This window comes from Schistocerca nitens, chromosome 1, assembly GCF_023898315.1.
Source record: "Schistocerca nitens isolate TAMUIC-IGC-003100 chromosome 1, iqSchNite1.1, whole genome shotgun sequence".
NCBI classification, from domain to species: Eukaryota; Metazoa; Arthropoda; class Insecta; order Orthoptera; family Acrididae; genus Schistocerca; species Schistocerca nitens.
The window spans coordinates 961,776,770-961,848,858 of record NC_064614.1 but is presented as its reverse complement, the minus strand read 5'-3'; the positions used below and the strand labels follow the sequence as shown (position 1 = coordinate 961,848,858).

The 72,089-nt window shown below is 41.5% G+C and overlaps 1 protein-coding gene across 1 annotated transcript; it reads left to right on the top strand.

Moving 5' to 3' along the window:
* The first annotated feature begins 26,175 nt into the window (after nt 1–26,175).
* Nucleotides 26,176–64,097, top strand: LOC126215087 (basic proline-rich protein-like). Its single transcript, XM_049941770.1, has 3 exons — nt 26,176–26,247; nt 50,029–50,882; nt 64,046–64,097. The coding sequence occupies exons 1-3, from the start codon at nt 26,176–26,178 to the stop codon at nt 64,095–64,097; spliced, it is 978 nt and encodes a 325-aa protein (XP_049797727.1).
* Nucleotides 64,098–72,089: the final 7,992 nt, after the last annotated feature.

Below are 72,089 nucleotides of genomic sequence, written 5' to 3'. Positions count from 1 at the left end.
TTCAAATATGGAACTACTGCAGTTCATACAGGAGTCTGTCAGTCTTTATTTTTCATTTCCAAGCGGATTGCTGCTATGAAGCGCAAAGTTTACGCAAAAAGGGAATGAACTTGTTTTATCAGCATTTCCGTTTACCATCACCTTCAGGAATTGTTTTTTTTATTTCCTTGCAAGGCGAAGAATTTTGCAGTTCCACTTCACGTGCTGCATTTTGTAGATCCAGCTGAATTCTTTTGGAGACACTGAAGTATGCAGAAGGAGACGTCTCCCGGAATGCCATTCAGTGTGACAGGAGAACAATGGGGGGAAGCTGGGCAGACGCGATCCCAGCCGACCAACTGAACAACAGCTGTTTTGGCAAATTCCGCGACCTGCTGTGGATGCATCTCTGGGCTGACATGTTAGCAAACGACGTTCATTTCCCTTCGTCTTAAACATTAGATAGCAATAGCAATACACCCTGTAGCGTCGTTAATATTCGTAACCGTATTTCTGAAATATGACTCTCATCCAAAACTTTCTTACGATAAATTTATAGTTACAAATATCGTTGATGAAATATACATTGTCATTGAGTGTGAGGCACAGGAACTATATTTTGTGAAATGTGGCTAGAGGCATCTTCAGACTCTCCTGATTTAGATGTTTCGTTACTTCACGCCTTAATCACTGAAGTCAGATAACGCTCGATATCTTTCTGTCGACTAAAACGCGCATTGGCTATGGTTTGACAGTTCCAAATCAAATACTGACTATCTGAAGCAGATCGTTCCTACTCAAATCCTTCGCATACATTTGTCAGATCTCTCCTCCCCTGCCTCCATCCCCCAGCTTTCTTAAACTTCCTTACAAAATAACTATTGTAACATACCTACCTGATTTAAAACAAACCGTGGGACCACACGTTGGAAAGTTACGCTTACCTGAGACGCAGCTATTAATTTGGGTATTAAAAAAGATTAAGCCGTCATCAACCCACAGACCGGTTTGAAATCCACAATGCTTCACTCCACCACTGGTTCCAAAAATTTTCCTGTGACGGGACACTTCGAGAATCCTGGTACTTTGATAAAACACTTTGCTTATTTTGAAAGTACAAACATTTAAAAAAGTGAGAAACACTCCTTATATTCCGAGAGAACTCCAACTTCAAATCATAAAATGTAAAAAACAATTGTCTTCAAAACGTAAAAAAACCACTATGTCATTAATAGCTCCTCGCGGAGTACTTATTCACTTCAGAGTTTGGGGAACCCTGTGCTTGCCCCGCCATCGTGTCGACTTACACATCCAGTTGTAATGGGGCCTACAGTCCATCGTGGACACAGAATCACGGCGTATCTTCTCATTTTTCGCGTATACGTATCAATGCTAGAGCTGAACGAAGCGATAAATGAAAGAGAGAATGTCAAGATCGATGGAAGATTGAGCAAGATGTCAGAAACGTATCGTCACTATAGGGAAGTACAGAGCGTGGATTCGTAGGAAAAGATAGAAAGTTAACCACAGGAAAGTTGAAGGAAGCCGCGGAAAAAAAGCTAAACCATAGGAGTGTATTATGTATTATTGCATATTATATGTTTGGCTAAAATCAAAGACAAAGAACATAAAACAAAAGTAACAAAAAATTGTATATCAGGCAGTGTTTTGCGGGGATACATAAGGCACTACTTGTTGTCAGCATATGTTGCACTCGCAGACACAGCCGATAACATGATCAGACCAACCCATACTAAACTGAGGATTAGCACTTTCTTCCGCCGATATCTTCAATTCGAAGAGACAAGTAATAATATTGTAAAAGATTTTATATGTTTTACGTGCGTCAAGAGCGAATTTCCACTCAGTCGAATCATGAGGGGATCGGATTAGCTTGTGTTGAGCAACACTTCCATAGAACCTTCCTCTCTCTGGTACAGAGCCGCTTGTCCTTGTTTTCGACTACTGAATGAGACCATCCTCGTTTTGTCTAGTGAGCCTACGCAACAAAAGGGCGAAGAATATGTTTTGGATTCGTTGTTTTCTTTGTTACGACTTTGCATTGATCGGCAATGAAACAATGGAAAAGGAATAACGTAATTTTTGCAAATTTGGACAGCATGTTGTTGCGTGTTTTTGAGACTATATCAAACATCAAGTAAAAAAATACCATTGACCTGTATACCTTCATAGTGCAGTCATGTTGACTTCAATCAAGAGTATTAATAAAACGGGGATATGAAGAAAAGGAGGGGAGCGCGAAGTTGAAGTACAGTCTAACACCGACAGTTACGACACTCCAGCTAATTTACGTTGCACTACGACGGCAACGCTCCAACCAGCTAGCAAGCCGGCCGTTGTGACCGAGCGGTTCTAGGTGCTTCAGTTCGGAAGCGCGCTGCTGCTACGATCGCAGGTTCGAATCCTGCCTCGGGCATGGATGTGTGTGATGTCCTTTGGTTAGTCAGGTTTAAGTAGTTCTAAGTCTAGGGGACTGAAGGCCTCAGATGTTAAGTTCCATAGTGCTTAGAGCCAATTGAATCATTTTGAAGCAGCCAGCAAACTGCACTTCCGTATATAGGAACACACTTCCGGATATATCGAACGAGAGCACATAGGATCAAATGGTTCAAATGGCTCTGAGCACTATGGGACTCAACATCTTAGGTCATAAGTCCCCTAGAACTTAGAACTACTTAAACCTAACTAACCTAAGGACATCACACACACCCATGCCCGAGGCAGGATTCGAACCTGCGACCGTAGCAGTCCCGCGGTTCCGGACTGCAGCGCCAGAACCGCTAGACCACCGCGGCCGGCACATAGGATCGTTTATACTGACTCGTAACATAGTTTTTACAATAGGAGTCGTATGTAGTGCCATAAAAATGGACAATAACTAAAAAATGACATCACTTGCCTGTCCTCAGTTTCCTAAGAACCCTGGGAAGTATGAAACGGTACTTTGGTTGGTTGGTTGATTTGGGGAAGGGGACCAAACGGCTAGGTCATCGGTCCCAAACGGTACATTATAGAATAGTTAATTTACGATTCTCTTTTAACCCACGGATATTTGTTGAAAAATTCGTTTGATTTTAAGAACAAACAAAATGAATAGTAAACAATCGAAGAACAAAAAATGAATACCTACTCAACAACGTGAACTACACTTCCAGTCAAATCAGAGAATGTGTAACGCAGGAAACTTATACGGAATGCAATACCTGCATTATTTGACGCACCAAATAAGCCATGTCAAAAACAATTAAACTGTTTCCAAAGACATAAGAAACGAATTACACTGTTGTCGCTACAGCTGAGCCACAAACAGCATGAATCGTCAATGCATTCAGTTTTGAAGCAAAAGTAGTTACATTTACGAAAATATTCGTGTATTGGAAAGTCGAGTGAATTGTAAGAAAGTGCGAATCATTATTCTCCAGAAAAAACCGAACGTGTTAAGGAAAGTGCCTATCGTAATAAGAACAGGAAACAACAGAAATATATACTTTTCATGGATGAAATATGCGTTTATATTTTTTGGACTTCAGTGGCACAATCTGCAATTCTGCACATATTCGAAAGTATTATTCATGAATAAATTGTAGCTTGTGGCACTGAATCAGTGAGATTCAGCTGCTTTTATTTTTAATTGCACTCTCTCAATAATTCAATAACGTTTGAAACGCAATGGTATAATAACTATTTTCTTAATTAAGGAGACAAACAAAAACGGCCGTTAATCTTACCACTGCTTTCACGCCACTATGGGGGCTAGTCTCGTTCCAACTGTGAGATCGCAACAATTTTCACAGCAGTGTCTTGACTGTGTACGTCAGACTGTGGTGGAAGTTTACTCCAAGACCTGGGTGCCAGTTACCCCAATTATGCTAATGAACTTGTCTTCTGCTTGCAGTACGCCATTGTCTTGGGTCTAATTACGCATAGCCGATCGCTGGTATTCGTATACTTTAAAAAAGGAAAGAAATACAGATGAAATAATACATTTCCTCTTGTTTTCTTCTGTTTGCCATTATTTCCCGGCGCATGGTCATTGACCAAAGGATGCCTTTGTAAGGCACGAACATGTAAAGATTGAGAATATGTGACATTTTTACCTTTTGATCACAAGAGGTATGAATTATTTCCATGTTAATACTCCAAAATTAAGCATCCGAAGCTATGTTTAAGCCCGAACACGCGTCCTTCTTCCTATTCCGGTTGTTACTGGTGTCGTCCCTCTCATGTTGCAAAAGTCTCCATGTCGTCTTTAGTCTTAAGGCGCAATCGGCAACATATTGCGTTAATTTAAGAGAGAAAATTACTGCACGAAAATCTTTGTGAGTTGTGCGTGATTTGGATGTTATGTGTTGTGCGCTTTGCGGCGTGGAGAATGACACCAGTCCAACCTTTACTGAATATGATCAGAAAAAGCGATTAGAAGCCACATCGAGAGGCGATGTAAATAGTCTTCAAATAGTGAGCGTGTTTCCCATTGGATTGAACTACACATTTGTTTTTGATCTGTCACTATTAATATCGAGTCGAAACACAGCTATTGTATAATATATAATTATGCAGGAGAAATGAGTCGGTACATTTCAGTTATTTACTTGTAGCTATCATTTCATAATCTGTTACCTCGATTCTAAAGCCTTTTTTCTTACCATATTAATTTCGTCAAATTACTTACTCATTTCAAAATATAACATTCTAGACAAAATTCTGTTATTCGAATGGAAAAGCAAAATACAATCAAAATAATACATCTTAAGATATTGCGCTGAGTCCTTCCAATCGAACATTATCGAACAGCGATTCTTATGCGCTGTGGGAGTAACTGGCTATGAACGGTTTTGCCACAGAGTTCATCCAGATGTACTATGGGTCAACTACACTCGTCAATGTGTATGATGTCATAATCGCAAGTGAGTTACATACACGTAAGTGCTACAAGGGCAAAAGTTGAAAACGAATAAGGTGCTAGGGCCTGTAGCTTAGATTGGGACGCCAGTCCGGTATGTGGTCATCCGCATTAAGAAACCGCTGAGGTCATGCTCGCTGATTTCGAATTGGACGCAAAAGGCGACTCTGTCACGCACAGATTGTAAGAAAACAGGTTCAAACGTATTATACATAGGCCATCAATCGACAGGCAGAAGAGAGAGTTGCAGCCAGCAGCAAAAGTTCCAACCCGACCTACTTCGAAACCAGCTTCTCGGATGATTACTAGACGACAGCAGAAACTATGTGAGTGAGAGGACTTAAACTCATTTAAGCTTGTTTACTAAAAATGACTTGCAAAACTAGCCTGTATGTATTTATGGATAACGGTTAGTGCTTTTCCTTGTACATTTGCCTGATTTTCATTTCCACTGTCACGTGTAATTGGATCTAAGGGTTTGATTGGAGCAATAGTAACTGGATCCTCTCATGATTCATGGTTTAAATAACGTCTAGAGACGCTACTTTGTGTACCTATTCCTAATGAAATGGTAGGCCGAATCATCTATTTGTTCTAGTGACTACAAGGTGTACAACTTTACTTCCGCCGTTTTTCCCCAACATTTGAGACTTTAATGAAACAAATTAGTTACACATGTATCATTCAAAGTATTTCCATCGCTGGCCACTACTTTCTCCCATCCATCGAGCAGTGTACGAATCCCGCATCGAAAAAATTGTTCACATTTGAAGTGATCCACCAATCGAGCCAATTTGTAACTTCTTCATGAGATCTGAAGTGCTGGTCAGCCAGGCCATACTCCATCGATCTAAACAGGTGATAGTCAGAGGGAGCAATGTCTGGATAATAGGGCGGGTGGGGTAGGACTTCCCATATTTTATCAAGTACGTTGTGACCTCTTTTGCAGTGTGAGGTCGAGCGTTGTCGTGCTGCAAAATCACTTTATCGTGCCTCTCGCTGTATTGCGGCCGTTTGTCTTTTAATGCTCTGCTCAAACGCATTAATTGCGTTCGATAACGAGCACCTGTGATTGTTTCACTTGGTTTTAACACCTCATAGTACACGACGCCGAGCTGGTCCCACCAAATGCAGAGCATGATCCTGGAGCCGTGAATATTCGGTTTGGCCGTCGACGTGGAAGCAAGGTCGGGATATCCCCACGAGTTTTTGCGTTTAATGTTATCGTAATGAACCCATTTTTCGTCCCCGGTCACAATACGATGCAGAAATCCATTCCGTTTTTGCCTCTGAAGCAACAGTTCACAAACACACAAACGCCATTCAACATCTCTTGGTTTCAGCTCACACGGGACCCAAGTTCCTTCTTTCTGAATCATGCCCATAGCCTTGAGACGTTTTCAAATGGTTTTCTGTGTCACTTCCAATTATTCTTGAGTTTGACGCGAAACTTCACTCAGCAATGTCTCCAATTGTGCATCTTCGAAAACATTCTCTCTTCCATCACTATGCCGGACTACGACGTTAAAATCACCGTTCTTGAAGCATTGAAAACACTCACGACACGTTCTTTCACTAAAAGCGTCCCTACCATACGTACTTGAGAGCATTCGATGAGACCCAGCCGCCGTTTTCTTCATACTGAAACAAAACAGTAACAACTCCCGCGAATGACGAGAATTAGGCTCGTAAACTGACATTTTCAATCAAGGACAACTTTATGATGCAGACACAAATCGACTAATGTTTGAATGAGTTTATGTTGACTGAGGTACTAGCTAACTGCCTGACGTTTGCGATCTGCTTCTTACGACCGTTATCGCCACCTATCGGCAAACGGCGGAAGCCAAGTTGTACACCTTTAATAACTTGGAGTTACAAGCCTCGTCTGTTACCTTAAGTGGGTCTTAGGACTCAGGTGATTAGCCATTGCATGTTCTCTTCGGAATGTTCACGTAAACACGTGAAAAAGCATTAAAATCAGACCAAACACCAACCCAGAATCTCATTTCCTTACTACTGTACCACTATAACTACCTCCTTAGCGTGGCATCCGAGTCTTTTGTTCTGTCTCCAGCCGCAGAGACCAGCAAACACCTCAACTTCATCCCAGTCGTCATCTCAAGTGCCAGAGACGAATGACCTAAAATCTCACGTAGGCTCCAATCCGATTCTGAGATTCAAAGTAAGTATGTTGCAACCCAGTTTAGGTTACGACAACTGTAAGAAAGAAACATCCCTTCCGTGAAATTTTCTTAGATAAATTTAGAATACTATTATTCGGGACGGAAAGAAAAGCGATTCCAGCACATCAATCTTATATGAGTATCTCCCTTGAGATAAACAAGAGGAATTAAGTCACTCTCTTCTTCTTTTGCTGCATTCATCGGCGGAGCAATGAAGTACTTTCCGTCATTCCTGTGCAGTGGCCTATCAAGTGTAAACAGCCATCACACTTAATTATTTTATCTGAAATTTTCTGTGGCAAGTGCTCATCAATCAGTGGCCAGTCTTCGTATTCTGCAACAAAACAGCAGTTTCCGGTGACAAGTTCTGACATGTTTAGTACGTTTGACAAAAGAAATCACGAAGTAAAAGTGCATTTGGAATTAGAATATTTCTGTGGTTCCTGCGACGGACTGTTTCTGCACCATGCGGAAACGTACTGTACTCTGAACGGCAATATGCTGTCTCTAAGACAAGAGGTGCTCTATCAGAATTGTATCACCCAACAGAATATTTGAATGAAGTGCTGTGACACGTTACATCAGGCCTGTCGTAAAGCACATTCTAACAAAACATCAACACTGTAGAATCGTTATTAATTTGAAAAGAATTTTTAGGATTACAATTATTTTCACTGAATCCGCCTCGTGAACAGTAGTTGTTGGTTTTCGAGGTATTTAGTTTTGAAATCAGGAAACCTTCGCTAGAAACCCTGTGCTATGGCTTTAGCAACTGCTTTTTGACTTACGTTTTTAAAATTATGTGTTTGTGGGGGGATCTACAGCATCCAGATGCTCAATAAAAATAAATATGATCCCTAGTATGCTGTAATGCGATTTTTATTTAATCGTGCTTTTAGCCAATTGCTATTAAGCGTCACAGTCAAGCTCGTTTGTAACATTTGTATATCGTGTCATATTCACATTAAGTAAAAAGTAGCCATATTCCGTCATTTTACGAAAGGATCCACGCTACAGTGACACCTTTCAAGATCGTATTCTGAACTTTGCTCTGTGTACAACAACATGGCAACTTACGTTAGTTCGATTGTCACAGTATCCAACGATATAAAAAAAGGGAATTTCATATTTTGTCTAACCTTGCCCCCCCCCCCCCCCCCCCACACACACACACACTTCTGGATAAATTTCTGCGGACGACCATAACAACACCGGTTAAAAATTGGAAGTATTACTGTCTGGTTGCTGTGGAGGAGTCGGTTCAAATGATCAATATCCAAAAATAGGAACGCCTCGCTAAATTAGCTATTCGCATTTTTCAAAACACGATGTCGAAGAAAATAGAGATATAATCATAAACTGAATGATATAAGTCAGATAACAGAGCAGCTTTGGCGTCATCGAACACGCATTGACCGCCGTGGACCTATTTTCACGTGTCGACGATCTCGGACTGACGGAACGTGATGACGCACGACATTGAAAGCGGCTAAGGACGGCCGTGGCCGATGGACACCGTTGTCAGGTGTCGGCCCGGCCGGGCAGAGCTGCGTCAGCTCAGCAGCTGAGCGGCGCGTGCCGCGCGGTCAACGGCTCCGCGCTGTCGCTCAGACCCCTCCCAGATACGGAAGCGCAAATCCCCCTCTGAAGGCTCACGACCTGGACACGCTCTATTCTAATACTTGACAGCGCTTCACCACTTTGCCCAATTTATTTACTGCAATTGTTTCTTCTTGGACGAGAAATATTTTTTCGTGATTTTTCAAATGTTTCCGCAAATCATATCTCTAACTGAACGCGATGATGCTCACGAAAAATTCTTTCTTCTTCTTCTGTTTCTTTCCCAAATTTTCCTCTTATTTAAACTTTTACTAACACAGTTACTGTACATGTTAGGAGTCAGTTAACTACACACATCAAAAAAGTTTTGCATCACCCAGGTTCCCAGAACTCTTGAAGATAAGACGTTGACTGGATATTGTATCACAGACACAGTCCCTTTGACTGTTTAGAGATTTCACTAAACCCGCCCATAGATGTAAACAATCATGCATGAGCAGCGCCTATTATATGGAGGGTGTCCGACAGCCGATCAGTTTCACACATTCCACCAGGAAGGAGGTACACGGCTTGTGTTGTCTGCAGTTCAACCATGCCTTAGACGGTCATTACCGCGGTTCGATCGCGTCCGCATTGTTACTTTGTGCCAGGAAGGGCTCTCAACAAGGGAAGTGTCCAGGCGTCAAAGCGATGTTGTTCGGACATGGAGGAGATACAGAGAAACAGGAACTGTCGATGACATGCCTCGCTCAGGCCGCCCAAGGGCTACTACTGCAGTGGATGAACAATACCTAAGGATTATGACTTGGAGGAACGCTGACAACAACGCCGCCATGTTGAATAATGCTTTTCGTGCAGTCACAGGACGTCGTGTTACGACTCAAACTGTGCGCAATAGGCTGCATTAAGAGCAACTTCACTCCCAAGGTCCATCTTTGCAACCACGACACCATGCACCATGGGCCTAACAATAATCCGAATGGACGGCTCAGGATTGGCACCACGTTCTCTTCACCGATGAGTGTCACATGTGCCTTCAACCAGACAGTCGTCGGAGACGTGTTTGGAGGCAACTCGGTCAGGCTGAACGCCTTAGACACACAGTCCAGCGAGTGCAGCAAGGTGGGGGTTCTCTGATCTTTTCGGATGGCATTATGTGGGGCCGACATAAGTCCGTGGTGGTCACGGAAGACGCCGTAACGTCTGTCCGATCGACAATGCAACCATTTCGGCAGCATATTGGCGAGGTATTCGTCTTCATGAACGACAATGCGCGCCCCCATCGTGCACGTCTTGTGAATGACTTCCTTCAGGATAACGACAGGGCTCGACTAGAGTGGCCAGCATGTTCTCCAGACATGAACCCAATCAAAAATGCCTGGATAGACTGAAAAGCATTTTTTATGGACGACGTGACCCACCAACCACTCTGAGGGATCTATGTCGAATCGCCATTGAGGGGTGGGACGTGTGGACCAAAAGTACCTTGATGAACTTGTGGATGGTATGCCACGACGAATACAGGGATGCATCAATGCAAAAGGACGTCCTACTTGATATTAGAGGTACCGGTATGTACAGCAGTCTGGACCATCACCTCTGAAGGTCTCCCTGTATGGTGGTACAACATGCAATGTGTGGTTTCCATGAGCAATAAAAAGGGCGGAAATGATGTTTATTTTGATCTCCATTCCAATTTTCTGTACAGGTTCCGGAACTCTCGGAACCGAGGTGATGAAAAACTTTTTTGATGTTTGTAATTTGGCCCGTCCTCTGTTTTATTCTGTATTGTGCTACTCTTCTGATCTCTTCATATTCGTGTCACACAGTGTTGTATATAATATTTTTTACACGCTCTAATTTTTGATTGTTCCAATAAGTTTTCTTTTCCGAAGCCATTTCCAGCGCCCAGATTGGTGCCTACGCACAGGTCGCAGAAACCTGTCTCTTCATTTCCTGAAGCCTTTTCCTTGCTTATTCTTTTTAGCATCTTATTTAATCGGGAGAAACAGAGTTCTAATCCCAGTTTGACCTTGAAAATTTCGGTATTTCATTATTTGCTAAATAGCTTAATGCCAATGTTGAGACGGTTCCCATGGAAAGTAAAGATTTGATTCCCTTTCCTTGGCCAAACTAGAGCATGTGATCCCTTTCTAAGGACATTCTCATCTGTTGGACGTAAAACCCTGATTATCTATCCCTCTTTTCTTTGCCTGTTTTACATTTTATCTGATTAATCACGAAAAATAGTTCCACTTTCTTATTCTCTCGTTTTGCAACGTAATCCTTATTTTTCAGATATTCACTATCACAAGTTTCTTTGCCTGTTCTTTATCAATATTTATTATCAGAGAATCGAGTACAGGTCCAGTTCACAGTTTTAATCTGCCAGAGTCCGTTCTAATTTCAAAAATTTGGAAATATTTTCTTATAGCGGGAAAACGGGAGTCTGTAACTGGAGAGAGTCGAATTTTTTCACTCAAGCTAGAAAACATTTGTGCGTCTCTACAACATCAAGAAAGACTGCAGAACATGTGGGGCAGTCCTTGCGATAATTTTGCGTACAATGATAGAAGTAATGGTTTGTAATAAAATTCTCAAAGTAAATATTTTTGACCTTTATGTTTAGAGCTATTACTTTTTAGGTTTCCAAAATTGCGTAATTTTTGTCACGTTATGCAAATTTAAAATGATCTGGTCTCAAAAACTATTTGATTTATATACCTAAAATTCGTATCATTTTATTCCTCACAGGCTTTAAAAATATAAACTGCTCGACTAAATCAAACCTTTTCAAATTCTTAAAGTTTTGAAATTGGTAATTTTTACATTAAAAATGTCGGTCATACACTGTTTATTAACGTGCGTGCCAAATAACGTTATTCAACGGCAACATTTTAAAATAAACTTCATTTTTTGGTAAATGCAACATCCAGTGTATAGCCAGTAGGACTCAGGGTTTAGCGCTAAGTAGGGAGCTTAAAACGTAGCATCTACTTTTGGCAACATTTGCATCTATTTTTGGAAAATTCGCGTCTATTTTTGTCGAAATTCGCATCTATTTTCTTTTTTTGTAAATGATTAGACGCACAAATTTAAAAACGTGTCACGATTCATGAGTGAAGACACAAATTATTACTTCTTTGTAACTGTCTGTTAAAAAAGTGCTGATTGGGAACATTTTGACTGGAATGTTTGCCTTTGCAAGAACTTCAGCATCTTTTTCTTCCGAAATGGACTTTGTTTCCTTCGTTTGGCTGTATTTAAACTTCCAAAATGATTGTTCTGTTGAAAAGCAGTAGCATTTTCACGCCAGTTAAGCGACTGCGTCTCCGATATAAGGTGTTTCTGGGCATTGTTTGTATTTTGCCGCCCAATTTGAAGATTAAAAAATCTCCAGACTACTAATTCGACTCTTTGTGGGCATTCATCGCTCTACGACGCATGATCAATAACGTTACAGATAGAACTGACAAGGCAATTACTGTAAAAGTAAAACCGAAGGTACGGCAACTCGATTTTAACGTTAGAGGAAGAATTTCGGCGCCGTCGAAAACGTTATAGATTTTGTTTTCCAATCGCTATGGTGAAGAGGGCGGGTGCTATAGGTTATAGTCGCAGACGGCCGCGAACGTAATCAGGCTAGAATTTTGACCGCTACAGGGGAAGGAGCTGTGCCGGAAAACAAACCCCGCCTCCTTTTCGCTTGGCAGCAGCCTACAGCACAATTGACTTGTCACAGGGATCGCCATCTCTTCTGGTGATGTAAGGGTCGTAATCTAAATCCGTGACGGACCAGGATCATTTATTTCAAAAGAAGAAAAGAAAACCACGAGTCATGCATCACACAAAGCATTCGCGAACGGCTAACGCGCAGTTGCTTATTGGAGTTAGCAGAGTATTGTTCTCGACGTTTTTCAGGCGCGACCTCTGTCAGTATTCCATTCAACAACAGTTCAAAACATCCGCCGCCTGATTTTCCACGTTGAAACTATCTGCATTAAACTATCTCTTGAGCTTTAGCTAACAAACAAACGTACGAGTTTTTTTTCTCATAAAAAGCTAGGTCCCATGGCTGAGTATCTTACACCATGCAACCGTCCACAATTGGAAAGGCGCATTGATACATCGTTACGTTCGTACACCTTTTTTTACAAGTGGATTCTTGTGGTTATTATCTTTCCAAATTGGGCTTTGACAGTAATTGTTTACATTTTCAGTATTGTACGTGGAAAATAAAACTACTTCAAACTGTCTCTAATAAATAGCCCATCTGGATACCTTCCTCTATAGGCCATAGTAGCAGATGACCTCGTCTATTAAATAATTTCGCATTTTCGCATTTTGAGACAGAATTCCCATCTATTTCGTATTTACAGCAAAATGTGAATTTTTCAGGTCCCTAGTGATACGTTATAATGGATTGTTTAACTGCCAAAATCCAAATAAGGCAGTCAAATTATTATTATTTTTTTTGCTGACAATCAGTAAACTACATTATTATAATTATACATATAAATTAAAATTCAAAATTGGTTTTACCATGTGAATTGTGAAATGCCATAACAACACATGCTCTACAAAATCTATGAATAATTTACTAATTTGTGCCTTTCTTTTGCCAAACATTAATATCAATTAATATTATTAAAACAGTGGTGTAGCTGTCACTATTTCACAATGTGTTATTTGAATGCCGTGCAATCAGAAACTTTCATCTAGATATACATCATACTCCGCAAGCCACCTAATGGTGTGTGGCGGAGGGTACTTTCGGTTCCACTATCTGATCCCTCCAACCCTGTTCCACTCGCGAATAGTGCGTGGAAAGATTGTTTGTAGGTAAGCCGCTGCGTAAGCTCTAATTTCTCGAATTTTCTCCTCGTGGTCAATACGTGAGATGTATGTGGGGGGAAGTAATATGTTGTCAGACTCCTCCTGAAAAGTGCTGCCCCGAAATGTCAATAGTAAATCTCTCCGCGATGCACAACGTCTCTCTTGTAACGTCTGCCAGTGGAGTTTGTTTAGCATCTCCGTAACGCTCTCTCGCCAGCTAAACGATCCCGTGACGAAACGCGCCGCTCTTCGTTGGATCTCCTCTATCAGTGCTACCTGATAGGTATCCTAGATAGATGAACAATACTCAAGAATCGGGCGAACAAGCGCCTTATAAGCCACTTCTTTCGTGGATAAGTTACATTTCCTTAAGATACTTTCTACTCATCTTCAAAAAGAAAAACATTCTGATGATCCAGTTACAATTTTATCAGTGTCTAATATTATAAATTTCAGTCTTCTTTTAAGTGATATAACCTAGTCCTCTCAAGCCATAATGACAGATTAGTTACGCTGCACAATGTTCTTTTCAGTGTAATCTGTGAGGCTTTTCGCATCTCGTCATCTGACAGTCTATATGTTCTTCCAGTGGCAATTTGTGGTGTTTAATTTACAAAGAATGAAGTCTTTTTGGAATAATTAATTCTGACCTTCTTGGGTATGAAAAAGACACAGATGGTCCACAAGGATGCATAAATCAATGGCTCACTTACCCTTCTTTTTCATGTCTTGACAGCACATAAACCATCCACAATTTCTTGTCATAAGCAGAGGCAACATATTCTGTAATCTGTTCAAAATGCATATCATTTACTTGTGGATCCACTTGAATTTTATGAACAACAAAATCTTTAAAATCAGGAAGAACAGTGGTTAAAATAAATTTTTGTTTAGCAGTCAAGACTTCCTCAAAATGCAAACCATAGGTGGAAAACAGTTAGAAAGTGCGCACGTATGTACTTGAACAGAGATTTCTGAAGAAACCTACCGCAACACTGTATTTATGTTACTTCCATCAGATGATAAAGTTGATAATCTTACAGTTCTTCTGAAAATTCATTTCGTAGTGCTCCTATCTTTTATGAATAAAGATTTAGCACTATCGCGGTTTCTCCTACGAACGAATTTAATTACAGATGTTGGATTTCGACTTACCACGGTAGCAGTACTAATGCTTATAGGTTGCGTGGTGGTTAACTATGACTGTGCGACTGTCTGACTGTTATTCATAATCAAAAAACCATTAATGAACTTAATTTTAAAACTGAAATCTACTAAATGAATAATAAGCATAACGGACGGTAACAACGCAGGGTGTTCATTCGTAAGCTACAAACGACAAGACCTACCATGTATGACAGAGTGATTTTGCTCTCGTAAGCGAGGTTGCTCCAAAATTCACACGCAGTACAAAAAAACCATGAAATAGAATAGGAAAATATCATGATGAAATTATCAGGCACGTAGCAAATACTGTGCCTAATTGTGTCACGTGACTAGTAGTTTCATAAATAACTAATACTCAATAATCGGCCACAATTTTCGTGCCTTGTAAATAGTTCAAGTCGCCAGTGACTTTAATTACAATGATCTTGATAATTTATTATAGGCAACAAACAGTTATTGGAAAAGTTACTTGAAAGAGCTTACACTTGTGGGTAATCAGAGAGCTACTGCAACTATGATGTGGACTATTACGTTAAACTAGATTGCTGTTAAATAACCAGTGGGAAACGAAAGACTCTTTCGACATCTTTTCAGGATAGCAGATTGAAAAGTATCATTTAGAAATAATATGGTGTTACATGCTGTTTATCCATTTAAACATTGCTAACAAATTTTGAATTCAGGATATTTGTATGTCTTGCTATTATTTTTCCAGTTAGAATGTCGAAATATTTCAGACGACAAGAGTATTAACTTAGTAATGTAATTGTTATTGGTGGAAATAATTTCGGTGAAGTCAGATGAAGTAAATGAAAAAATGTGTGCGCAATTCTGGTTCGCCCCGTAGACTTTTCGTGAAAACGTCGGGAAAAATCGTATCAAGTGTTTAGTATAAATATGTAATTTAATTATCTTTAATACGCTGGTTACACAGAGTAGTACGAGGTGCGTTCAGTAAGTAACGCAACACATTTTTTTTGAAAGCGCTTTGGTTTTATTAAGGATTACAATAAAACATATTATCCCTCACTCTTTTAGGTTACGAAACCCCATTTTTCAACATGACTCTGTTCAATGCCACGAACTTATGCCACATAAGTGGGAGAACCTGTATGCCCGCATGTTACTATTCTATTGGTCGACGCGACCGAGCCAACGTTTTGCTGCGTTAATAACCTCCCCAACATCCATGTACTGCTTCCTATGGAGTTCATCTTTCATTGGGCGAAACAGGTGGAAGTCGGAAGGTGTGAGATCGAGGCTGAAGGATGGGCGAGGAAGAGCAGTTAAATAAAGTTTTGTGAGATCTTCAGGGCTGCGCACACCTGTGTGATTCCTGTGTTGTCATGGAGAAGTTCGTTTGCATTCTTGTGGCGACGAACATGCTGAAGTCGTTCCTCCAGTTTCCTAAGGGTAACACAGAACACTTCCGAGCTGATCGTTGCTCCGTGAGGGAGGACAGCAAACCAGAATAACCCCTTGAGAGCCCCAGAAGGCCGTCGCCATTGCCTTACCGGCAGTGAGTGCGGCTTTGAACATTTTCTTCGGAGAAGAGGTGGTGTGCCGTCACCCCATGGACTGCCGTTTTCTTTCAGGTTCGAAGTGATGAATCCATATTTCATCGCCTATGACGAGGTTAGACAAAAATTGTTACGATTAGCTTCGTAATGAGCAAGCAAATGAGCACAGATGCTTCTTCGTTGCTCTTTATGGTCCTCTATTAGGCGGTGAGAAACCCAGCGGCACAAAGAAAGATACATACTGTGTGCCAGCGGGCACACACTTGTGAGTACCTCAACTGGGAACGAGTGTGTCAGCATAATGGATAAAGACGTCCGCTTGTGCAGCGAGCTGTTTGATTACGATCCATCGATCACCTAGAATGAGACTGTACAGACGTTCCAACATTGCAGGAGTTACAGTTTTGTGCAGCCGGTCGGCACGTGGGAGATCGAACAGATTGGCACAAATTTATTGCGATGGTGATAGACGCCTCGCCCAAACCTCACCGTGCCTTTGTTTACTGCCAGATCTCCGTAGACATTCTGCATGCGCCTGTGAATATATGCGATTCTCTCGTTTTCCACCAAAAGAAACTTAATGAGACCTCTCTGCTCGGAGCGCACCTGCATTACAATTTCGATTTTGAAGTCTACGTACAGCGCCTCCGCCTACTGGCACTTCATGCTATTATAGGGGCTCAAGCGGAAATATTCCACGGTGTCCAAATCTCTCCACCTGAAATTGGCCTTGAAAAAAAATGTGTAGCGTTACTTGTTGAATGCCAGTCGTGTAATTGTTACAGAATACATAAACCCGAAGTCTGGACTGTCGCTGGTAGCCGTGTGTACGATGAGCCAGCTACGTAATCGCTTTGCGCCGTTTTTTTTTCATTTCCTTTTCGACGCTGCCGTAGCTCTCGAATTTGCCCAGCACCGGACAATTTATGTTTTTTTTTTTTTTTTTTGGATTCCTTTCAACACGAGCTTTCCTCTAAACAGCGTTTTCTATAATTCTGTGTATATTTAAGAGTCACAGTCATATGAGACGACATCTTTCATTATTTTGTAATTTTCAGTTTAACAGTGATATCGCTTGTATTTCGACGAATATTTTCATTGTCTCACTTTTGGTGCTACTAGTGCTCCGCAAGCTCTTCACGGCGACACCCGAATCAATCTCCTAGTTAAAGGCGTTTCCCCGCTCAACCAGTTCTTAACTTAACACAAAGCTGATTAGTAACAATCACTCGTATGCGCCTACACGGGTACGAAGACGTCACAGGCAACACAAATACTGGGCGATAAACACGTACGGACATGATCTATTCTGTTGTGCGTTCAACCATTGTTTACGCATCATGAGTCTCGCAGTTATTACCGATTGAAATACGACAGTATTAAGTCACACAGTAGTGTTTACTGATAGCAGAAATGCGAAAGAAATAAAGTCAAATTTACTTCTAAAATTGAAAGTAGGCTGAGTTAAATGAATGTCCAAGCTACCGAACTGTAATTACCAAATAACTGTTCGCAGCACAACATAATTTAAACTTTGCCTGTTTAGTGTTACCACATACCGGTACAGTCCTTGAATCACTGACTACTTGCAGCTTTAGTTAACATCTTCAGTGCAATCAATTGCATATCCCATTACGAAGTAGTACTATCTACGACCCTTCTCAAACGTGAACAACAGCAGAATGTCCTTCAATAATATAGAAGTTTGCTTCCAATGAAAAATTGTTTGCCGTTTCCATAATCTCAAACTACACGTTGTCAGCATAACCCAGACAGAGCTCCTATTGTCAATATGTATAGTTTTTAGGGTTCCATATCTCAGTTGATAAGCTCGGAACTCTTATACGATCACTTTGTTGCCCGTCTGTCGGTCTGTCTGTTAAACGTCCCTTTTTCTCAGGCATGGGTGGAGGTATAAAGTTGAAATTTATGTCAAGTACTAAGATCTACGGTCACTCGACACTGCAAGAAATAGAAGTCAATGAAATCAAAAGATACGGCCGTCTGTTAAAGACACATTTTCCTCAGGAACAGGTAGAGGTATAGAGTTGACATTTGTGTCAAATAGCAAGATTTTGCGATGTCAAATTTAAGCTCCTAAGCGAATCCTGCTCTCACTTTGCCGGATTTGTTTTTTTACATAATATCTTATTTATTTGATATGATATCTATATGTTCTACTTTCAGTATTCACCATGATAGTGTTAGTAAAAGTACTGAATATTTACAAAAACAAACGTATTTGCTTTACATTGAATAAATTGTTGCACACTGTGCTGGTAGCTATTTTGGCTACTGCAGCGTGGCAATACCTTTAAGTTACTAGCTTCGCGCAGCGGGGCTGTGTTGAAATATTATAGTGCCTGCATATCACTTTAGGTAAAAGTTAAAATGAATTTATTACGTGTAAAGTATTCTGTCGCTACAAGACACAAATGCCGCAAATAACAACAGCACTTATGTTTCACGTGCGATGCACAACGCCTTTCTCAAAGATCGGTTTTGTCCACGTCTTCCTTAAAATGTCGTCTGTTGATATTTTTGTGTTATGATATATCATAACCGGCCGTAGTTGGAAGTCCTCCCAAAACTTAAACTGTGCAAAACGTGGTACGAAATTGAAAATCAGTCGTATTTGGCTCTACTTACGGGTTTTGTGATTTCTGACCTTCACAGAAACGTGTCACACATACTATACATCCATGGAGCCATGAATATGTCAATCACAAATTTGTTTGGCACTCGATATTCAACAGAGTTCAAAGATATTAATTACAGATCAAAGTTATCATGTGACAGTCACCCGTTTACATGGCGACCCCAAAACCGGATTTCGTAAACAGATTTCCCAATGCCGCTTCTGGGTAGTCATGCAAACACTTCAAAATCGATTCTGGAAATCCGCTTCTGGTTGTCGGTTTTCCAATTCCGAAATCGATTTTCGCTCCTGTGTAAATGCAACCGGTTTTGAAACGTGCTTGCGCTGTCAGGTTTCGTCTTGTCTCTGCAAATTTTCGGCTAATATCGACGGAATGGTTTTTTTTTTTAGAGTGAAGGATTAGACTGCAGATGTTTACACCTCGTCTAATTGAAGATAAACAGCGATTGTGCTGACTCAATCACGAACTGGATCAGCTGTTTTCCAGACGTCATATTTAGCTGGGCTTGCAAATCCGCATCAGGCGTTAACAAGTAAACACAGCAGCAAAGAACGGTTTCCGAAATTCGATTTTCGTCTTCCGGAAGATGTGTAGCGTGTAAACGTAGTGAATGTGTGCTATCGGTATGCAGTCACAGTCTAACAGTCTCGAGGGCCCCAAGCACGAGCAAAGGGTCTTTGGCGATATATCCTGCAGCCGGTCGCTTGCTTCGACCCAACCACACACGAGCGACGTACCAAGCTATTTCATCCAGTATCTCGAACGCCACACTCGTGAAGACCTGTTATGGAAAATTATGTATTTAGTTTACCAGCAGTGGCACTTGTTATCCGTTTGTCCACTATGCCTGCAAAAATATAAATTAAAGAAAACCGGAATTTGCAGTTTATTGAATTTGTTTTGAAACGTTTGTGTAGTGATCGCTCGGCTACTATTATGTTTCTTAATACATTACATTTCTTATTGACACGAAGTACTTTGGATATGAATTTGATGTCTGTAATTCACAAATGCTTCTTAAAATCGTCATTTTCTTATTGTTTAATAGTCTTTTAATTTAACTGCAATTGTCTGTTTAGAAGTGTTATTAACTGCAACAGTGCTCGTTTCCAAAGCTCTTGTTGTACATGGTATGAAGGAGAGCTACGACATTAGATTAAATGAACTGCAAGGAACTTCCGGATAGCTGAAGAAGTGGATACCCTAAACACTTAAGTTACAGTGTACACTTAATGTATACGTCATTCTGTTTGGAAGTTAAGACATCTAACAATACGTCCACATGTTCCACCACAACTCAAAATCACCAGATGGAACCATGAGTATAGTGACTACTGCTATGTACTTCCCATGAAAGTCTGCGGATACAGCACGAGCTCCAAAACGCCAAACACTGAAAAATTTGAGGATTTCAATGTTTTTATGTTTGTATTTCTCCTTAATGTAAGTGGCAACTCCGGCTTCAACTTCATTTTTCAAAGTGGTTAGTGCTCCCGGAATAAATATAAATTCTAACGTGAAGTTCTTACTCTAAGTGGGCATAGCTAAATGAAATAAATCTACATAACAACACTTCATACCCAGAAATAATTGTGCCGGGGCAGTCATACTGTCAAACGACGCATGCGATTCACCGATTTCCAAAGGACTGACAAACGACTAGCGATCGATCGCTGCAATCTATTATCCGCTCATAAGCCTGCGATCTGTGAGCAGTTCGCACGATCTGCCGTGGTTTTGTTTTACATAATATTGCTACCACATAAAACCCTGTCTTTAGAGCTTAATGTATTCAACTAAAAGAAAAGAAATAGGAAAAATTAGCAGATACACAGTGAAAGCTTCGATTTATTATTTTGATCTCAATTTGCTGCGGTAACCATACATTTCTGTTTCTTCTAGATGGTACCTTGAATGACTTTTATTAGAATGACGTAGGAGCTTAATATGGTACTCTAGGATTCTCAATGCATGTCCAGTATTTATAAAGTTTGTTGATGAAACTAACTTTGTGAAATGAGAGTGGATTTAAATGTTAACGTGTTTAAAGTATTGAATTCGGGAAACTTCTCCCTGTCTGTCTTGTGTGGCAGGCAGGAGGAGATTTATTTGGTATTTCGTACCTTCCTAAATACATGAACTGGTGTCCCTTACTGTTCAAGTTTTGTCACTCTGTTTAGATAGTTCAGACGGCTGCTGTGGCAGAGCGGTTCTAGGCGCTTCACTCCGGAACCTCGCTGATGCTACGGCCGCAGGTTCGAATCCTGCCTCAGCCATGGATGTCTGTGATGTCCCTAGGTTAGTTAGGTTTAAGTAGTTCTAAGTTCTAGGGGACTGATGACCTCAGAGGTTAAGTCCCATAGTGCTCAGAGCCATTTGAACCATTTTTTGTTTAGATAGTTCAAGGGCGTCGCTCCGATGTTTGAGAAATTTGGAAAACGATCATCAAGCGTTACGGAAACAGTTGTTACTGCAGTTCATCACTTCCACTTTTCGAATTTTTCGAGAGTTTCGGAAACTGTTTTTAAATTTACAGGCCTCCCAATGACGCCACACACAAAAATGAGTTGACGTACAGATGTTAGGACCCTCTACGAAAACGGCTGTTAGTAACCAACTAGGAAGCTCCATATTCTTTAAAGAATAGAACTACCATGTATAAAACAGCTTCAAAGTCTGATTACTTTGCAAATGATTTAATATGCTAAATTTAAAGGATTGACAAACCTTCATTGTTCTTTGAAGTTTCAACTTGTGCAGGTTAATGTTACACACTGTGAAACATACTTTTGTTGAGTGAAAGAATGCTTTCAGTTTCTCACTTACTTCTGCAGGGTCTCAAACAGAAAGTATGATTTCCATCTTTATCGTGCTTTCTGTTCTGAAAGCAAGTGCATCTCTGATAGTAAAAGTTTATGTTTTACTGCTCCTTTTTATAAGACCTTCTTTGAAATCGTTTAAATCGCCGGAAGTGAGGTAATTGGTTTGTAGTCGTCTTTAGTATATCCTTTTTTCTCTTTTTGTAAAAGGGTTATACTAACAAGAATTTTAATTTCTGACGAAAGTGGCTCTCCTAAATATACGTTGTGTAAGCGACTGTGTACAGCAGGGGAGACTGTTGTACCTGGAGGATAGTGTATTTAGGAACACGTGATGTTCGTAGGCGGTATTTCAGTCTAGCGACCAATATTAGAATCACGTGAAGGAACGCACACTAAAGACCACCATAAGCAGTTTCCGGCATTTTATGCTTTCTCTTTTTTTTTTAACTTTACACATCATACGTCGTTGAGTACTGTGTAATATACAATGGAGTGTAAAACTTAAGGCCGAAAATAGCTTTCACATGACAAGCCACTGCCAAGTGACATAGCTCGCTGAAACTCGGAACATACACAGAAAGGACTGCTGCAGTACAATATAGAAGGTAACTGACAAAAATACACAATGAGACGGAAAAAATGACACTTTCATTCATGGGGAATAACTACACTGAAATCACCGTCGCTCATGGTGGTCTCCTGGACATTGCAAAAGTTGTGACATGGTTCTTAACAGGGTGTGTGATCACCTCGGCGAGCGGCGCATGTTCTGCAACGGGTTACTATGTTGGCCACTAGCTTGTAAGGTGTTCTTGAGGTAGGGCGTTCCGTTCCTTCACCACTACCTTGCCAACTATTGGATGGTCGCTGGTGCATGTGAAAGGGCTTCAGTACGTCTCGTCAACGCATCCCACACGAGTTCGTTGTGATTTAAGTCGAGAGAAAGGGCAGGCCAGTCCATTCCCCAAATATCGTTTCGTTCCAAGAGCTCATCCACCTACACTGACCGAAGCGGTCGCGCATTGTCATCCATAAAAATGAAGTCAGGGCCGAATGCACTTCTGAAAAGACACTCATGGGGAAGGAGTACAACGTCATAATAACTTTGAACTGTGAGTGCATTGCTTTTAAAGATTGCAGTGATAGTACACCCATGCAACATTGTACCTTCCAACACCATAGCACCTGGACCACCAAAACGATTATGTGCTACAGTGTTTCTGCATTACGTGTTCCCACCTCTCTCTGTACAAGAGTAGGTTCAGCATAATCGCTCGTTCATTACTTAATGTTGGTTCAGTCGAGATGGCGAAAATAAAGGAACAAAATACGTGTTGCCATCTCTGTTTTAACAAATTACAGCTGCGCAGCGTGTTTGAACAATTATCTGACCCCCCCAACGATGAATTGGTTGCAAGGAACCTAAGGTAACTGAATTCCACGATTGGACTGCAAGGTCGTCATAAACATAAGTCTAACTTAACCCTGAAGACACGACAGTGTTGGTTAGCAGCCTGTCTTTTCATTTTTAAACACTGTATGGAATTTTGATCAGCAACAAATTAAAACGTGATTATTATTTTATTATTTGCTATAAGGCGCAGTTTGTTAGTTTTTAATTCTATGTGAAATATATCTTCGGCCTTTATTTCCATAGCTGTTGGGCCGTTTACAATTGTTAAGACTGTATGATGACGAGGAACAATTAATAATGCAGCTTTAGCCTCAAAACTCGTCATGGTGCAGCAAATTAAATACAGAAGTCAACCGTGACTGAGAAAGCTTTATTCCCTGAAACAGAAAGCTATGATTGAGGGGACAGAGAAATATTTTAATATGTGAAAAACTTTGTCGAGAAAGTTAGGCATATAATGTGTATATACATGGGAAATTAGTGCAGGGTGAGAAAGTGAGAAGGATGGAATCAAATAAGCTATAACAAAAGATAGATCAGGTTTGCTTAATATTGTGGCTGGTCTCTATACTGAGCGTATACATCTTGAGACAATGCAATCATTATAATTATTCGTAGATAAACTCCTCGACATACAAAATAAATTATGTAATATGTGATTTATTTTCGGGAATTTGTGAAAGGCCCCATGTATGTGCCTCCCCTTCCAACAACTTTGAACTGCAACGCTGCGTAGTAGCAGGAGCAACAGCAGTGAATGCTGATCCTCCATACATCCTCATAATAATACGGGACGGCGTCTTAATGCATGACTTACATCCACTGGAGGGCTTATTGCATATTTGTGAAAGGTAAACGAAGACTTTGACACTAAACGTAATTGTAAAATGTACACCAAGGATGTATTTGCATGCATGTGTAAAGTAAACCCATGTAAAACAGGTTGGAGCTTCTGAACAAAAAAAAAAATTGTTTGTAGTGCTATTTGCCCCAAATTTCTGTCTTCATTCATGTAGAAGATATTGTATAGTCCAGAGAAGTTGGGAGATTTCTTTGAAACATCATGTAAAATTCATGAATTTATTAAAGCTCAACGATCACTCTTCTCTGGAATAGACTAGAGAGGGCTATATCTACATCTATAATCTGTAAACAATTTTACGGTGTGTGTCGTAAGGTACATTGCGTAGCACTATCACCCTCCCCCTATTTCCCACTCCAATCCCGATTGGTGCGCGGAGAGAAAGACTGTTGGTAATCCTCGGCGTTAGCTCGAACCTCTCTAATTTTATCCTCATGGTTTTTCTGCGAGATATACATAGTAAGAATCAATATACTGTATGACTCTTCAAGATAAGTACGTTCTCGAATTCTCAACTGTAAAAGGATGGTATGGCATTATTGGCTAGTAGACCACATCTGAAGTTGTTCGGCCGTCGGGTGCAAGTCTTTCTGAGCGCAGAAGATCTTCGACACGGCCGGTACACGAAGGTGAGACATTGCTATCTACAGGTGGCGACGCTAACCCATAGATCACCAACTGCTGACTTTCAACACTAAGCCACACCGTGGCGCACGACGCTTGCTATACGAACCTGCGTTTAAACGCTCTGCTCTTCTTTGGATATTCCCTCCTGCCTGTATACGTCATATCTAGGGTCCCAGGCTGGAGAACAGCTCTCAAGTATCGGTCGGTTGACGGTTTTGTAAGGTACCTTCTTTGTGGGTGGACCCTTAAGATTCCTTCAATGAATCTCAGACATCTGTTTCACCTGCAGTTAGTTTTATGTGGCTGTTCCACTTAAAAACGTGTCTATATAATGGATATGACTCCTCGAGTGTTTGTTCTGCCATTGTGGAATCATACAATAATAGGTCTTCCCGCCTATTGGCTCTGAGCACTATGGGACTTAACAGAGGAGGTCATCAGTCCCCTAGAAGTTAGAACTACTTAAACCTAACTAACCTAAGGACATCACACACTGCCAGGCCCGAGGCAGGATTCGAACCTGCCATCGTAGCGGTCGCGCGGTTCCAGACTGAAGCGTCTAGAACCGCTCAGCCACTTTCCGCCTATTCATGACCAGTACGTTATACAGGGTGTCCCTGGAGGCATGGTCATTATTAAGGTATATGACAGGAACAGTCATTCGAAGCAAAAAAGTCTTGTAAACATGGGCTCTGAAATGCATACCTTAAGAGCTATGAGCGCTTGTTCATCTTTGATACTGTGAAACAAATCTCTTCTACTTCAAGTTCTTCGCTTTCCAGCCGCGCTTGATTAGCTGAGCGGTCTTAGGCGCTACAGTCATGGACTGTGCGGCTGGTCCCGGCGGAGGTTAGAGTCCTCCCTCGGGCATGGGTGTGTGTGTTTGTCCTTAATTTAGGTTGTGTGTAAGTTTAGGGACTGATGACGTTAGCAGTTAAGTTCCATAAGATTTCACACACATTTGAACATTTTTTCTTCGCTTTCCAGTAAACAGGGGCTCTGAAGAGTATGCCTGAAGAGGTATGACGTCTTGTTCATCTTCGCTTCTGCGAAACACATCTCTTCTACTGAAGAAGTACACAAAGCTCATGTTTACTGGACTTTTTTGTTTCGAATGATCGATCCTGTCATACCCTTAAATATCGACCTCGTGGGACACAGTGTACATGTTTATGAGGAGGGTCAACTGCCAATCCCTGCAACAAGTGCCCACCCTCTCCAGGTCTTTCTCTATTTCGTTGTAATTTTCTAGCTTTCCTACTTCTCTTTACACAACAGCACCATTATTAATGCTGTGAAATTTGGACACGTCTGGACTCAATTTTGCGTCAGAAGATTTCTCTCCGCTAAGAATGACGCTCTGTGTTCCATTTCGTAGTAACTCTTCATTCCATCACAAAGTTAGTCTGGTAATCCGTACGCTCGTATTCTGTTCATTAGGCGTCTGTGTGGATCCGTAGGGAACGCATCCCGCGGCCAATGTTTGAACCGAGGGGATGGCGGAGATGCGAGTACATAGGGGGCGTGGAGCCTGACCGCTAATGGTGACGTCTGCAGGACTGGCCGCCGCCGCCGCCGCCGCCTATATACGGCGCCGGCCGTGGCCAGCCACCAGGAGATGGCCACCCGTCAGCGCCCGCGGCCACCCATGCTGCTGCCGCTGCTGCTGCTTCTCGCCTCCGCCCTCCAGGTATTGTCTCTGCCTCCTCACACAGGCGTCATCACATTAAGCCACTATCACTTTCTAATCTTATAAATACATCGTATGCTTGGAAGTTTATTATAAATATGCAGGTTTAATTTCGGCCAGAATGGCGTTCCGACACCTTCCAGTTTTTTTGGAACAAATCAGCACTGGAGATTTAACATAGTACCCCGGAATTAAACTGAGAAGTAACTATAATAGCTGAGATTCGCTCCTTAGTTGTGATCGGCAAATATCGGCAATCTTCATGTAGGGCTGTATTTTGTTTACGACTGCCAGGAACCTCAGAGATCCACAGAATAACCAAGCTAAGTTGAACTTCGTTCATATTATATGGACATTTGTATTCAAGTGTGTTGTTTATTTGCAGTGATGAATACGAACTTAGATCAGTTCATAGTAATACCGCCCAATTTGTAGAATACTAACGATATTTATAGCATTTACTAACATCTAACTTGGTATCTCTCACGTCACAACGTGTTTCGGTTTTGCTGACTTTTCGGGAAGTCGGAATTGTACGTGATCCCGAGGGGCTAGGAATTTTTTCATCGTCATTCATCGCTAAATGCTTTATTAATTAATGCTGGGTACACGCTCACCGAGCAACTACAACCAAACTGTTTGAAGTTTGTGGCTGGCAGCAGCTGCAAACATGACATCATAGCCACGAAGACTGCCGACTTGTGCCGATACGTGTCGAGCGGAGCTATGGGGCAAAGTGACTCTGGGGAAAGACACCTGTTGTTTATATTAAATACTGTGAGTTTATTGTTTAGATTCCAAGAAACTACGTTTCATAAACCTGAATTTCAGAACTGTATTTTGTAAAAAATGATTTCTCATTGTATGCTTTAATACAAGTTTTTAAAAATCGAAACTTGTATTTTAATGACTGCAGGGGAGGAGGGGACGGGGCGGAGAAAAGGGGGGAGGGTTATATGGTTGAAGAGATGCGTTCCGATACCTAAAATTTTAGAAATTAAGCACTGTAAATCTCTATAATAATATCATCAGCTCAAGATATTTACTCTCCTTATAGAGGTCTACTCATTTTTTGTTATAGCTTTTTGTAATCGCCAAACCTTACTACGTTTACTGAATTCTTCGTCGCTGCTTGACCTGATGTTCCGCAAATGTTATTTATTTGATCGCGAATTGGCTTTCAGCTGCTTAGGCCATCGACAGGTAACAACTCAATTCCGAAACCACCGTGGCGCGTGACTTATAGAGATATTACCAATATAGCTACAAAACATACATGATGAGATTCAGATGCTTACAAATGAAAAGAATAATTTTTAAATATTTTAGGGTAATCATTACCTTGAACAAGAAATGAAAAAATGGGATTCACTGTTGAACTCAAATATGATTTAACTGACGGGAGAAATATTGTGTTTGACCACTTGAAACTAAGCTAGCAGTCCACGCCCTTCTTGTAAACAATATACAAATAACACAGAACGCAATCTTAGTTTTAAATGATCCAAAACAATTTCCTTTTACAGTTACGTAAACGTTAGATTTTAATAGTAGTTTCACTTTCTCTTCTCATTGTTTGTTAAATATGACTACTTTCATACGGTATAAAAAATGGTTCAAATGGCTCTGAGCACTATGGGACTTAACTTCTAAGGTCATCAGTCCCCTAGTACTTGGACCTACATAAACCTAACTAACCTAAGGACATCACACACATCCATGCCCGAGGCAGGATTCGAACCTGCTACCGTAGCGGTCGCGCGGTTCCAGACTGTAGCGCCTAGAACCGCACGGCCACCCCGGCCGGCCATACGGTATAAAAAAGCAATATTTTCCTCCTGAAACCTCTGTATTTCATCATGTTATGTATCTTCTGTGGCTGTATCAATAATTAATTCATTAATCACATGCGTTTGTATTTATAGTTGCGACATTCAGTTATTACCTTACGATGGCATAAGAAGCTCAAAGTCACTTCGTCATCAAATAAATAATTAAACAGCCAACTGGTTGCACATAAACGGTGGGTACATTGGCCTAGGTTTCGATATCTACTAGGGGTGTCTTCATCAGAATAATTTATTCAGAATAATTTATTCTGATGAAGATATCCCTAGTAGGTATCGAAACCAAGGAAAGTGAACCTACTGTTTATGTGCAACGAGTTGGCTGTTTAATTCTATGTTGAAACTAGTATACGGTTGCTAAATAACAGCCTTGTTCAAAACTGTAAAATAAATAATATTTGCAGAACATATCGAAAGTGTTTCCTTTTTATATTCGTCAGTCTGTAAACCCTTCCTGTTTTGTCACTTTGTGTTCTAATCTTGTCATATTCATATACATTTTGTGCCTAACGTAATCGACAATTTTTTGTACATTTTCAGGATTTCTCTATCCTCACAATAATTGCTTCCTATTTCAGGGAATAAATCCTCTTCAGCTACAGTTGAGTCTGTTTATTTATTATATCGTAGCCAGTTTCGAGGCTTACACCCTTATAATCATCATCATACAACCTCAACAATTGCAAAGAGCCCAAAAAGTATGAAAATAAAACTAGAATTGCATCTAATATAAAGCTGAAAAACCTAGATAGAGCCATACATCCAATAATAAAATAATCATCATATTACATAATTCCATACCATTATTATATATGGGAACATAAACTGAGGGCACTGTCTTCAGTTTGATGTTAGGCTTGGGTACGAACACAGCCTGTGATTTCTTTCGCTTGTTGTGAAATGTAAATTTGGCCTTCGTTTCCATTTTTTTTAGGCCGCTGCACAGTTGTTAGGCCTTTATGATAAAGAAAGTCAATTAAAGAAAGAACAAATAAATGAAGTAGTCACCGTAGCTGTGGAAGTGTTATTTCCTGAAATGTTATTAACTGCGTAACTACAAAGTTTTTTCCTGGAAGAATAGAGAAGATTATGAAGCATTATAGGAAATGAATTTCCATAGGCTTCTTTCACTGCCTCATATTTCTGGTACTTCTTCGTTTAGTATCTTACCTGTCGACCTACACTTTCAAAACGACTCTCTTGCACTACTTTTCAAAAGTTTTCAGTTTGTTTTCTACAACTTTTAGCTATCGAAGTTTCATGTTTACTCATTTCTGTGCTCCAGAGATATGGATTCAGACTCTTCTTGCTCAAAGACGTATCAATATCTTGTACTTGTGTACCTACTTTATTGCAGATAGTTCCTTCGGATACGCCGGTCTTCTTTTGATGTCACCCTTTTATAGGTTATCTCGCGTATTTCTTGCATTCGAGATAGGAAATTGCTTCCACTGTTCCTTTCTCAGTTTTTTTTGCATTTATCAAGTACCTATTGTCCTTTCTACTGCTGTTAATCACTTTTTTCCTCTACCTTGTTTTTTCTTATCCCTAATCCTGTACTAAGCAGGTTGCCCATATCGTGCAACTGTAATAAACCTACCATATTTTTAGACAGTACAGCTATGTCACTTGTTGTGTCAAAGAGTCGTTTCTGCCTGCCTTGCAATTACTTTTTTCCTGGTTTGAAACGTTCTTTGACTGTCTTACTTGTGCCTTCGGCATAGAAGCTAAGCAATAATAGTGTTAGACGGCAAATCTCTATCATTATACGCTCAATGTGACTTCGCACTTTGCTCGGGGTTTGCTGGGATCGATTCTCGCCTCTGATGAACAGTACTTTCTCAGGGCAGGCGTTATACAAAATTAACGTACATCAGTGTTTCTACGAAATCACAGGAAAGTCTTGATGGTAATTATCATTTAAATGATTTTATGTAATCGAAACAGACATCTTGTTGCTTAAAATTACAAAATACGACGGTAAAAAGCTACTGTGGACGGTATTATATGCTGACTAAGTTAGCACATTTCTCAACAAGAATTCATCTACTGTTTACATCTTTCGACACACTTCCCTGGTACTCACGTTTAGTATGAAAAGATTTAGTCCTCAAAACATGTAATAAGGAGTTACTTCTTTCTAACGGATTGAAATGTAGGAAAGGAAAGTTAGAACCTGGGTTTTGAGCTGGGAGCTATCATGGTTCAGCTTTGTAAACGTATTACCATTCCGTTCATCAACAGTGGAAACAACCATCATTTTTCTGGTCTCTATTTCGTTACTGAACTTCCCGTTCCATCTTTCTGTTACTTGTAATTATTAACACTCCACACTTCATGTAACGGATACACAGTTTTAATCGCTATCTGTCTATTAAAACTGATTAAGAAGGCCGCGTTCAGTATGATGGACCTTTCTTATTAATTACCTTTGGGAGTAAAGTTCCGCCTGTTATATAAATTGCCATATTTAAGAGACGTCATTACACACTAAGCAAGTGTGTTAGAAATATCTGGCCGGCCGCGGTGGTCGTGCGGTTCTAGCGCTGCAGTCCGGAACCGCGGGACTGCTACGGTCGCAGGTTCGAATCCTGCCTCGGGCATGGATGTGTGTGATGGCCTTAGGTTAGTTAGGTTTAAGTAGTTCTAAGTTCTAGGGGACTGATGACCTAAGATGTTAAGTCCCATAGTGCTCAGAGCCATTTAGAAATATCTCAAAAGAGGTATGAAGTAGGCAACGTAGTTTGGTGGACATCGGGCTTGATAAACTATTGTTTCTCGGTTAAAGTTTTGTTTTGGATGAGTAATAAGAACCGAAGGGAGGCGAGAATGAAACTTGGTACTGGCACATGTCCTACGCCTCTCGAATTGCACCGAATGGGACTACGATCTTGACGTCCGCGTTTGATGGACTGGATCATCAGCGACACTGTTTTATGTTTTCACAATAGTATGTAAGGTCATTTAGATATGTCTGGAGGGAAGTATTTTTTACCCTCAATCATCATACCAGGTGCCTTGTAGCTGACAGCCCTTGTATTTTTACAATTTTTCGACGTCAGGCCTGGAATCATATGTGGCGCTACGTACGTATTTTAAAGTGAAAAGTGACGACAGACTATTTTTCAGTTTCTGGGAGAAGTTTAACATTCTCTCAGTACTTGGATGATTGAAACTAGCTTAACTTAAGAAGTCCGTTGCTGAAATCAATAACACTTCTCCTTTGTGCCTACGTTTGTTCTGGAAACAATAACTTTGTTTCTCAAGACATTTTTTAAATTGATTAATCTGGTAGGCGGTGTCACCCAGTTTCATCAGCACCGTGCAAATGAGGAACATTGAGCTATAAAGGATGATTCCATGATGATGTTACAAACTTACAAGGGTGATGTGGAATGGTAAATCTATCAATACGAGGTAAGGGACACCGGTACAGAAACGACCGAGTCGAAAGTTCGAAGCGAAATTGTTCTGATACCTCTCGCAGTGGAATACATGCAGGGTGAAAAGTATTTAACCGACAAAGTCTGGGATGTTGTAGGGGATATCAAAACAAATATTTTTCCTATGAGGAGTATTTAAGCCGGTAGAGGTAGATTTCTCTGGTCGCAAATTAGTTAAACCTATGAACACTTTTCCATTTTTTTTTAATGATCAAGAGACAACACACTAACACAACTCAATTTCCAAAACAAATATTTTTCCCTAATGTCAATTTTTCCTCTGAGGAGTATTTAAGCCGGTAGAGGTAGATTTCTCTGGTCGCAAATTAGTTAAACCTATGAACACTTTTACATTTTTTTTTATGATCAAGAGACAACACACTAACACAACCCAATTTCCAGTTACATTACATTTTCAAAAATGCTTCCATTGACACGTAAACAATGGTTACACCGTCGGATCATGTTCTGTCTGACACGGGCAAAAACCCCAGGAGTATCCTGAATTGCTCCTGCCGCTGCTACTATCCGGGCAACCAGATCCTCTTTTGATGCAACAGGAGTTGCGTAAACAGGGTTGCGCATCTCTCCCCACACAGAAAAGTCCAGAGGGGACATATCTGGGGATCGAGCAGGTCATGGTACAGGACCACCTCTGCCAACCCACGTTTCTGGGAACCGTCTGTCCAGGAATCGACGCACACGACGACCGAAATGTGCCGGCGCCCCGTCATGTTGGAACCTCATCCGTTGTCTTGTATGGAGCGGGACGTCTTCCAGCAATTCTGGCAATGCTCTGGCGAGAAAATTGTAATAGTGGCTGCCATTTAATGGCCTAGGTAGCAGATACGGCCCAATTAAACAGCCCCCAACAACACCGACCCACACATTAACGAAGAACCGCAGTGATTGAAGGATCCCGTTCCACGTGCTGCAAGACAGCTTCCTCAAATTGCAGCCTTCTTACCGTGCGACGGCGTCCCTGTCCAGGTAATCTGCTAAATGACCCGGTCTCACGCACACGTTGGAACACAGCAGCAAAGGTCGTATGATGCGGGATACAGCGATTAGGATATTGTTGTTGATAAACCCGCTGTGCAGCTCGTCCGTTGCGGTGCGCTACGTAGTACGCACCAACCAAATCAGTCTACTCACTCCAGGTGTATCGCTCATGTTAGTAAACAGAGACAGTGTACTACTACACTGGTGGACAGCAGTTGCCTACAACTGAAGAGCGTAATGCGTCCTCTAACAACTGAAGATCGTAATACGGCCTCTAACAACTGACGAGCGTAATACGGCCTCCAACGGTTTAAATAATCCTCATAGGAAAAAAATGACATTAGGGAAAAATATTTGTTTTGATGTCCCCTACAACCTCCCAGAGTTTGTCGGTTTAAACACTTTTCACCAGTACTAATGTTGCTAAGACTATAGTGTGGGAAACTTTCTGGGATGGAAGTGTGGACCAAAGCAAGAAAAAAGCCTAGTGAAAATGGGCTCTAAAATGCATACTTTAAGAGCTATGAGCACTTGTTCATTTTATATACTGTAAAGCACAACTCTTGAACTGAAAACTGTTTTTCCCCATATTTTAGGAGGAGGTATTATGCACAAAAACAAGAAGAAATTTTCTAGTAAATATAGGCTCTAAAATGCATATCTTAAGAACTATAGTTTAGACAAGAAGAGAATAGAAGCTTTCAAAATGTGGTGCTACAGAAGAATGCTGAAGATTATATGGGTAGATCACATAACTAATGAGGATGTATTGAATAGAATTGGAGAGAAGAGAAATTTGTTGCAAAACTTGACTAGAAGAAGGGATCGGTTGGTAGGGCATATTCTGAGGCATCAAGGGATCACTAATTTAGTATTAGAAGGAAGCGTGGAGGGTAAGGATCGTAGAGGGAGACCAAGAGATGAATACACTAAACAGATTCAGAAGGATGTAGGTTGCAGTAGGTACTGGGAGACGAAGAAGCTTGCAGAGGATGGAGTAGCATCAAACCAGTCTCTGGAATGAAGACCACAACAACAACAAAATAAGAACTATGGGCCCTTGTTCGGTAGAAGAGATGTGTTTCACAGTAGGGAAACAAATAAGTGCGCATATCTTTTGAGGTACATACTTTAAAGCCTATATTTATTGGACAATTACGTCTCGTTTTTGTCCATACTACCACCTCTGAACATTTTCTGTCCAACAGCCTTAGCAACAACAGTACCGTTACATGTATTCCATCGTCAGCGGTATCAGAACTATTTTCGCTTGTAGCTTTCGTCTCGGTCGTTTCCGGGCCAGGGTCCCTTACTTCGGATACATTTACCATTCTCCACCATTCCTGAAAATCTGTAACACCATCAAGCAGTCACACTGTACGGTGTACCATGTGTGCCCCATATTGCTGCAGCGAATCAAACAACTACTCCAGGAAAACACATGTTCCGTCTGATTACAAGGGCTGGGAGCTGAAGCACGTGTCACAAGGGTGACTTGTAAGTAGTCCCGTTCACTTTGCCGATTTTGCATACCATGAGTGATGAACAGTATACGGTGGACAGAAAGACAGTGGAAAAGCTGCAATCGAGCACCGCGATGTCGCAGACGATCGATGCTGACATGATACTTTCTGCTGCCGACGACACACTCTTTGTAACGGCTCGGAAGACGATAAGCGCAGCGTAACCTAAGCGCTGGCTGACTACGATCCTCTCTCGACTGCTGCTTAACAACGACTTTCATAAAGAGAGCAATCCTCAAACGTAGCAGCTTTTCATGCTTTGTGATCTCCATGTGGTGACTGAAGCATCTCTTGTGGTTGTGTGAGTTGCACGTGTACTCAAAAGACGTGAGGGGGGCAGTGCCTCATCAAGAAAATTCGTGTATATGTGTGAGGATTAAACAGAAAGGGAAAGGAAAGAACTCACTCGGGAACCTTTAAAAGAAGCTGTGTCAGTATGGACATGCGCTAAGACATTAGTGAACATCTAATCTGGCGACGACGAAGCGTAGCAAACAGACGCTTCAAAGGGCGTTGTGAGAGAGGGAACAAGCAGAGCGTATTACATTTAGTGCGGTTATTAGAAGGAAGGCCAGCGTTGGCCGTGATTTTGAAGGTTTATTGATAGCAAAATCGATTTTCATTCACATAATGATCACCTTCAGTGCTATAGTGTACAAATTAAAACTCATAGGCACTGGTGCCAAGTTATTATCAGTAACCAAAGCTATGAAACGATCACAATTGTGAAGATGTTCATTATGTGATTGAAAATCCATTTTGCTGTCAATAAACCATCAAAATTACGGCCAACGCTGACCTTCCTTCTAATTTCACGTATATGGTCGTTGTGCATACAGCACTCTATGGAGTTGCCAGTCAATTTAGTGCGCTTTTTGTTTTAGCAGTGTGTATGTTAACAGGGACAACAAGACACGAAGAAGAACCAGGGCTACAGCGCCGCACTGACTGCTTGCTACAGTCATGCAGGATCGCTGCTCACTTGTCAGTCTCTGCTGTAGCACCTGCTCTTCTTCGTGCTTTGCTGTTCCCATTAATACACTCCGCTAAATCGAATATCGCACTATACTGCTTTGGGAGCCTCCTACCGGATAGACACATGAAATTCTATTTTAAAATACGTTATATTTGCAACGAGGAAAAAACCGATTTTTATTCTCGGCCATAATGGCTATGTTTGTAAACCGTGACTGTGTGGGATGATTATTTATGTGTAATTTCTGCTACCAGTCACTTTTTTATTTTTTTGTTTTATGTTTAATCCAATATAATACAACGCGTTTCGAACATGTTATGGTCACCTTCAGGCGTTTATACATACATACATACATACAGAGAAATGTTACTTAAAAATAAGTCGTCTTAAACTAGATTAATATAGAACTCTTTGTCGATTGTTTGTTACTGTAGCGGCTGGTGTGGCATTTGGGGGGGGGGGGGGGCACTGGATGGCCAGAAATCGAAGGCAGTGATGTCTTCTGCTACTTTTCTTGCTTGTGGTTGACTATGTATGATATCATGGCCTGATTTTTTTTTTCAGTGGACGGTGGGCTATTCACGAAATGCGTGAAGAGTAGTACTTGATCAGGCTGACTCTTCTAACACGTTGCAAAACTAAATTGCAAATATCTACTGAAACACTTGAGAAAATGCGCCTGATGACTTTTAGGAGAGTCAGCTAGTACTTAGCTAATTCCTTTACCTCAGCCCTCGTCATCAGCTACCCACAATGACTTAAGCACAAGCCCGAACGGAATCTTCTTCTTTTAAGGTTTTCCGATTTAATTCTTTCCTTGCACATTCTGTCAAAGCGTCATAATATTAGCTCCCGTAAATTTTCTGTGCTTTATAAATCTCGTCGACTTGAATCTTCATATGTCTTCTACTGATGATTGTTAATTTCGTTAAACAGTTAATAACTGTTTAGCACAGCTCTGTCGAGTTTATTTTCTAGTTCCTTTAAGTTTATTGTTTTAAATACACGATAATCAGTTTGTAGTTAGTAATTTTGAGAGATGAGTGTAACACACGTCAGCAGCTCACATATGCTACGAGTGGTGTAACTAAAATTCACAAGTGGCAGCAGAGAAAACTAACATAGTAATTTCGCAATTGAAATGTTACATGACGACTGTTACAGATATAGAAGTTGGTGTATCGAATGACGCGTGGCTACTGATCGGTACAGAACTTTGTATGTTTTTGAATGAAGTCATTTCACTTTACATGTCGACTTCCGAATGCGGGCTGACTAACATAATAACTGTACACCTTGACTACCCAACCACGATATATTACGTGCCACCTATTTACAGATGCTCGTGATACAGAGCTTACAAAATATTGGGGTACGAAGCTATTGCTGTTTATAGTTTCACATAAAAGATAGAAAAAGTAAAAAAGGAGATGCATAAATGCACTATCAACGAAGTAAATTTGCATAACAATAAACTGTATCCTCTTAAATTAGTAAATATAACGGTTCTCTTTTCTGAGGCTCAGGTTTTGGCATACACCTGGCTCTACAAATGCCCGTCAAAAATTTACTGAAAGTTAAATTTACTGATTCGATGTATTTTCCAAATTAATATGTTATTTTAGAAAAGTTATACTTTTTGCTAATCCTTAAACAAACATTAACTAGCGGTATGGATTCTGAAGTGTACTTAGTTTGCTTGATTAATATTGCGAATATCTCTTTAAATATAATTTTGTAGTATAAACTAATTGTACCATTATCACCAATAGCGTGAAAACTATGCTGTGTGTAATAAAGTTTAGCGAAATACAGCTTGTTACAGAATTAGGATATTTCAGTTACTCAATATCCTGTTTTATGTATGGATTAGAAGCCAGGACAAAATAATTTGAGTGGAATGATAGTGAGTCAATCTAGTCCACCTTGTTACGTTTCAGTAAGCACTGCTGAATTCAATGTTGAGCGCCGCGATCCCAGTCACCAACAACATCATCAGTCAGATGTCTCACACTGCTGGACAAAGCCGTTATTTCGATTATCCATGCATTTTGTTTGCCTCCGATACGGATCCATAACGCTGTTGCGTTTTCTGTCACCTGTCCACCATCCAGTAGGTCAAGGTTACCTTGGAGTTCAGGTGAGGCCTCAGTTGTCCCTCTACCATTTACCACTAATCCTTGTGACTCTAAATCCTTTAATACCTTTCCTTGGCGTCACATTTGAAATACTTCCTACTTTTCTATGGTCGAAATTTTATTTCCGTAATGTGCTTTAATGGAATTTTAGGTGTTTTTGTTTATTCTAATTGTAAGTATTGATATCATTGGACCTCTTTTGCTGAATTGTTTTTCACCTTTACCAACCTTCTGGCGGCGTATTCCTTGCTTCAGCCATATTATCTACTCCTGTTCACTTCATCTAAAGCTTCCAACACTTCTAGAGTGTTCTTCTCAGCTTTGATGTTTAGTAAGTCATTATTCTTTTGCTACTGTTCTTCATCAATTTCTTCTTACATTTGTTTGATCTTGACATATTATCATTACCACCAGCAACACTGTCCGAATAAAAGAATCCGGACACCCTTCCCTCACCTGGAATTGAGCACAGTGGGCGTATGAGGCGGATGCGCAGCATAAAAGGAGACGCGAAGTATTGTGTTGTCAATAGAGAAGCAAACGGTGACGAGAGCTCAGTGACTTCGAACATGGATTAGTCATTGGATGTCACATGGCTAACAAATCCATCAGAGACAGTACAACCTTTCTAAAGCTGCCCACGTCTGTTGCTGGATGTAATCGTGAAACAGAGATCCGAAGGAATAGCTAAACCAAGTCCAGGCAGAACGTAGTGTACTGATAGACGGGCACCGTCGAACATTGCGGGAAGTGGTTGAAAAAATCCCATTAAATCTTCGGTAGGAATCACTCGCGAGCTACAAAGAGCTATCAGCAGTTCAGCTAGTACAATTACTCTGTGTTGGGAGTTAAAAATAATGGGGTACAACGGTCGAGCAGCTACTCATAAGCCACACATTTATGCAGTCAATGATAAGCGACGCTTGAGGTGGTGTAAAGAGGAACGCCAACTGGACAGCGGAGGACTGGAAGCGAGTGATTTGGACATATTGACAACACGCTATACCCTGTAGCAATCCGATGATAGTGTTTGGTTTTGGCGAAACTCTGGAGAACCGCACCTGCCACCACGTGGAATGCGAAGAGTGAAGTATGGAGGTGGTCGTGTTATGCTATGTTAGTGTTTGTCGTGTTAACGATGTGGTCGCTTTATTGTGCTTAAGGAGAGACTAAATGCGGAAGGATAAGGACGAATTTTGTAGCATTGTGTACTGCGTAGAGTAGCGGACCAGTTCGGAGACGCGGGTGTTTGTATCAGCGTGACAATGCATCGTGTCATAAGGCAGCCTCTGTGGGGCAATGGTTTGTGGACAATAACATTCCTGAAAAGAACTGATCCGAACCTCAACACAATGGTACACTTTTGGGATTTAGAGCGTCAACTTCTGTACAGACCCCAGCGAACAACATCACTATCTCCTCTGATTTCATCTCTTGGACAATAATGTGCTGCCATCCCTCTGTAGACAACTCGGTGAGAGTGTCTCCAACAGGCGAAGGATGGACAGAGACAATGTTAATGTCCACTAATAGATGTCCTATTACTTTGGTCCCATGATGTATTTAACATCAATTATTGGATAAATGCTTCCTCAGTAGTTTGTCACAGAATACGTGTTTCAGCTACACGCATCTTTGTCTTTTCTTATCTCTTGGAATCCTTGGTCCATCTGCAAAGTTCATTCACCTGGCTGCATGTCTCACCCACACCCTTTTTATCTTCTGTACAATCGTAATTACGTCTTCCATATCAGTCTGTTCCCTGTTCTACTTGTTAGGTCTCCTGTCTCTTCCAGTAATTTCAAAGATGCATCTCTCAGTTACTCACTTCGCAACTCTAAATTTTTCAATTATTTTTGTATTGAAAGTGTATGTCTTACTGACATAATGCCAGATTTACGGGAAACCAGAACACAGTTCAGAAGAACTGCTTCGAGCGTTTTAGAGCTATAACTATTATTTGTAAAAACATGAGCATTTTTGACAAGATAAAAACTCACTAGTAGACGAATGCTACTTTTCATTTAAGTGCAGTAAAGTGCAGTTCCCATGGCATTTCGAAAACAACAAACGATTAACCATTACGCAATTTAAAAATAGTCTCAGAATATCTCTAACAGTTTTCAGTTCCATAACGAAAAGGCTGTGAAAATTACTGTCACACAATAAATGAATTTTTTGAGCTCATCTATCAATTATAAAATGTTACAAACGAAAGAGTCATCATTCTATCTAATTTCTAACTGCAGTTGCATCAACGAGTCTCGAAATATGTTTAACGGAACTGTGTCGGAAACTCTGTTGGCATAATTCTAAAGCTAAGGTTACAGATTCTAATCTTATCTTTTATACCAAAGCTGCGACTTAAAGTTTTGGGTGCATTTCGTCTGTGAACGCTGATTATATCTAAATTTTTGGAGCGTTGTTCTCCATTTTCCAATACTTGATTTCTGTGTTTATTGCAAGATAGCCTACACTGCAAAACTTTGAACTAACTTTCCGGATACTACTTTAGATAAACCTTCACCAGCAGTCGGTAGGATAGGACACAAAAGCGTACTCTTCAGTGTAGAACAGAGAAGCTAGAAAAATGAAGATGAGTAGTTTGTCATGCAGTATGAGTCTGAAGAAAACACGAGTCATACATTCATACATTTTATAGGTAAGAGACGTCTCTACTATGGCATACAAAAGTATTTAATACTTGCTTTGTTTTTTACCAGTATGATCACAATGTGTACAGACTATTTAGCGAAATTTAGCTGGCTGCAAAAGTCGATTTTATAGATTCCTCAGGATGAGATAATTAACTTTACTGGAAAACAATTATCAATAATAATGATTTATTTTATAGTGGAAAATATGTTACATAAAGCAAGGACCATGAGTTCTAAAGTAAAATAGAGTTACTCCTTATGCCACCTTTTTTTTACGTGGGCTACTATAACGACCTGCTGGTCTTATGATGGCATTATCCTATCAAGCGAGTAAAAATGAATTTATGTAGGAGCGTGGTGCGGGAAAAACGACATGGGGAACGAAACACAGAAGTCAAAGCAATATGAGAGTAACGTTTTCAACTCTAATTAGACAATCCATACATATCATAAAAAATGGATGTATGTATGTGTGTATTTTGCACATCTCTTCCAAAACCACTTGACCGATTTCAACCAAACGTTGTACACATATCCCTTACTGTGACGCAAAAGTCACTGTGGGGATAAGACCCACTCTCATAGTTCAGAGATCTGACGTCATAACCAATGAGATGCGTGAAAAACTGCCGCATAACGCACGACCTTTAAATCTATTACTTCTTTGCTACTAACTCTATTCGCAACACATTTCGCAGATAATATACACATATGCTGCTGAATGTACCGACACGATTATATCATCACAAGACATATAATTCAAGAATAGGACGTCACGAGCTCTGCGATGCGTGAAAATTGCGCACCATGCATGGAGTTGTAATACGTTTATTCTTTATTACTAAGACACTCCTACAGCCGAGTCAGGTTACGGAAATTCATGACACCTAGCAGTGCTTTTGACATCTTTCAACTGCGACGCGCAAAGGACTCTAGGGGAAAAGAATAGCTGTCTGTAGAGCTACGAAAAGGCGTTGCCATAGAGACGTTTACGAAATGGCGTTGTAGACACGGGAAACAGCTGCGCCCATGGTACAGAAACTGCCCGGTATCATCTCACACCGAATTTACTGCATAATTTCGAAGGTGTTTTCACAAACACATGTAAATGAATTTTTTTCAGTATTACACTACAAACACAGTTCATTTTTGTTTTCGATTCTAATAGAACATTGACAAAATGAATACCCGGACAGTTCCATGTTTGTCAGCTGATAACCTGTAATACATAACTGAGCAGGACCTGAACTGCAGGAACTGTAAGATGAACTTTCGGTAACGGCAATATGGTGGAAATGATTTATTGTTATTTACATTACCTGGCTTTGTACGTAGCCCAACGACACACTAATGAGAGTTACAATGAAGAAATTACTCAAAAGTGTTTTTGAAATCTCATTTCTTTCAGAAGTATTCACTCATCAAAGAATTTTTTCTGTGCCTAAAAAAGTTATCATTGAGTTGAGAAATCTAGCGACTCTAGTGGACAAGGAAGAGTTGCATGGTATGAATTGTGTAGTTTCGAGCTGTGCATTCAATGTGTAACTTGAGCTTGCTGTAAAGCAAATAAAACAACATTAATACAGGGTGTTTATAAATGATTGTCGGGGTTTTAACGCTTTATAATATTTATTCTATTAAACTTACAGTTATAAATGATATGTCAAATGAAAGAGCAACGCAAAACAGTTTTACCAAGAACCATATAAATGTTCAATGTGAGCACCATTTGTCACATGGCACACATCAAGTCTATAGTCGAGTTCTTCCCAAACGTTGATCAGTGTGTCTTCAGTGATTGAAGCAACAGCTGCTTCAATCCGGTTTCTTAATTGATGGAGGTCTGCTGGTAGTGGAGGCACGTACACACCATCCTTGATGAAGCCCCAATGGAAAAAATCGCATGGCGTTAGGTCGGGTGAACGTGGAGGCCATACAAAGTAAGCCCTGTCATTGGGCCCCTTGCGGCCTATCCAGCGCTTGGCTACAGTGAAGTTCAACCAATTGCGTACTTCGCTATGACAATGAGGTGGCGCACCATCTTGCTGTAAAATCAAGTTCTCTGGCTCATCTTATTCCAACTGAGGGAAGAGCCATTGCTGTAGTGTATCAAGGTAAGGAGTGCCAGTTACAGCAGGTTCACCAAAAAAGAAAAGCCCATAAACTTTCCGCCAGGATACGGCACAAAGAACAGTCACTTTAGGGGATTCTCGTTGCATTTGTACCACCTCATGAGGATTTTCTGAGTCCCAGATGCGCACATTGTGAGTGTTCACATGTCCACTAAGGTGAAAGGTCGATTCATCACTGAAGACAACATGATCCAGAAAATCTTCATCATGAAACAGGCAGCCGTTTGTGAAGTTGGCACATAATCCATGGTCTGCCGGCTTTAGAGCATGTAATAACTGTAAACGGTAAGGACGTAGATGCACACGTTTTCTTAAAACTTTCCAAACAGTCGACACGGGAACTTGTAATTCACGACTAGCCTTCCGGACTGATTTCTTTGGGCTGCGAGTGAACGACTCTCTAACTCGCTCAACAGTCTCTTCACTAACTTTTGGTCGTCCTGTGCTCTTCCCTTTACAAAGGCAGCCGGTATCTTCAAATTGATGACACCCTCTACGAATATTATTATCACTTGGAGGATCACAACCGAACTTCAGCCGCAACGCATGTTGCACAGTAACTACAGATTCGATCTTTGCAAACTGCAAAACACAAAACGCTTTCTGTTCACTATTTGCCATCTTCGCTACTACCGCTGTCGAGCGGATTGCGGCAGAAACATTGCGCGCTGCGTGTCCGCACTGGTGCCAAACACAACTGTCTGAGTTGATCTTTTATTTGACATATCATTTATAACTGTAACTTTAATGTAATAAATATTATAAAGCGTTAAAACTCCCAATTCATTTATAAACACCCGGTATTTTCCAGTTTAAGGGACATAAAAATTTTAATATATTTCGTGCAATGCAAATGAAGTTTTTACCAGTTTTGGAGAGAATAATAAGCGCTTTGTCAAGCGGCCATATCATCTTTACAGTGAGGGACGGATTTACACATAAGAGGCGCTTGCCAAAAGCCCGAATGGCTTGAAAAAATCCGTAAGTATGCAGCTCAATATTTACTACAGAAAGGGCGTTTAAGCTTTAATTTACCATCGGACATCCATGGGACAAAGCCGAGAAACGAAATCGTCTATGTTCTCCTCAAAGAAACTACTGCACTATTCGCTTTAATCGACTTAACGGTGATCCTATGTTTGGCTGACCAGATAGGAATTTGAAACTCGCTCACCCAGGATGCGAGTAGAACGTCCTAAACCTTAAACATTGTGCCAAAATTCTACACGCTAGCTATTTATTAGGATGTATAAAGAGGTGACAGGGGATTCGAGATCGGGGCGCGTGCATTCGGCGGGCGGCAGTGTGTGGTTGAGCCCACAGGTTGCGCCTTAGGTAACGATTCGGCGCAGGGTCACCCGGACCCAGACCCCTGTGGAAATCTAACCACAAGTGTGAAGTGATAAATTTCTGCTCTTTTCAGCCACATATGTAGCAAGATCTTCTCCCTGAACGCTGGGACTTTCCACTCTCCTCCTCATCGAGAACATTTGTGTTGCTTCCATAAGCCCATAACAGGACGCTGTCTTAATTGAGGTCTCTTACTCGATAATAAGTGACTGCCTCCATTCCCATAAGATAGACACGTTGATTTGTTTGATACTGAGCTCTGCAGCAAATCCTATAAAGAAGAAAATTATATAATGTTTGCCATTCAGAAAGGAATAAATATTATTTGTCTTTTGTAACTGAATGTTCATAACTGTTTTCAACCTAACACGTTTCACCTATTCGTATTAGTCGTCACCAGTGGTATGTATAAAAGAAAGGCACAATAGTTTAAATATTTAGTTACGTTTCCTATCAGCACATTTATGTTGTCTCACTATTTGCATTATTGGGTTATGATTTAGCAATTGTGTAGGCACTAGGTGGGCACAATATTAGTTTTCCGTTAACCGTATTTCACAATTGGGCATTTCACCGAAAAACAACCTTTTTCAGTTTTAACTCTTTGTTGGTACAAGAGCAGCAAACCTGTTAATATTTCATGAAGCATTTAATTAACAAATCTGTCGCGGTTGTAGTATGTATGTTTGGCAACTAGTTTTCGAACCAGCTGGTTCATTCACAAGCCTAGCCTACTGAGGCTCCACTGAAACATATTAATAACGAACATCAAAATGGTAATAAATGCTTTATAAAATCTTCGCAGATGACAGTCGTATGTCAAGATATGTCTACTTAGCAAGTAAAAATCAAACTCAGTTTCGTTCTGATGTAAATAAGCACATGTTGATTGTGATCACACGTCATGCATATTACTTGACTTTCCGCTTCGCTGACGCAAGTTGCAACTTTCTACCGCTAGTGGGCTCCGAACTGCAGCGTGTATCATGACGGCGTGTAACGTAACTACACCGGTGCATGAGAAACAGCTTGCTGTAATCGAGTTTCCAACCGAAGAGTTCGTCCACACATGAAGCACCTTCTTCTTCAGCGTGACAACGACAGTATGAGAACTAAGACTTCTGCAACAATCCAACGCCTGTTATCGACCATGCTCTATTTTTATGTGTTTCCAAAACTCAAAGATCACCTTCGAAGACTTCACTTTGAGCGTGATAGAGCGGTGCAAGTAAGGTGAAGTTGTACCTGCAAATATTAACAGCATAAAATTATATAGTTGAATATGCTTTAGACTGCCTTAGAATAGAAAACAGCCAGCGTAGCAGAGCGAACTAAAGGAGAACATCGTAGATACGGTTTACATATTAAAAACAAGTGCCGACAGGCTATACAACCCGTCTGACTACAGTGATCAGCAATCACTAGCGGCGTAACGTACTCTAATACTTCTTCCACGAGTCGTCACAAATTCTCATACTACTGATACTTTCTCTCAGTGTAATAGAAATTTAAAAGGTTTGCAAGAAAAAGTACGAGTAATTCCACAATGCGTATATTATTATAACATACTCTATTTTTCAATACGTATGGACGTAGTGTAGTCACCACAAACAGTGTGATGTTCATGGGTGTTCAACGATGTGAGCAGTCATATCACTACAGCATTCACATTTATCGCCTACCAGCACTTACTTTTTTTAATGTACACATCGTATATGAGCGAATCTTCCTTAAGTTTTTGAGCTGAGCTAACTATTCTCTCCATCTAAAGTCTGCTATACCGTGTTCGGCAATATAATTTTATTCATTATATAAGCGTTATATGTTACGATTCTCCGAGAGTTTACCATACAAATTAACCTAATTATTGTAGAATAACAGAGACAATGAGTTCTTCGCAAAACACTTCCATTACAATATGATCTTCATTCCAAAATATTATCGGAAGAAAAATGGTTCAAATGGCTCTGAGCACTACGGGACTTTACATCTATGGTCATCAGTCCCCTAGAACTTAGAACTACTTAAACCTAACCAACCTAAGGACATCACACACATCCATGACCGAGGCAGGATTCGAACCTGCGACCGTAGCAGTCGCGCGGTTCCAGACTGAGCGCCTAGAACCGCTAGACCACCGCGGCCGGCTATTACAGAATAAGGCAGAAGAAAATAACGCTGATATTTACATACAGCTATTACACACACTGAGGAAGTGGCTGAATGAACATGATTACACGTGTGTGAGTTACTCAGTGTCACTTCTGTGTTACAGTTTCAGGAAAAGCTAGGGGCTCTGCGCTGTCGCAGTTCTTCTACAGAGACCGTTTGTTACCTACTGCGAAGCCTTATCAATATAGTTTTAGGATCATTTCACCATAAGGCTGGCGTGATTTCCGCGTACGGACAGGATGCAACGGGAGGTCTGTGTCCCCACGTCACGGTAGTGACTGTCCAGTATATGTTCAGCACAGGTGTAAGGCAGTTTCACAAATAGCTGCGTAGTAGCGAAACACTGGCTCGTCCAGACACATGACTCAGGAAACTCCTCCCAGTATCATTCCACACAGCTATAAAGGTGATGAAAAATTCGTGCATTCGGATTTCGCAACGCGATTCCTCACATACTTGTAATACAAAAAAAAAAATTTTCCTGCGCTTATTTCGGGCAGTTAATGGACGTTAAAGGATGGGCAATCTCTCAACACTATAATCACATGTACGATAGATACCTGTGTCAGGATATAACAGCAATGCTGTGCAGTTGGTGCAGTAGATAGTGTTTTGGGTCAGGATGCTAAAGGTCTACAGTTAGATTCTGGGTAGAGGCTTATTTGTTTTTGTTTGCTAAAAGTAGTCTGCGTGGTACGGTGTCTGTCCTCTTAATCGTCATACAACGTTTACAGTGGGTCTTCTGCAAAACATTTATAGTTAACTACTACGAACGCAGGACTGGAAATGCAATCGTTTTCATTGGGCAGCTTTTAAAGGAACCTTTTGCAGTCTTGCACGCGAATTGTTTCGCACCACTGCATCTACTAGATTTAAAACTTTTTTTGGGTATATCCTCCCTCGATGGTCCCATCGATTAATTATTCTTGCCAAGTTCAGGTCCGTTACATTTTGTTAGGGCTTTACATCACCAGTAGGGCTAGCAACATGCTTTGCAAATAATTTCGATGGGACCATTGGGGGAGGGTACATAGAAAACAGATTTGGAATCTAGTAGATGCAGTGGCGAAACAATCTTGTCCAAGACGTGCAAAGGGCTTCTTTAAAGCTGACCAATGAAAATGATTGTATTTTCATTTCTATGTTGATAGTATGCCATTGCAAAGGTTTTGTAGAAGACCGACTATAGTCGCTATTTTATGATTAAGATGCCAAATACCATACAAGCTGACTACTCTTAGCAAATAGAAGCAAATAAGCCTCGATCCAGAATCGAACCATCGACCGTCGACCTCTTGCATGCTAACACAAAACACTATCCTCTGCACGAAGTTGCATAGCACCATTGTTTTTGCTAATAGAGGTAGTTACCGTACATGTTATCACAGTGTTGCCAGATTTCCAATCTTTAACGCCCGTTTACTGCCCGAAATATGCGCAGGACGAAATTTTGTGGCAGACGTTTTTGTATTGCCCGTATGTGAGAAATCGCGCTGCGAAGTCCGAAACTTTTTCTTCACCCAGTATGTCGCGTGTATGGAAAAATGTTCTCGAACTAGCACCGGTGTCACTCAGTAAACTGTAAATTAACTCAACACTAAGCAGTGGACTGTCACTGGACCGTAAGATCATCTAACGAACCAAATTACGTTTCATAGCACAGCATTGTATTTCGCGTTGACTTTTTCATGTCATAATATTTAAATACCTCATTTGTGGAGTAATAATTTCTGGGGTGGCGTTCTTTGCATGCAAATGAGAAAATGAGGTGAAATAAATGGACACAGAAAAGTAACATATTACATTTACTTTATACCAGTGCCTACGTCTAATGCGATGTGCCCATTCTAAATGGTTCAAATGACTTTGAGCATTATGGGACTTAACATCTGAGGTCATCAGTCCCTTAGAACTGCTTCGGGCATGGATATGTGTGATGTCCTTAGGTTAGTTAGGTTTAAGTAGTTCTATGTCTAGGGGACTGATGACCTCAGATGTGAAGCCCCATAGTGCTCAGAACCTTTTGAACTTCGTGTTTTCTGCCTGGCGATCTCCTTCCTTCTATCCAGTGGAGTAGTCAATTAATCAGAACTATTTTTATTCGTCGCTTTCAGTTCTGTAATTACAAGAAGATATAACAAAACAAACAAAAATACAAATAAAAATTTAACATGAAGCAACATGACAGACAGAAACACATTATTTCACAATTCCAAACAAACAGTTCCAGACAATCGGCGGGCTCCTTCCTTGTTCAGCCTAGTGTATGCCCGCCGATTAACTGATGTTTAAGGATCTGTAAATCATATCTTTTCATTTGATATATAACATTTTGTTCTCTAGCTATTCTATGAATATTCCTCGCAAGTTCTATGCTTACCACCTTCACTTTGTAATTTGCCAGCCGTTGGATTTTGCCTCTGGTTGCGTTTTTTTAATACTGTAACAACTAATTCTGATATATCACTAGCAGTGATATTACTTTGGCGATAGATATGCACACTCTTGTGAACTTCATAGGTTAAATCGTGACTTTTAATTCGAATGTGGATAGTTTTGCCTACGAACTACGGTGATTTTCATCTACATGAGTTATAGAAATTTTTTATGTAAAATAAAGACCAGACAAGCATTTTCGTTTGTGCGTTTTGGTGATGTTTGAAATATTCTATTATAACTCTTTTATGTAAAAATAGGTAGTTCCGATGGTAACCAGTATGTGTACGTATTCTGCTTTGTTAAGTTCGTGTGCAGGTACTCTTGTTAACGCTAGTTGTTGCATTTTGTTGGTTTAAGAACTTTTATTGTTACGCTTCATTTCCTGTAATGTCAACTAGTGTTATAGCTTGCCATATACTACATGTATACTCGTCGTTAGTAACTTGCAGGGGCATGAAGATGGCCTTAATGAGATGACGAAATTAGTCGTGTAATTGAAGTAAAAAGTTCTGAAAACATATGGCTGTTTCGTGATTTTCTTTTTGGCAAAAATTCTCAATGTAAGTCAGCGTCCTACACTACTGGCCATTAAAATTGCTACACCGCGAAGATGACGTGCTGCAGAAGCGAAATTTAACGGACAGGAAGATGCTGTGATATGCATATGATTAGCTTTTCAGAGCATTCACACAAGGTTGGCGCCGGTGGCGACACCTACAATGTGCTGACATCAGGAAAGTTTCCAACCGATTTCTCATACACAAACAGCAGTTGACCGACGTTGCCTGGTGAAACGTTGTTGCGATGCCTCGTGCAAGGAGGAGAAATGCGTACCATCACGTTTCAGACTTTGATAAAGGTCGGATTGTAGCCTATCGCGATTGCGGTTTATCGTATCGCGACATTGCTGCTCGCGTTGGTCGGGATCCAATGACTGTTAGCAGAATATGGAATCGGTGGGTTCAGGAGGGTAATACGGAACGCCGCGCTGGATCCCAACGGCCTCGTATCATTAGCAGTCGAGATGACAGGCATCTTATCCACATGGCTGTAACGGATCGTGCAGCCACGTCTCGATCCCTGAGTCAACAGATGGGGACGTTTGCAAGACAACAACCATCTGCACGAACAGTTCGACGACGTTTGCAGCAGCATGGGCTATCAGCTCGGAGACCATGGCTGAGGTTACCCTTGACGCTGCATCACAGACAGGAGCGCCTGCGATGGTGTACTCAACGACGAACCTGGGTGCACGAATGGCAAAACTTCATTTTTTCGGATGATTACAGGTTCTGTTTACAGCATCATGATGGCCGCATCTGTGTTTGACGACATCGCAGTGAACGCACATTTTAAGCGTGTATTCGTCATCGCCATACTGGCGTATCACCCGGCGTGATGGTATGGGGTGACATTGGTTACACGTCTCGGTCACCTCTTGTTCGCATTGACGGCACTTTGAACAGTGGACGTTACATTTCAGATGTGTTACGACACGTGGCTTTACCCTTCACTCGATCACTGCGAAATCCTACATTTCAGCTAGATAATGCACGACCGCATGTTGCAGGTCCTGTACAGGCCTTTCTGGATGCAGAAAATGTTGGACTGCTGCCCTGGCCAGCACATTGTCCAGATCTCTCACCAATTGAAAACGTCTGGTCAATGGGTGGCCGAGCAACTGGCTTGTCACAATACGCCAGTCACTACTCTTGATGAACTGTGGTATCGTGTTGAAGCCAAGCCATCCAAGCTCTGTTTGACTCAATGCCCAGGCGTATCAAGGCCGTTGTTCTGGGCACTGATTTCTCAGGATCTACGCACCCAAATTGTGTGAAAATGTAATCACATGTCAGTTTTGGTATAATATATTTGTCCAATGAATACCCGTTTATCATCTGCATTTCTTCTTGGTTTAGCAATTTTAATGGCCAGTAGTGTACTTTCGTAACACGATGCTGATTATGATGATGAATCAAATGAGGCGAAACAGACAAACTATTGAAGTCCACTGAATGCGGTCAAATCAGTTGCGAATAAACTGTAAATTTCAGCTGTCACGTTGCGGAAACGTGTACCATGACATCTCTGGCTGGTTTCAGGGGCAGGCGTATCCCCAATCACTGCCCGCCTACCAAGCAGACGATATGGGCATCGGAGGTGAGGACGGCTACAGAGCAGCGCAGAGCCCCATGGGGTTCCCGCAGTCCTTCTTCCTGCCTTCGGCGTTTGGCCCAGGCTTGTTCCAGCCGCAGCGGCAGACAGACCCCTTCGGGCTGCCGCCTGGGCAACCACTTCCGCCTCCAGGGCCGCCGCCACCACCACCACCGTCGGCGCCAGCGCAGCCTCAAGCACCTCCCCCTCCGCAGTCACCGCCACCGCCGCCTCCACAGCCAGATGGCCCTCCGCCACTGCCACCACTACCGCAGCCGCAGCCTCAGTTCCTACCCGGAGCTCAATTTCCACCGTTTCCTCAGTGGCCACCAGGGGGACAGTTCCCGCCGGGAGGCCAGTTCCCACCCAACCTACAGTTCCCACCGGGAGGCCAGTTCCCACCCAGCCTACCGTTCCCACCGGGAGCCCAGTTCCCACCAATGATGCCGCAGTTGCCTCCCGGCTGGCCCACATCGGGGTCTGGGAACCCTCTGTCGGCGGTACCAATACTGTCGCCGGTCCCGACTGGGTTCGTGCCTCTCGGGTCGGGCCCTGTCCTGCCCATGTCCCTGCCTCCGCAACAGCTGTCGCCACCGCAGCTCCAACAGGCTCCGCAGCCGGCGCCGGGAGCGCGCTCTGCAGGCCCGGACAACGCGGAGCACTCCAGGTCGTCGCACCTCCTGGAGCCGGCGAACCTCTTCAAGACAGCGCGCCACTGGCACCGCCCTCTCACCACGCTCGTGCTGCCGCCGCCCCCCACCTACGTACTCCCTGCGTCGCCGCCGCCGCCACAGCCTCAGCCGCAGCCGCTGCCACTGCCGCGGCCACTGCCACTGCCGCACCGAGGCTGGTGGCAATTCTGGCCATGGTAAGCCCACGCTTAGCTATCCATACTACCCAGGTACTAAGTCTTTTTTCAGCTAATTTTGATCTAGTTCTCCCCTGCTAGCTACTGCAGAGTCTTATTCGTCTTCTTTAATGTATCTGTCTTATGAGAGGTTTCAACTGGAGGCTCTCCATTGTGTCCTGTTCTGAGCATCTCCATTCATCAGTTTGTACCGTGTGATCAAAAAATCAGTATACATTTGAAAACTTAATAAACCACAGAATAATGTAGATAGAGAAGTAAAAATTGACACACATGCTTGGAATGACATCGGGTTTTATTAGAACTACCCATATTTCTGGATGCGTGAAAGACCTCTTGCGCGCGTCATTTGGTGATGATCGTGTGCTCAGCCGCCACTTTCGTCATGCTTGGCCTCCCAGGTCCCCATACCTCAGTCCGTGCGATTATTGGCTTTGGGGTTACCTGAAGTCGCAAGTGTATCGTGATCGACCGACATCTCTAGGGATGCTGAAAGACAACAACGGACGCCAATGCCTCACCGTAACTCCGCACATGCTTTACAGTGCTGTTCACAACATTATTCCTCGACTACAGCTATTTTTGAGGAATGATGGTGGACATATTGAGCATTTCCTGTAAAGAACATCATATTTGCTTTGTCTTAATTTCTTATGCTAATTATTGCTATTCTGATCAGATGAAGCGCCGTATGTCGGACACTTTTTGAACTTTTGTATTTTTTTGGTTCTAATAAACCCTATGTCATTCCAAGCATGTGTGCTAATTTGTACCTCTGTATCTACATTATTCCGTGATTTATTCAGTTTTCAAATTTATACTAACTTTTTGATCACCCATTATGTTCGTCTCTTGTAATGTCAGTCATTATTTCAGGTCTCTTCTTATCTCATACTCACATTCCTCCCTCTATGACTCTTTGCTTTAGACATTTCCGACGCAGTTATGTGCCAGCCAGAATTTCTTCCTCTGTCTGGTCACTACCAACAATCCTCTTTCTTATTAAAATGAAATTCCTCCAGCTGCACTTAATATTTTTTATTTACTTCGCTACTAGTTTGGGAGTTGCGTCAACGCCATCTTCAGGCCCGTACACTTTGATGAAATCAGTTGTGTGTGGCTCACTCTAGACTGAGCCACACACAAAGTGTACGGGCCTGAAGATGGCGTTCACGCAACGCCGAAACTAGTAGCGAAGTAAATAAAAAATCTTAAGTACAGCTGGAGGAATTTCATTTTAATAAAAATTATACCAGATGTGGCCCACCTTGATCCAGTTTAAATATGGATGTACGAAGAATCCCTCTTCTTTCTCTATTTTCTTCATTACTTCTTCATTCTTAGGTCCATCAGTCCGCTACACCTTAAGCATTTTTTCCCATTACCACATTTCAGAACTTTATAAATATTTTTCTTCTTTCTTTTTAACTGTTCATGTTTCACTTCTGTATAGCACAACACTCCATATGTAACGTTTAGTAAATCTTTTCCTTTCCTCTATCGGAATTCTTCTACATGATAGTAACTGCTTCAATTTTTCAAATGTTCTCTTTCCCATAGATATTCTCCTTATTTCTTCTGTAGAGCTTCTACTCCGCATCAATAAACTTCCCTGGTACAGAAATGATTACCTACTTTGCGTCTAGAAATATGTTAACTGCAATTTCCTTCTTGCTTATTCTCATCAGTTTTGTCTTTCTTATATTTATCTTCATTTCATACTCTTTGCAATGCTCTTCAACATCTTCTGTAGCTCCTCTTCTGATTACTGCAGCACAGCTTGATCATTCGCGTATTTTACAGTCTTTATCCTTTCTCCTCCAATTACAGTGCTTCTTGCATCGTTATGGGCTTACGTATCAGCTCTTCTCCGTATATGCTGAACAGATTCTCTGACAGTGAGCACCCTTGCCTTACACCTTTGCCAATGATCATCTCTTCCGTATCCTCATTCCCTATTTTAACTGTCACTTTTTTCTTTGTACACATCTCCTTTAATAACCCTCTATCTTTACAGTCTATATCCATACCTTTTAAAATGCTCAGCGATATATTTCGTTAACTCTATCGAAAGCCTCCTCCCAATCGATAAAATAAATATACACCTCTTTGTTCGTTTCCACCATTCTTTCTCCAATCATCCTAAGACAACCTTTTAGCTTCACTTGTTCCTTTATTCCACGTACTAATTTTAAAAATCTTGAGGACTGACGTAATCCAAGAATGTTTTCAAAAATTCTCAGCCACAGAATGAAGTATGTTACATTTTATGTAAAAATTCGCTTACATGTCGACCTAACTTTCTTACAGGTGTAAGAAAACTCCTCTCGCTATATTTTGAATGTTTATCTAGTGGTCGTAAATTTAGTCATAGGAATCAAAAATTATTTACACAACCTAGACAGACTGCCTGAGGGAAACACATGACTTTCTTGTAAATTTTTTAAACCATATATTTAAGCCTCAGGCCACAAGCGGTACCATCATCTGCTCCATATCATTACCAAGTCATCACCAGATTATTCGATTGCGTTAATAGTAACAATTTACTACGTAATGTATTGAATTCATCTAACAGTGATGTGGCAATAAGAGAAAAATATTAATGATACCACCTTTGGGACCTATGGCTGAAATATACGGGGTGTCGCAGGACGAATGGTCAATAGTCATGGATATAACAGGAACGACCATTCGAAGCAAAAAAGTCTAGTAAACATGGGCTCTAAAACGCATTCCTTAAGAGCTGGCCGGACGGAGTGGCCGAGCGGTTCTAGGCGCTACAGCTGGAACCGCGCGACCGCTACGATCGCAGGTTCGAATCCTGCCTCGGGCATGGATGTGTGTAATGTCCTTAGGTTAGGTAGGTTTAAGCAGTTCTAAGTTATAGGGGACTGATGACCTCAGATGTTAAGTCCCATAGTGCTCAGAGCCATTTGAACCTTAAGAGCTATGAGCACTTCTTCATGAAATAAATCTCTTCCACTGCTAGCTCTTTGTTTCTATACTTCGGGAAATGGTAGTATGGATCAAAAAAAGAAAACAGTTCCAGCAGTATTCGGCTCTAAAAAGCAGACCTTAAATCCTTTGAGTACTTGTTCATCTTCGCTAGTGTGAAATAAATCTTTTCTACTGAACAAGTGCTCAGAGCTCTTAAGACGTACATTTTAGAGCCCATATCTATTACACCTTTTTTGCTTCGAATCATCGTTCCCGTCATATCCCTAAATACTGGTGACCCCTTCCGCGACAATCTGTATAATTAAAGAAAGGAAATTTCTTAGTTGGAGGTGAAAAGGTACAAACAGGTGAAGAAAAGAAGCCTGTGATTTCACCAATCCCCACGTCCTTTCTTCGATCGTTTGGTATGCTTGCAGCACTATTCATTATAATTTAATAAATAATAAAATGTACTGATTTGCACTAATAATTAATAAGAAGTACTTTCAATTATAGTCACTATTTCCTAGATGAAAACATCGACCTATCAATATATTTCACTTCGCACTCACTGTAAGTGTCGTCTTTACAATATCATTCTTCTCTGAAATATACCGCATCAAAATAATTGAAGCTTAAATCGATCACCGTTTACGATAATTAACGTTTCTTATCATGTGTGCGCGAATGCTTATATTTAACAATTGTGACACAGGAATATGACATAAATCCCTTCATAATTTCCCATTGCGTTACCTTCCTTTGAATTCTTTACTATTCTTCTTTTCAGCGCACTTTCACTTCTCAAGTTTCGTTGACATTAATCTCGCTCTTAATAAGCACAATACTCAACACAACTTCGTTTCATTGAAGTTCTCTCTACTTGCTCTTCGCGCCACGGTACCAAAGCCAACTCTCGGTTCCGACACTGCGACTCCTTGAAAACGCACGCTCACTCAGCTCGAAAATTCGCATTGTCGACACGACAGTGTCTAATGAATGTCAGTCTCCCAAAGAACTCTGCATCACAGTCGATATGGTACCCTTACGTAATCAAGGCATACTTGTCCAGCATTTTCAAACGGTTCAAATGGCTCTAAGCACTATGGGACTTCAACATCAGAGGTCATCTGACCCCTAGACTTGGAACTACTTAAACCTAAATAATCTAAGGACATCACACACATTCATGCCCGAGGCAGGATTCTAACCTGCGACCGTACAGCAGCGCGGTTCCGGACTGAAGCGTCTACAACCGCTCGGCCACAGCGCCCGGCCCAGCATTTTCGCACCTAGAAGATTCCAAACTTTAGTTGGGACTGTGAAACACCTGATAAATATCGGTAATCTCTCCATTGGACTCAGAACGTTTTCTAGTCACGAACTGCTTTACCTGTGGGACCAAGAGGGAATTAGAGAGAGGCAGCCTCGTGAATAACTTGGCGTTCCAACAATTTTCACTTGAAACCCTTCAGCTTTCGCATAGTCAAAGCGCCTTCGTGGCAGAAATATTATACTGACTAAGGATGATTCAATTTCTCAGATAATGTAGGCGTCTTCCCATATATTTTTCGTCCACATGATCCAGAAGAGTTGCGTAGTGCTTGCTAATGTTCAAGTGTCGACAATCAGGTCATAAAGGAGTGAGCACAAGCTCTAACGTGGAACTATGGGTAACAAAATCGTGAATATTCTTTTTAATGAAGCTGTCCCCACATTCTCTGTCGAAATGGTAGGGAGCATGGGGCTGGCAGTGGAGGTGCTGAATTATCCCCTCCCCCCCCCCCCAAAAAAAAAGAAAAGAGACTTAACAAAATTATTCCCTTAAGCGGCTTTTTGACATTGGCAAAATGAACAATTCAAGACAGGTGTTGTCGAAGCCACCATGAAATTGTTAATGAGTACCACAGTGAGAATTATACAACATTTAAAGAAAATTTTAAAGCTTGTACAAATTACTTTTCAATGAGATCATCAGTGTTAACAACATTTAAACAGTGAAAACATCAATAATATTCAATCATAATTCAAGGAGTTGAAACAAACACATTCGTTCATTAATCAGATGTTGACAGTGCACCAACTTGAGCTTTGTCCAGATATCGCTCGGTCCCTTCATTCTGCTTAGGTTAGGTTCTCTAAAACACACATAGGGCACAATTTAGAACAACAAAGATCCGAGGTGCCAACAACCAGCATGAATCACAGCAAAAATATATCATAATGCTTTTTCCACCTTTAACTGTGACATAGTAATCTTAAAAATGATCTTGGTAATTTAACACATGAGTATTTAGAAGAAAACAGGTACTTTAAAAGATAAACCTGCCGTAATAATTTTGTCACATTGGTCTTTAAAATGAAGCACACAATGTAACAAAAATGCGTTTTGTGGTAAACATTGGTTTGGTGCATGAGTTCGTATCCCTTCTTTCATTAAGTTTAATAAACACAAGAGGTAAGCGTAACAGAGACTTTAGTCACCGATAAGATATTCTCCTTCGCTACTTGCAACAGTCTGCCATTTCTGGGGTAACTTTCCGATTCCGCGACTGTAGAAATCACTCGTCGAGCCATGTTCGGATCACATTTTCGTCCGGAAACGAAGTCCCTTGAAGGTTGTTTGACAGAGAGCGGGAAAGGTGAAAATCTGAGTGCACTAGATAAAGTGAATAAGGTGCATGCGGAATGACTCCCCAATCCAACTCTCGTATAGTGTTTTTTGTCAGTCTAGCAGAATGCGAGTGGGCGCTAGTGGAGTACCGTCACTTCACGCAGTCTTCTTGGTCGTTGTTCTTCGACTGCGTCTACAAGGCGTCTCAGTTGTTGACAGGTAATGTCAGCAGTGATGAGGGCACCTCGGGGAAGCAATCTATAGTATACCAGGCCGTCGCTTTTCCACCGGATGCATAATGTTATCTCTTGTGGATGCTTCCACGTCTTTGTACAGGCAGTTGATACTTCGTTTGGGCTCAACTATTCCTTTGTTTTTCTTATATTAGCGTAAAGACAGCATTTCTCTGCACCAGTAACGACAGGATGAGAATGGTCGGTGATGTTCACTTGCCAACTGATGATGAACAAGCAGAAAGGCACATATGGCCACCCGCTGATCTTTGTGTTTGTCTTTTAACACGCTGTACCCGTACACCCGATTTTTTTTCCTTCCATATTGCATGCAAATGTCGCACGATGGGAATGATCACAGTTCATCACATCTGCCAGTTCTGGAGTTCACTGACGTCGATCCTTGTGGATCAAAGCTTTTAGGCGACCTCCATCAAAACCCGAAATCTTCCTGAACGTGGACGGTCACTAATGTCAACACGATCCTCCTTAAAACGAGAAAACAATTTTTGCCATGCTCTATCGAGTGGCATTATCTGCGTTAACGCCGCAAATGTTTTTGGCTGCCTCCGTTGCTGTCACCCCTCTATTGAACTCAAACACAAGAATATGTCGGAAATGTTCAGATTTCTGTGCTTGGCTTTCCATTTTCTAGCGTCCGCAGCTTCACTCAGTATATCCAAATGACAAAAGCTAAACTCAAATAGCAACAGTGAACGACGTATGAAAAATGACACTCGAAAGATCCATGAAAACAACATAAAATCTAAATTCTGTTTGCTATTTTCAAGTAGTCTTAAATAACTCGTGAATGTATTGGTAACTAGGAACGCTGATGTACATTGGAGACTAAAACCAATATCGCTTGCGCCTTTGTCCCGCATTTTGCGCGGGGTTGGCGTGGTTAAATCGGATTTGGCATCTTAATGTGAAGGGGTCGCTGGATGCCCTTCCTGCCGCCATCTGTCTGCGTCCAGTGTAAATCATGGAAAAGTGCGGATGTGTGTCAAATGTCTGTGAGTCGTGTAACTGAGGCGGGACGTGGGGACCACCTAGAGGGATGTGGAAAACCGCCTAAAAACCACATCCAGGCTGGCCGGCACACCGGCCCTCGTCGTTAATCCAGCGGGCGGATTCGATCCGGGGCCGGCGCGCCTCCCCGAGTCCAGGAAGTAGCGCATTAGCGCTCTCGGCTAACCTGGCGGGTAGACTAAAACCAATATGAGAGTCGGTAATCGAACTGGAGAGCTTTACACGTGAGAAGAATAATTAAACCCCTGTAACAAAGCCTCGCTCAAAGAACCAGGGTTTTCGTGAGCTACACTCAGCACTTAAATCACAAGTGACCAGAAGGTGCTCACTGTTTTTATTGTGACGGGTTGTCACAAATGAATTGGGTTATAAACAGGTGATAAATGACATGATTACTGCGCCAGAGAAATGTAAGAATTTAAATATTAGAACTCGAGGCACTGTTCAATAGAAACTCTTTCTTGTAGCACTGGCCGGCCGCTGGTGGCCGAGCGGTTCTGGCGCTACAGTCTGGAACCGCGCGACGGCTACGGTGGCAGGTTCGAATCCTGCCTCGGGCATGGATGTGTGTGTTGTCCTTAGGTTAGTTAGGTTTAAATAGTTCTAAGTTCTAGGGGACTTATGACCTCAGCAGTTGAGTCCCATAGTGCTCAGAGCCATTTGAACCATTTTTTTGTAGCACTGTTCAAAGACAAAGTTCAAAAACATATGCAAGGAGTTGCACAGTCTAGCTGGTTGCATCTAACTCTGTTGTCGCCGGACACAGCATGCTTCTCGCTGCTTGCGATGTACTAGGCATTGACTGGTACGTAACTTGGCATAGGACTGACCTCGTGTCCTCGTTTCCGCCTATTTCAAGACAGGCGACGATGATGGCGCGGAGAACTGTGGGCATGTCTTGCTACTTCCATCTCATTGGTGTGGCCAGCGATGCTCCGATAGCAAGGAGCATTTTTGTCGATACAAGGCGCCAGCGCTGCGCCTATCAACTAACCACTGTTTTTCTTCCTGCTCCAGTCCTTTGATGTATAGTACATACTGGCAGCTCATCATCCGATACCCAAAGCAACAGAAATAAGCAACATGCTGACTCTGAAGCTGCAAACCAGACGCCATTAAATCAGAGAGGTAGTAATTTTCCAGATTTGAAAGACACCTCTTCCACATTTAAGGGTCACCTCACCATTTATAACACGATCAACTGCGCCTGCGGGCCGGAGTGGCAGAGCGGTTCTAGGCGCTACAGTCTGGAACGCGCGACCGCTACGGTCGCAGGTTCGAATCCTGCCTCGGGCATGGATGTCTGTGCTGTCCTTAGGTTAGTTAGGTTTAAGTAGTTCTAAGTTCTAGGGGACTGATGACCTCAGAAGTTGAGTCCCATAGTGCTCAGAGCCATTTGAACCATTTTTGTATTAAACAAAGCACCGCCACTCACGTAGATATTGTAGGCAAACTAATCACTTACAAGAATCTCTTTTACATCCCACGAACCGCTGGCCTTAATCTTCAAGGTGTGTATAACACTTTTTTAAAAGAAGAGTCGCCTTCTCCTAACTAGTTTTTGTAACTATTTCGATTCTGATGTGCAGTCATGCTTCAACGTCTCACCCACAGTAGCACGCTGGCGCAGAAAACCAGTTGGTTTATTTTTAAAACGGTCCTAATATTTCTGAGAAACTCATTTCCACTTTTGATTTTGAGCAAGATTTACCAAATATGGCACACATCTTGCACAAAGCTTTTTCACGGGTAAAGTTTCAAGTAAAGTATACTCCTGGTAGCTCATTTACTTATGGCATTAACTGTTTCGTAAACGTTTACTGCCAGATGGTTCAACATCATATTGAACACATTTTAAAATTTTTCGTCAGTGATTGCAGTCTTCGGGAGTCCTTTATCTGGATAATCGTCACGAGAAGTAATGCCACGTTTCAGTTAAACTATCTTTCCCTTAATCGTTTAAAATGAAGGTCCAACACTATCTATTTTTGATGACTTTTGCTGGCGAGAAACCGGTTAAAACGAGGAATTTTATGAAAACGTAGTATTCTAGTTTATCCACTTAAATGAAAACGCATAAACGGCAGTTTTACGAAACTGCATTAACAAAACAGTCTCGCAAATCAAGGTGGCACTCGACTTCCGATATATACTACCATCTACCAACTTAACAAAAACAAAAGTTCTTGGAATCAACACTTCCTCTACCAGTCCACTCATGCAATATAGTGGTCATACAGTGAGCTCGAAGCTTCTGAACCTACACTCAGACTCCATATCACGAAGATGACAGCCTTGATTAGTTATGTATGTCTATCTATCCTGTCCCTTCGAGGTCATAGACTTCTGAAACGAAAAGAAGCCTGATGGTGCATGGATGCGAGGGTTCAGAAGTCGACGCAAGTGGCGTGTATCGTCTGGAAGAATTTGATTTTATCCACAGACTGTTTTGTGGAGAGATCATATTGTTAAAGCCATGTTCCATCAGCGACATCATTCTTCAGGATATGTTGACATAAAAAAGCGAATTCAATACGGTTCGCCGATATTGTCACCCGTTGCTCCAGGACTGAGAAATGCGAGACTCTGCAGATATCAGAACAGTTACATATCGGCTGTAACCAGACTTCTCCTCTAAGCTCCTTCTCAAAGCATGTAGTGCGCTGTTATCGTTTTCGAGTGTAAAATGTCAATCCGTGCTGCGATAATCAAGGAGTGAAAAGAAATGCATAAGAAGAGAAACGTTCTGAAACAACGCGCACTTGTAGAGGCAGCAATCACATATGCGTTGCATATAGATGCTGCCTCTAGCACACCTAGAAAAATGTGAATGACCACAATGGACCGAGCGAGGTGGCGCAGTAGTTAGCAGACTGGACTCGCTTTCGGGAGGATGACGGTCCAAACCGGCTTCCGACCATCCTGATTTAGGTTTTCCGTGATTTCCCTAAATCGCTTCAGTCAAATGCTGGGATGGTTCCTTTGAAAGGGTATGGCCGACTTCTTTCCTCATCCTTCCCTAATCCGACGGGACCGATGATCTCGCTGTTTGCTCTCCTCCTCATAATCAACCAACCAACAACGACAATCACAATTGAAATGTTCCAAAAATGTATGCATTATTCATGAAATCTTGTACCTACCTCACATGTTGTGTTGTATCTAGTGAAAACTAACTACACTGCTCGTATACATATGACGAGATCTCCCGGGCGCTAGAAAATGGAGAGAAAAGTAGAGATATCGGAACATTTCCGAAATATTCTCGTGTTTGAGTTAAATAGAGGGGTGACAGTTGCGGAGGCAGCCAGAAATATTTGCGCCGTTTATGCGGATAATGCCATTGGACAGAGCACGACAAGAAAATGGTTTTCTCATTTTAAGGAGAATCATTTTGACGTTAGTGACTGTCCACGTTCAGGAAGACGTTCGTGATTTGATGGAGATTGTTTAAACGCGTTACCCACAATGATCCACTCTCAGTGTACTCTAGAACTGGCAGATGTGTTGAACTGTGATCATTCCCGTATGATGTATTCGTTCTCTTGAAGCTGTCTGAAGCATGACGGTCCTCGAACAATGGTCACTGTTACACAGGTTAATGATTATTTTGGTTCACCGTGTATATGGAGAAAAACTGTACTTCCCGTTCACGTGTATTGGTGCTTCAGAAGCTTGTATCACGACGTTTACGTCAAGATAACGAACACCAAAGTGTCTTCGAACAACCAGCTGGTTATATCAATGTGATGCTAAGATCGCACATTTTTGAGCACGAGTCAGTTTTCATCCACAATACTGATCAAATGCGTCCAGTGGTGTAAAGACTATTTTTCGCCGAACTAGATACTAATGCTAACCTATTCACTGTGTATTTAGTCACGACCGACACAAAGTGTTTCAATATAACAAGAACAGAAACATTACTTACAAATTTATAAGAACAAATCTCTTTGTCACCCACTTTAATGCGATCTAGATATTTTGACCACATTTGCCAACGAATAATTGCTGTAATACACAAAGTGATTTCAAGAAAGGGCAGTAGGGAAGTGTTGGTCTAGGTATAAACTCAGCAAAAAAATGGCTCTGAGCACTATGGGACTTAACTTCTGAGGTCATCAGTCCCCTAGAACTTAGAACTACTTAAACCTAACCAATCTAAGGATATCACACACATCCATGCCCGAGGCAGGATTCGAACCTGCGACCGTAGCGGTCGCGCGGTTCCAGACTGAAGCGCCTAGAACCGCTCGGCCACTGCGGCCGGCTATAAACTCAGCACCATGGAATATCCAGTGTGGTGGTGCCCTTCTGTGGCACCAAACTGCGTGCAACATTGCAAACTAGAGCATAGCATCAGGAAGCAGCATTTATTTTAAGTCGTTTCCCTCTTTTTCCACTATCTCGACATCCAGAGCAGACTATCCGACTAATGAAACGCATTTCCACCGCCCATAAACTGGAGCATACAGATCAGGAATACCGATTACGTGTTACGGCTACACGAACATATCGTCAGATGGCTAATGGATGTCGACCGTATCTGATGGAAACGTTTCGTGGAACAATATAAATGTTTCAAGCAAATTCGATTTCCGGGAACTGGGTGGAGTGAACGTAACCCAGAGCGACTGCAACAAAATGTTCATAATGGTTTACATGAGTCATCGAACGAGGGGACAAAAATAGCTTTCTCACTATCGCTTTCCATGGGCTGTGGCTCTGAAACGAGTTGAATTTTGTAATTTTATAGTGCAGCGTCGATTATTGACTTCACTTTACAACTGGAATATTCTGTACCTTTTTTTGCATATATTACGACTACTTTATTGGTACCTTGGGATTTCATTGAAGACTCGCTAGCGGCTCATGTAAAGGGCAAATAATAGTCGTTGTCGTTACTGGATGTCTACATTTACATGTAAATCGGTTCTCCGCGAGTCACTTGACGGTGTGTGGTGGAGGGTTCTTCTGGTACAACTAACTGATCACCTCTTCATTGTTCCACTCGCAACGGAGCACTAGCGGAAATGGGCAAAGAATAAGGAAGTAACTGGTTGTTCATTGTTCTTAAAATCACCGTAGCTTTCCTTTTTAGTAATTTAGGAAAAGGACGAGAAACTTATCTCATGTACATGAAGATGGTGCCTGTTCTTCTGTCCCTTCATACAGATAACGCTTACCGGCCCATGATCTTCTTCAGTGCGGATGCACTCACATTGCCCAAACTCTTACACGAATCGGTAGATTGACTGCCTCGAATAATGAGTGTAGTGGGCAGGGGCACTACAAATGTAGTGACAGTAAGTTGGAAATGTGGGTCTCACTGGGAGCGTCTTAGAGATAAGTCCTTGCATTCGCACTACCCTCCCTGTCCACGATGGCTGAGTCGGATAGTGTGTCTGTCATGTAAGCAGATCACGGGTTCGAGTCCCAGTCAGGGCACACATTTTCAACTGTTTCCGTTGATATTTATCAACGCCTGTAAGCAGCTAATGGTCTGGTTTTCATTGTAATTTCATTATCTCATGTAGTCCAAACATTGTTCTTTCAAAACACGAGTCGTTTGCTTAAACCACATCACCATTTGGCTTTGTGTCACGTATGGTGAAAGATGCCCCTTGACAAATTGACAAATGATTTGTTTTAGTACAATATACAGGGTGTTAGAGATATATGTGTATATATTTTATTAGTAACTGAGGATAGTATACTGAACAACAATACATCAGTATTTACTTCTTCTGAAGAGTAATAATTATAGCTATTGCGAGTAGTAAGCGTTTAGGTTGGTTGGTACCTATTATACAGTTAGTCTATACTGACAGATGTAATGCACTTCACGGCGCAGCTAAATACGCATAGAAAACATCAGGTAGTAAATTATATGATTTGTCTGCGGGAAGGGCGTTACACGCAGAGAAGAAAACAACTAACCCACCGACGTGGTATTAAGGGAGCAATTATCACAATATCTGTGCGTACACCCCTAACATTCTATATATAGAGCTATGTGACATATATCTTCTTATAGTTAAATTCTATGCCGCAACACTTTTAATTCTGAGTGTAATGGTACATGAAGAAGTAAGCAGTTCGTCGGGTGATTATGTTTATGTCGCTCAACGAGAAAAAATGTTAAGACTCTGTTATTTCTTTGCTACAGTTGATAAGCACAATGTTTTCGGCAGTCAGTTGATAATTTTCTTTAAACAATAACACTTTTGAAACTTTCCGACAGATTTGTAGTTAAGATAATCCAATTTATGTTTCAGGTACCCATGGATATTCGTGCAACATCTCCCCTTTGGAGTAGTGGAGGCGTGAGCGCTGTAAATACTTTCATTTAGATCAACATATGTACAGTTTTCACAATAAAACATTCATCTCCCTCAAAAACCATAGTTAAGGCATGTGGTTGTTTATTTATGATATGTATTATCGCGTAATGTACAGCACCTCCACTCCTATTATTCCTTACACAGCAATATTTCTGGAGAATTTTAGTTGCGCCCGCATTCTATTAAATTTAAGGCTCTTTTTTTTATCTCCCAATTGAAATCAGTCTGACATTGATAATACATACGCATATCAATCGAAGAACGTCTTCTAGATCCTGATTTGGGAATGTTTATGTTTGAAACATTTCGTCCTTAAAGATTTAAGATGAAATATTCTAGACGCTAAGGAGATACTGTGATGTGTGAATTGAAGAGCAAAATTGTCTCTTTCAGCTACACAACATATCAGATCTTCAACCAGCTGTACATGAACATGAATTTATGATCCAGTTTTATGGAATTACGATGCTACGATCACAAACTAGCAAACCATTTTACCGAGCGATCCTTAACAGCAACTAATTGTGTGATTCACATAGGGCAACTATGTACACAGGACAAAAATTGCTCACCGCCAGGAGTCATCGCGCCAATAGCCCGTGACACTGCCTGTAGTCTCTATAATGGCCGCAATTCCATAACTTTCTTCGGGTACGCCACATCCAGCTGAAGCTGCTAATACTGATGATTAGATACCGTAGAGCTATCAGATTGCGGCGATGTTGATTGCTGCGTTTCACCCACTGTTACAAACAGTCGCAAGTATTTTCTATAGGATTAAGATCAAGTAATTAAACAAACACTCGGAGAGCAGTATGGTGCATGAGTGTTAGTGAAACCAGAAACACACGAGTGCAGCCTTATGAACACGGCCGTCGTCATCTTGGGAGACGCGAGTGTTAGCAGCATATTCGTCATAGAAATGTTGAAGAAAGGGCAACACTTGGTCACCGAGAGTCTACATCTACATCATACTCTGCACCCATCTGATGGTGAGTCGCGGAGGACACTATTTGTGCCATTAACTGTCTCTCTTGTAAAGTCTGCCAATGGAGTTTATTGAGCATTCCGTAACGCTCTCGTGCCGACTAAACGATTCCGTGACGAAACGTGCCGCTCTTCATTGGATCTTCTCTACCTTTTCTATCAGCCCTACCTGGTAGGGATGCCGGACAGGTGAACAAAGCTCAAGAATTAGTCGAACAAGAGCCTTATAAGCCACTTTCTTCGTGTGTGAGTTACATTGCCGCGCGGGGTAGCCGTGCGGTCTTAGGCGTCTTGTCACGGTTCGTGCGGCTCCCCCCGTCGGAGGTTCGAGTCCTCCCTCTCGCATGGGTGTGTGTGTTGTCCTAAAGTAAGTTAGTTTAATTAGTGTGTAAGCCTAGGGACCGATGACCTCAGCAGTTTGATCCCATAGTCCTTACCACATATTTCAAAAAAATTTGAGTTACATTTCCTTAAGATTCTTCTTATGAATCAGCGACTGACATCTGCTTTTCCTACTATTTGTTTTATGCGGTCATTCCACTTAAGGGCGCTCCGGATAGTTACTCCTGTTTCCAGCGATTTGTTATCAAAAGTGTAGCTGTACAGTAGTGAATTACTTTTCCTTTATATGCGCAATATGTTACATTTATTTATGTTCAGGGTCAACTGCCAAAGCCTGCACCATTCATCAATTCTCTGGAGGTCATTCCGCAAATCGTTATTCTCTCTGGCGTTGCTACTTTGTTATAGACAACCGCATCACCTACGAACAACCTCAAAGAGCATCCAACGCTTTCTGGTAGATCAGGTACATATTATAAACAGTGACGGTTCTTTGGGGTATTCCCGAAATTACCTTTACATCTATCGATTTTGTGCCATTAAGACGACGTGTTGAATTCCATTTGCAAGGAAACCTTGAATCCAGTCGCAAATATGCTACGATACTCGATAAGCTCGTATGTTTTTCACTATACGGCAATGCAGGCCAGAAGTCAAGGAACGTAGCATCAACTTGCGCGCCGTTGCCTATGGCGCTAGTGATCTCGTTGAGGAACAGAGCGAGCTGAGTTTCGCAACATCTCTGTTTGCGGAATCCATGTGGATTTTTATAGAGGAGATTTTGGTTTTCCAAAAACGTCATAAGTCTGAGCTGACGTCGTGGTGCAGGACGCAGACGGGTACTTTTTCAGAGACTACCCAATTAACGGCCTGGTGAATATGCGGTACCAATGCGGCTGAGCTCGAGGGCCAGCGGATTGTTATTGCTGAAGGACTTCACTTCTTGGAGTACGGGTACCCGACTCATACAATTATAGTTGGTGGTGACTTTAATTTATCCTCGATATGTTGACGAAAATATATGTTTAAATCCGGAGGTAAGCATAAAACATCATTCGAAATTGTGCTGAAAATTATCTCGAGCAGTTAGTTCATGAGCCGAAGCGAATAGTAAACGGTTGTGAAAACACACTTGACCTCATAGCAACAAATAATCCTGAGCTAATAACGGGCATCAAAACGGATGCAGGGATTAGTGAACAGAGGGTTGGCGTACCGGCACTGAACATTGTAAGCTCCGAATCTTACAAAAATAAACGAAAAATATAACTATTCAATAAACAGAAAGTTACTTAAGGCCTTTCTAAGAGACAATCTGCGCTCCTTCCAGATTAATAATGTACGTGTAGATCAGAAGTGGCTTGAATTTGAAGAAATAATATCGACAGCAATTGAAAGATTTATGCCCACCAAATTAACAAACGACGGAGCTGATACGCCTTCGTGCAAAGAACGGGTTAGACCACTGTTGCAGAAACGACGAAAAAAGCATGCCAAATTTAAACCGACCAAAAACACCAAGACTGGCGATCTCTCACAGAAGCTGGAAATTTAGCGCGGACATCAATGCGAGGTGCTTATAATAGTTTCCACAATAGAACTATCTCGAAATCTGTGAAGTATGCTATTGACAAAACACAATCAATGTCTTCTCTTAGCGATAGCAATGGAATTACTATCGACGACAGTGCTGCGAAAGCAGAGTTACTAAACACAGCTTTTCGAAATGCAGAAATCCAGAATTCGAATCAAGAACAGCTGCCACCATGAGTAACTCAGAAGTAGTGAAGCAACTTAAATCACTTAATAAAAGCAAGTCTTCTGGTCCAGACTGTATACCAATTAGGTTCCTTTCAGAGTATGCTGATGCAATAGCTCCATACTTAACAATCATATACAGACGCTCGCTCGATGAAAAACCCGTATGCAAAGAGTTGAAAGTTGCACGGGTCACACCAATATTCAAGAAAGGGGCAGGAGTAGGCCACTAAATTACAGAATCATATCATTAACGTTGACATGCAGCAGTATTCTGGAACGTATATTGTGCTCGAATATTATTAATTACATCGAAGAGAATGATCTATTGCCGGCCGCGGGGTCTCGCGGTTCTAGGCGCTCAGTCCGGAACCGTGCGACTGCTACGGTCGCAGGTTCGAATCCTGCCTCGGGCATGGATGTGTGTGATGTCCGTAGGTTAGTTAGGTTTAAATAGTTCAAAGTTCTAGGGGACTGATGACCTAAGATGTTAAATCCCATAGTGCTCAGAACCATTTGAACCATTTTTTTTAGAACGATCTATTGACACACAGTCAAAACGGATTTAGAAAACATCGTTCTTGTAAAACACAACTTTACACCCACCAAATGTTGAGTGCTATTGACAAGGGGTTTCAAATTGATTCTGCATTTGTATATTTCCAAAAGGCGTTTGACACTGTACCCAACAAGCGGCTTGTAGTGAAATTGCATGCTCATGGGATATCGCCTCAGTTATGTTTATGTGACTGCATTTGTGATTTCCTGTCAGAGAGATGACAGTTCTTGGTAATTGACGGAAAGTCATCGAGTAAAACGGAAGTGATTTTGGCTTTCTCCAAGGTAGTGTTGTAGGCCCTCTGGTTTTCCTTATCTATATAAACAATTTAGTAGACAATATAAGCAGCCGTCTCAGGTTCTTTGGATAGTGTTGTCGTTTTCCGTCTAGTAAAGTCATAAGAAGATCAAACAAATTGCGAAACGATTTAGAAAAGATATCTGAATGGTGCGAAAATTGGCAATCGACCCTAAATAATTGAAAGTGTCAGGTCATCCACATGAGTGCTAATAAGAATCTGTTACACTTCGGTTGCACGATAAATCGGTCTAATCTGAAGGCCGTAAATTCAACTAAATACCTAGGAATTACAGTTACGAACAGTTTAAATTGGAAAGAACACATCCAAAATGTTGGGAAGAAGGCAAAACAAAGACTGCATTTTATTGGGAGAATACTTGAAAAACTTAACAGGAAAGAGACTGCCTACACTACGCTTGTCTCCTCTTTTGGAGCACTGCTACGCGATCTGGGATCGTTACCAGATAGGATTAACGAAGTAATCGAGAATGTTCAAAGAAGAGCAGCACGTTTTGTATTATCGCGAAATAGGGGAGACAGTGTCACGGACATGATACAGGATTTGGGATGGCGTTTTCCGTTGCGGCGGAAGCTTTACACGAAATTCCAGTCACAAACGCTCTTCACCGAATGAGAAAATATTTTGTTGACGCCGACCTAAATAGGGTGAAATGATCATCATAAAAAAATAAGGGAAATCAGAGCTCATACGTAAAGATATAGCTGTTCGTTTTTGTGACCACTGTTCGAGAGTGGAATAATAGAGAATTATTGTGAAAGTGGTTCAGTGAACCCTCTGCCAGACGCGTAAGTGTGATTTGCAGAGTGTCCATGTAGATGTAGAAGTAAATGCCAATACGCGTCCATTCTCTAGCCGTGGCGCTGGTGCTGCATAAAGAGTTGTTGGAGCGCCTCCCCCTCCTGCTGCGTCGATGGAAGATACAAAGATGAACGCTGTGCTAACAGTCAGTGGTGCTCCAGACGTCGTCGCGTTGCCTGTGTGGATGAGTGCCTTGCAGCAAACACGTCCACTTCTTCACAAATGGTCGAGTCCGCGCAGAATATCATGGCCAGTAGATGCGCAGACGCAGGGGAGATCGGTAGTGGTGGGAGTTGCGGGCAGGCACTGTAGGGGAGACGCCGAACGCTGGAGGGGAAGCGCCGTTTTAAACTGAGGTCTACACTCACATTTTTTCTAAATATTAAGAGAGGCCCCTCCCCGCCCACAATGTCATGGTGATCATTGAGAAAGATCTGTCACCTCTGCTTTACTTAGTATCTAAGATAAATTCAGCCAAGAATGTAGCGATTTATTTTCGCCTGGCCTGTTAACTTTTAGAGAAGTGTCAAAAGTGGCGAATTTTGAGTACATTTAGTACATTTGTTTTGTTGTCATTTAAAAATTTGCTTATTTTGTCAAAACACAGCAGAATTTACACAGTCTCACCTTACAAACACGTTGTGGAGAATGTAATGTTAGAGAATTCTGAAACAGTGGTTTATTAAGCTAGGAACTGAGGAAAAGTAACGTCAGTATCTTATGAAAACGCACATCCTTGGTACAAAGTAAACGTATAATGTCTTCACTTACGTTGTTCCAAAACCCATAGCATTTCACATTTTAACAGCTATCGATAGCCCTTAAAAATTACATTCTTTCATCAAAAAGTCTTTAGTTAGTGGAATAACACGGTAGATAAGGAGGTTTTGCATAATAACCATAGGGCCAAATACTCTCCTCTTTCTGTGCTACCACTCGTCAAAATCTCACTTTAATATCCGAAACCATTTATGAAATATGAAGAATGTTGTGGATATTTCACTCTTGCTTTATCGATGGCGCGACGCTATCGCAAATGAGCGTGTTATGTCAGATCAGGTTCAAAAATGGTTCAAATGGCTCTGAGCACTATGGGACTTAACATCTGTGGTCATCAGTCCCCTAGAACTTAGAACTAATTAAACCTAACTAACCTAAGGACATCACACACATCCATGCCCGAGGCAGGATTCGAACCTGCGACCGTAGCAGTCGCGCGGTTCCGGACTGCGCGCCTAGAACCGCTAGACCACCGCGGCCGGCTTAGATCAGGTTCCTCGAGACTGGTGTCAGATACAGAACTCCACCCAAATCTTAAAAAAAAAACCAGTATGTTAGCTCAGTTTTAATTTGCAGCATCACAATAAGTAATACGCAAGAAACGCAAAATCGTAGCAACCCGTATTTTTCATTGCAAACCTTTTCGAATTTCGCACAGTTTGTCACTTCCATGTATCACAATAACTATGACCATTAAAGAATTGATGGCTACATCATAATGAACCTGACATATAAAGCTACAAGCAAAGCAGAAATGAATTTTTTTACCGAATAGTTTCTGTAAAATCATTTGAGAAAGATTGCAGGGCATGCGCCTTGATTCTGTCATCGGGCGAAACGGGGACAAACATTGTCGGCCTCCCCTTCCGAATAACGAATGAACTCCCCCAGCGCCTTGGACGAAAACTGGTCGCTGTGCAGCATCTATCGTATCCTGCGCGGACTCTATGTGACGTAGCAGTACGATCTTGTGCGGGCGAGCGAGCAATACGAGGTGCATTCAAGTTCTAAGGCCTCCGATTCTTTTTCTCCGGACTGGAAAGACATAGAAATATGCTCATTGTTTTAAAATGAGGCCGCGTTCATTGTCAATACGTCCCAGAGATGGCAGCACCGTACGGCAGATTGAATTTTACCGCCAGCGGCAAGAATGAGAACTGTTTTAAATACTTAAACGTTACGCAACAGTTTCTTCGTGATAACAACTTTGAAGTGATTCCTCATGCTCCCTACTCACCTGACCTGGCTCCTAGTGACTTTTGGCTTTTCCCAACAATGAAAGACACTCTCCGTGGCCGCACATTCACCAGCCGTGCTGCTATTGCCTCGGCGTTATTCCAGTGGTCAAAACAGACTCCTAAAGAAGCCTTCGCAGCTGCCATGGAATCATGGCGTGAGCGTTGTGAAAAATGTGTACGTCTGCAAGGCTATTACGTCGAGAAGTAACGCCAGTTTCATCGATTTCGGGTGAGTAGTTAATTAGAAAAAAAATCGGAGGCCTTAGAACTGGAATGCACCTCGTATGTCCGTCTTATGATGCACGCCGTTATGTACGAGGATTGGAAATTTAATAGTGGCAACTATTTATTTACACCTCGTACAAAATAGATATGTGTTTCAAAGTGTTACTGACCTTCTAAGTAGTCACCAGCATTATGTATAATCCGTTACCAGCGATGTGGAAGTCTTAGAATACTCTTAGCCTTGCCAGTTGTGTTGACAGTTTGAGTGGCACAGTCTATTGCACGACGAATTTGTAGCAGTTCTGAAGCGAATGCCGTGAAGTGTTTCCTCCAGTTTAGAAATCGAGTTGAACTCACGAGGGCTTTAGTCAGGGGAGAGCATTAGGTGGTATTGCACTTAGTAGACCCATCAGTTAAACAAATCAGTAACGGCTTACACTGTACGTGCTTGAGTGTTGTCCTGCAAAATGATGGTCAGGTCCTACAGAAAGTCTCATCACTTCTGTCTCTAAGATGGTCGTAGGTGGCGTTCCAAAAATGAACAGCATGGAGACAGAAGTGATGGCACTTTCTGTAGGACCTGACCATCATTTTGCGGGACAACACTCAAGCACGTACAGTGTAAGCTGTTACTGATTTGTTTCACTGATGGGGCTACTAAGAGCTATACCACCTACTGCAATCCCCTGAATTAAGCCATCGTAAGTTCAACTCGATTTCTAAACTGAAGGAAACACTTCACGGCATTCCGTTTGGTAATGTCAAAATAGCACACAGGTTTTGGGAACATGTTTACATTTCCGTCCTTGAATGAGTAACGGTACTTGCAAACAACATTATAGTCTCATACGCAGCAGTGTTCCGTTGTCTCTGGTGAAAAGTTTCGAAATGGTGTACATCATTATCAGCCATCTTGCAAGGTTACGTTTGCATGAGTTACCGGTGTAACACTTCCATTCGATTTTGTGG

Excerpts from the sequence above, each read along its gene's own strand:
- LOC126215087 (XM_049941770.1), top strand. The coding sequence starts at position 26,176 with ATGGCCACCCGTCAGCGCCCGCGGCCACCCATGCTGCTGCCGCTGCTG. Across the intron at positions 26,248-50,028 it reads TTCTCGCCTCCGCCCTCCAG|GGGCAGGCGTATCCCCAATC; the intron begins GTATTGTCTCTG and ends GGCTGGTTTCAG. Across the intron at positions 50,883-64,045 it reads CCGCCGCCACAGCCTCAGCC|GTACCCATGGATATTCGTGC; the intron begins GCAGCCGCTGCC and ends TTTATGTTTCAG.